General features: G+C 39.9%; 1 long non-coding RNA gene across 2 annotated transcripts; it reads left to right on the plus strand.

Annotated features, from left to right (window-relative positions):
• Nucleotides 1–32,043: 32,043 nt before the first annotated feature.
• Nucleotides 32,044–36,944, plus strand: Gm35386 (predicted gene, 35386). 2 transcript variants are annotated; one of them, NR_168002.1, is made up of 3 exons: nucleotides 32,044–32,156; nucleotides 35,208–35,281; nucleotides 36,014–36,944. It is a non-coding gene; the product is annotated as a predicted gene, 35386 (long non-coding RNA). The 2 variants fall into 2 exon arrangements; NR_168003.1 differs by lacking the exon at nucleotides 35,208–35,281.
• The last annotated feature ends 35,145 nt before the right edge of the window (nucleotides 36,945–72,089 follow it).

The raw sequence follows: 72,089 nt of genomic DNA on the forward strand, positions 1-72,089 counted from the left end.
ACATACAACACCAAAACTCAGCAACATGAAAAGCACAGTTAACAAACATTTAAATTATAATTAGGGCACAAAACAAATATTTACAAAATCAAAAACTTTCAAATGACTCCTGATATCATATCAGCTCAATTGAAATTGAATTTCAAATTGAAATTGAAATTAAAATTAGATTGAAAGCAAACAATTCTACAGTAATTACAGAATTTCATGAAGACGAAAAAACTCGTCACTGAATGATGACACTGGAAAATTGGGAAATGAACGTAAAAAGTTTTTAATCTAATTGAAAACCAAAATACAACAACAAAACCTCTGAGACACAATGACAGACCTTTGAGGGAAATTTCTAGATCTAAGTCCCCCATTTGAAAAAAAAATCAGAGATTTCAAATAAATAGCTTAATGAAGTAAGTCAAAATGTGAAAATAAATCAAACCTAATAATAAGGTAAGGAATAATAAAAGCCAGAGCAGAGATCAGTGAAATAGAAACAAAGAAAACAATACAAAGAACCATTGGCTCTGAGAGCTGGTTCTTTAATCAAATTCTATCTTCAGAGAAACTGGTGGCTAAGCCTTACCTATCAGTGGGGGGAAAGCAGGAGAAAAAAGAAACGGTATTATTAACAGCAAATGATATTTATATATTTAATTATTTCTCATTCCCCGGCTCCAGCAATCATTTCTTAGCTACTTAACTGAAACAGTGACAAGACTGTGGGTTCATGTCATAGTTTTGAGTCCTGACCCTGCCACATAAGCCCTCAACCATAATACAATACATTAAATGTGACATTCCAGGGCGGGTTTTAGATCCTCATTTTATTTCTCTTAACAGTGCTGCCTGGGTTTGGATTTGTCTAAGAATTTAGATAAGATGGAAGGCAGGTTTTTAGGTTACCAGAACTCGAGGACTCACTGGGGTCAAATGTTTGGTACTTGAGTAAAAATTGACACTCAAGCCTGGATATAAATCCAAAATGTCATAGTAACAGAGCAGCCAGGCTTCTCTGTTACAGAGAAAAATGTCTATGAATGTGGGTGTCTGCCACAGCAGGCACACTCCTGGTTCCCATAGAACACTGTCATCTCACGCTGCTGGAACAGTGCTGGTGGAGCGCCAGATACTGAGGAAATTTCAGTGGCTTTCATATGAATGAGAGGTGAATGTTGCCTGCTGAAATTAGAGATTTATATACTAAATGTGTTTATCTGGCTGGCTGAAATTTAATGGTGTTAGTTGATCGGTTTCAAAGTGTCACTAGATGGCAGTATCGTCCAGCTAGTATGCCACAGTTTGGATTCCGGATGTTTAATTACAATCACAGGAAAGAGACTAGGAAGTGGAATTTATTCCGTTCCAGGGGAGTGTTGTCCTTGACATAGAAAGACACTCTTTGAAGGGTCGAAATGAGGCACGGACAGGGTCTCAGACTCTTGGGAATGCTAGGAATGTCCAAATTTGCTGTAAACCAAATCTCTGCAAAAGAAAAATATTTTGACTGTCTGATTTGTTACAATTTGTTAGAAACTTTCAAAATTATGTTTCTCATTTAATTTTTCACTCTAGATTTTTTCTAGATCCTCTTTTTTGAGAAAAAATTAGCATGATTATCTCTCTTTGACCAAAATTTAGAGTCTCTTCAGGCCAGAAATTCTAACATACCAGCTGTTTATTTGGTAAACTGGGGAAGGTTGGTTAGCATAAGATGGGTGGCAATGCATGAATTTTCAGGGGTTGAAAGGTGGTTTCCAGGTCTGACATGTCCTATGCTATGAAGAAAAATTCCATGTGTTAACTTTTATCTAAGCTGATGGTGACTTTTCAGCTCGGTTTAGATACTTATATTTATATATAAACTAGTGGTTGTCAACCTTCTCAATGTGCCATCTCTTTACTGTATATTTTGGTAATTTACATCCATATATTTATTGTCATTGCTACTTCATAATTTTAATTGTGCTGAAAGTTTTTATCATAGTGTAAATACCTGATATGAAGGATATCTTATATTCAACCCTCTGTGAAATGGTCATTTGACACCCTGAAAGGGATCACAACCCACAGATTAAGAACCGAGACATAAGATTTTAGCCCTTGTACTTTAGTAACCACCCCAATTTTATATATATATATATATATATATATATATATATATATATATATATATATATATATTGTTTGTATGGTTTTGAAAAATACTAAATTTTCCAGAAACGTGGATACAATATGAATCCAGAGTACCTTACTTTTTTTCTTTTATAACCTCCTGCAATTTGTTTGTTCATTTTTGTGGTGGTTTGAATAAGAATGGCCCCACAAGCATATATATTTGAATGCTTAGTCATCAGATAGTGGCATTACTTGAGAACTAGTATCTATTACCTTGGACAAAGTGTATGAGGAGGGGTCGGCTTTAGGGTTCAAAAACCCAAGATAGGCCCAGTGTCTCTCTACTGTCAACTATTCCATCACCATGTCTGCTCGTGTGCCCCCATGCTCCCTTCCGTGATGAAAATGGACTAAACCCCTGGAAGCAAGCCCGAGTCAAATGCTTTCTTTGAAAGGAGTTCCCCTGGTCATGGTGTTTCTTCACAGCAATACAACAGTGAAAAAGACACATGGGAAAGACAAAGAACTATGAAATATCATATAAACACCAAATCTTCATAGAATATAATTGATGCAGGAAAAAAATGTCAAACCAATAGACCAGATCCCTTTATGAGTTTGATTCTAGGATAGAAGAAATCTTAGAAACATTTATGTAAACACTGAATTTAAGCTTAATGGTAGCTACAATTACTGTCAGATGACATAGTTATGATCTGAACATGGTGATTATACACTCTTCCCCTGGATGATTTCAATGTAATGTTAGAGCCCATAAAGGAACTGTCAATATATAAAATACACAAAGCCTCATTTGTCTCCTTGAAATAAAATCCCACTGCCCCTTAATTTTCCTACCTTACTGTATCATTTTTTATTTTAATTTTATTGTAGAAATAGCTATATAAATATTTTTATGACCTAGAAAAATAATGGAGAGTCAGTTTTGGGTTTTGTTTTGGGTTTTGTATTGTGTTTGTTTGCTTGTTTGTTGGTTTTAAAAATTCATTCCTCTTCAAAATGAGGAAAGTATGCAAAGAGAAGACTAGCTGCAACTTTTGAATATCATCTCAGCTCAACTCAGCAATGAAATCCAGGGAAATTTTACATACTAGAACAAACTGTGAATGGGAGGCCATTGAACAACTTGGGATTCTGCTAAGGGGCGGGGGGGGGGGGGCAGCGAAAATCTGCCACTGCTACTGTGTGATGAGAACAAGCTGCATTGACAGTGTGAGCAAGATACTAAGGAGCACAGGGGCCTGAGCGATTAATCCTGCCTGAGGGGTGATCTGTGCTGAGCTACTAACATAAAAGATGGTAAAACAAAACAAAACAAAACACAATGTTCTGATTTCTCTGAAGGCCTTTTACTCCACCTTCAATAAAGGCAATACAATCAGAAAACTGATGGTATAAGATGGTTTTAAAAGACACCTATAGGAGAGCATCATCCTGAGTGAGGTAACACATTCACAAAGGAACTCACACAATATGTACTCACTGATAAGTGGATATTAGCCCCAAACCTAGGATTCCCAAGATATAAGGTACAATTTGCTAAACACATGAAACTCAAGAAGAATGAAGACTGAAGTGTGGACACTATGCCCCTCCTTAGAATTGGGAACAAAACACCCATGGAAGGAGTTACAGAGACAAAGTTTGGAGCTGAGATGAAAGGATGGACCATGTAGAGACTGCCATATCCAGGGATCCACCCCATAATCAGCATCCAAACGCTGACACCATTGCATACCCTAGCAAGATTTTATTGAAAGGACCCAGATGTAGCTATCTCTTGTGAGACTATGCCGGGGCCTAGCAAACACAGAAGTGGATGCTCACAGTCAGCTAATGGATGGATCACAGGGCTCCCAATGGAAGAGCTAGAGAAAGAACCCAAGGAGCTAAAGGGATCTGCAACCCTATAGGTGGAACAACATTATGAACCAATCAGTACCCCGGAGCTCTTGACTCTAGCTGCATATGTATCAAAAGATGGCCTAATTGGCCATCACTGGAAAGAGAGGCCCATTGGACACGCAAACTTTGTATGCCCCAGTACAGGGGAACGCCAGGGCCAAAAAGGGGGAGTGGGTGGGTAGGGGAGTGGGGGTGGGTGGGTATGGGGGACGTTTGGTATAGCATTGGAAATGTAAATGAGCTAAATACCTAATAAAAAATGGAAAAAAAAAAAAGAATTACACAATGGAAAATACCCTCTCTGGAAGTTGTTCCAAATCAGTGAAGTACATACTGGAAATATTAACTACAAATGAAATCTAATAATTTGAAACCCTGTGAGGCCTGTAAGTGAGATAATGTCAGGATTCCATGCATCAACTGACCAAAGAGACAAAACACACAGCTGCATCCAGATCTTCAGACCCCTGAGATGTGCTGGTGAGAATTTCATCACTGATCTGTAGAAGCAAAATTCTCCACTAGCAGATCTTCTGAGTCTCTGTGATGCAAATGTTCACCAAATTTATGTTTGTGAGTCTAAACACTGGTAAAAGCAGACTGGAGAGGTGTTGTATGCAATTGTCCCTGCTGAACTGGTACAATTAGGTAAGAGCTAACGAATTCCACACCCTGAACAAGCACTTTAGTCATTTTGTAATGAAAATATTGAATCGGGGGTTCTAATTTAGATTTTGTCATTAACAGCTGTAGCATGAGCTTCTGTCATCACTGACCTCTCTGATGAAGTCACCGAACACTGACGTTTACTTTGCTTAGAATCTAATCAGCAGGTGCACAATATCCTGAGTCAAATACTTATACTTCCATTCCAAAGAATCCCACTCATAGCTTTGAGTGTGAGATACGTTTATGCCCATTTTAGAGATGAGGAGGCAAAAGGTAAAGATTGAATGATTTTCCTGGATGTAACAATAGATATGTAAACATAGGAATTACTGTAGGAGGTAAAGAAAACATTTCTAAATACTCATTTAATATGTTGTTCCATCTCATTGAAGTGTTTGGAGATTTTCTTCAAAGAAGGGACGTTTGAAACTGAGAGAGAGAAAGAGAGAGAGAGAGAGAGGGAGAGAGAGAGAGAGAGCCCTCTCTGAGCTCTCACATAAGCCTGTCATTTCCATTACTTCCTGAGAACCTGAAAAGTGTTCTTTCAAGACCAGAGTGTTGGAAGGATTGCCTTTCCTCGAAGCATTCTGAAAACTAAGCATAATTGTTATGACTCTCATAATACACACATTAAGTTTGCAGCTTTAATTTTATTATTCATAGTAAAGCATTTATTCAATCAATGAGCACAAAAATAAAAGGAAATAGAAAACTAATAAGAATTACCCTAACAGTTCGTAATTGACAAAAATCCCAAGAGTAACTTTCTTCTTCCTCAAAGTATTTACTTTCATGAAACGAAAATTATCTTAGTCTATATCATTCTCTCTCTCTCTCTCTCTCTCTCTCTCTCTCTCTCTCTCTCTCTCTCTCTCTCTCTCTTTCTGTTTCAAACCTCCTTGTCTCCCTGTCTCCTTCTCTATCTCAGTTTTAGGGTTTCTCTCTATCTATATAAATTTTAATTGGAAAATAACACACAGTTTACAAATGAGAGCATGTAGCCTCTAGGCTTGATTTTCTTTTGATGGTACATATAGATTTTTAATTTTTTTCACTGTACAAAATACATAATTCCACTTGAAGTATCTCATTTCTCTGGTTGCCCAGGTTGACTTATATTCACTGATGTAAAAAGTACTATAATATATAAAGGGGAGAGGGCTTACAAAGCAGAGCATCTTTTAGACATGTCTTTAACAGCTGTTGATTCTGTCATAAAAGTAGCAGCCACCTCAAATGTCACTACTGAATAACCAGGCACCCACAAATAAGAAATTAGAAAATACCATGTATCTATTTATATATGAGGGAGGAGTAAGCTGTTCCCCTTCATGCAACATGTGTCCCAATCCTGAGCACTGTTGGCTGTGTAAACCAAAACTCTCTTGATTTCAGACAGTCCCTAGGTTTTGAGTTTTGTAACCTAAGGATGACTCAGAACCTGGGTCTATCCTGGACATGTAGCTAGAGGGTACATTGGCAAGTGTATCTGGGAAGAGTCACTAAGGCGATCCTAAATTCAGTCTCAGGGTTATAATGTTACCAATGTTTGACCTGCTTCTTCAGTGATCTGCATGCAAATCCAAACAGAAGTCACACACAATGTTTGACTCACAAATACATACCAAGGCCTAGCACATGTACAGAGACATTGTTCAAACTAAAGTTTTTGATGAATGAATCGCTATGTCTTCCTTCAGTTTCCAGGTATGTACCATAATAGGTCAGGACTGTCCCTTGCTGAAGGGATCAATAATTTACATATGTCTATGTAATCTAGCATATTTTCTAAAGCAGCAAGGAACCTGGTTGATTATATGTTTTTCCTCTACTTACAAACTTAAGGGAAAATTTTGACTTCTGCTTTAAGGCTTCTTGTGTGTTTGTGTGTGTGTGTGTGTGCGTGCACATGTGCACAGGCTCATTCTGTTCTAGGCAGGACAAGAGTGTTAAATACTAATGACTTTCTTAGCCAAAGAGCATTATATTGCAGTGGCATCATGTTCAAATTGAGCAATAATTTACACTTGACTAGCATTGGCAACAGTCATTGCTACTATTATAAATATAATACGGAACTAAATGTTTCCTTGTGATATATTGCTTAATAAATTTTAAATATACTATAAGATCTGACAGCAACATACAAATGATAAATAAATGATTGCCATATCAGATGGTTTATGGTTCAGCATGAATACTTACTGTGATTTAATACTTAGCATTAAAGGTAATTTTTGCTATTACCAGTGAAATTAAAAGTGACGTTAGGATTTAAAAATCATACATTATGCTAGCATCACTAGATTTGTTTTCCAGAGGCGAGTAGCCAAAATCACTTCAGTTACATTAAAGTATAAAAAAAAAAAAAAAAAAAATGGGACTCCATAGGCACTACCTGGCTACTTATCCAAGAAGATAATAACATTTCACACTGCATGAACTAGTCACAATCAAACTCTCTCTGAACACAAAAGGCACACATTATTTTTCTTCAGTGCTGAAATCATCTTTTCCTATGTGACCACAGCCTTCTTCGGCAATTATAGGACTAGTATAGTACCCAAGATAGCATCTTGAAGTTTCTTAATGCATTTCTCTCCTCTAGGTGAGGAGCACCAGCCCTGAGAGGGACTGCCATCTTTCTGATTCTACTCTCAGTGTGTTACACTTCTACAGGGATAGAGAAGAAAGGAGTTTGTATTCTTGTTCTCTGAAATCTGGAAGGCTTTTAGGTAATTGTATTGTGATATCCTAACAACAGCTAGAACATACAAAATACTTGATTAAGGAATCTTCTAAATTCTTTGTATGGCTGTAAAGTAGGCATCAATGCCCTAGTTCCCTAGTAGGAAAAATTTAACTTGGAGCCATCTACTATATTTTTCTCATAGAGACATTAAGTAGAGCTGAGCTATGACTCATGCACAGTTATGAGACTGAGCACAGACCATACCCACCCTGCTCCATATTCTCATTCAGTTCCAGGCCATGAAGCATATTTTTTTTTCTTTTTTAGTTTTTGTAGACAGGGTTTCTCTGTGTAGCCCTGGCTGTCCTGGAACTCACTTTGTAGACCAGGCTGACCTAGAACTCAGAAATCCACCTGCCTCTGCCTCCTGAGTGCTAGGATTAAAGGCTTGCGCCACCACGCCCGGCTTTTTTTTTTTTTTTTTAGCATAATTTCATACTGATATTTCCTTCAGGAGACTAAGGTTCTGGAATCTGGATTTAGTTCTGCTGATAGGAGGTTGCAAATAAAAATAAGTCTGTGTGTGTAGTGCTTGTTTCAGGATGAAAAAAAATTAGGCATTTAAGGAAAGCCACTTAAACCTGGCAATATCAATTAAGTCCCCAAGTGTCAAAATTTGCTTTCTAAATGACAAAGATGGACTATAGTAAAGAACTGTAGGAATGACACTTCCCAGGGAAGTGAAGGTAAAATAGTTACTCTATCTCCATACAAAAAGAACAAAAATCATACTGTATTTACATGATTTGTCACTTAACTTTGATTGCCAAAAACTCGGCATTGAATCAAAAGGCAAAGAAAAATAATTTGAGGGAAGGTAACTTCCTGTATTACATAGTACCAAATAGTACATATTTTAAACAAAAAGTTTTAACTATTTAAAAGTCATGGTGGGCCAGTGATTCTGATTTGTCTTGGGTGGCAGGTGCAATTGAAAGCTCACACAACTGTTAGTTGGAGTCTTCAGTTTCTTGACATTTAATCCTCTCACTGTACTGCCTGACTATCTCTATAGCATGCCAGTTGCCCTCTGCAGAATATGTGGTATAAGATGCATAGACAAGCAAATGCTATGGTATATTTTATGAGTTATTGTGACAAGTCAAAGACTGTCACACCACACTCTAGAAAATACCTACCACTCCAGTACTTATGTTGGGGTTGATGTGTTTACATCCTTGGATCTGAGAGGAATATGTAAAAGGAATATTCATTGGCATATGAAAACCATGAAAACCATCAAAGCTAAGTTATATATATATATATATATATATATATATACCTGTATTAGCCTGCTTTTCTATTGTAGTAAAACTCCACGATCAAAACAACTTATAGAAAGAAGTGTTTGTTTAACTTATGCTAACAGAGGGATAAGGGTTCATCATGGAGGGAAAGTACAGCAATAAGAAGCAGCCATGGAAGCTGAGACCTCACATCTTGAACCACAAGCATGAAGTAGAGACAACGAACTAAAAATGTGAGTCCTTAAACTCTTAAAGACTACCCCAGTGACATTCTTCCTCCAGGACCACACCACCTAAACATACTCAAACAACATTACCAACTACAGATCAAGTGTTCAAGTGCCCCAAGTATTCACTATGTACTTGAATTGGAACAAAAGTCTTGCCAAATAGCTTTAAGAGCTACTTAAGGCATGTCTCCAAAGTTAATTCAGCTCTTCCTTCCACAAATAATATAGACTTCTAAACAGACTGACCACACATAGCACACATACACAACTCAATTTGCCTCTTCTGTTGAATAATTTCTATGTTCATTTTCCCCAAAAGTGACCTCAATGATCTCTTGTTTTCACTATCCTTATTTCTGTTACAGAGAAAGTAATATTCCACATCACTTTTCCATTTACAATCACATAGGGCTTGGGCTATGTCTTTCTTTTTTGTGTGTTTCTTGTGCCTAACAGGGTCTTATCCATCATATGTACAATGATGATATAAAAATGATAACACTGTTTTATGAAATTATTTAATGTATTTGTCACTTTAAAAATACCTAAAGGTGATTTCTAAAATTTAAAAAGGGAAAACTTTACTCATCTTTTCTATAGCCATCTATTTTGTAATGACAAATTCTACAATTGCCTAGGCAGATAGTAAAATCAAAGCAAACTATCTCCTGGAACTCAAACACTGTGTGCTCAATAGACTTCTCTGTAGCAAACTTTTTTCCTGCTGAAAGTGATGCAGACACTGCGGATCTTTTCAGCTACTTCCTTGCACAAGTCTGGGAAATTGGACATGTTTCTTCACCACCACTAGGTGGCCTCTGCCACTTATTTCCAAGATGGTCTCAACTTCTTGTTTATTTTGAAAAGATTTTATTCTTTTTCTCCTTAATTTTTAAAAAAATGATTGTCAGTGTGTTTTATCCTACTCTTTTTTGAATTCCAACTCCTCCAAAATCTACCACACATTACATGTTACATACTTTAACAAACACAAAAGTTACAAAGAAAGGAAGGAAGGAAGGAAGGAAGGAAGGAAGGAAGGAAGGAAGGAAGGAAGGAGGGAGGGAGGGAGGGAGGGAGGGGAGGGGAGGGGAAGGAGGGAGGGGAGGGGAGGGAGAGAGGGAGGGAGGGAGGGAGGGAAGGGAGGGAGGGAAGGGAGGGAGGGAGGGAGGGAGGGAGGGAAAAAGCCACTAAAACCATGAAGTCTGATTTGTGTTGACCTTTATCCTAATAACCCATAATACTAATTCTATATCTTATTTCTTTAAATAAATTCTCTCCCTATCAACACCCTCTTCTCTTACTAGCAACTGAGCCTTTGTGGGTTTTCTAAGTGAAACACACACACACATTTAAACATAAAATCAGAGATCCAAGCACATATATGAGAAAATAGGAAATGATTGTTATTTTTGGCCTGGGTTCCCTCACTCAGGGTAATTTTTTTCTTACTCTATTCATTTCTCTGATAATTTATTATTTTTTGTGATAACTAAATAGCAATTCCATTTTGTGAGGTTATCACATTTTCATTATCCACTCATCAGTTGATGAACATTTAGATGGTTTCCACTTTCTAGCTATTATGAGTAGTCCAGAAATGAACAGGAATGAGCAAGGATCTCTGTAGTAAGACATAGAGTCCATGAGTAGTACAGCTGGATCTTGTGGTCTCTATACTATCAGCATTTTGCAGAACATCATGCTGATTTCCATCATGACTGTATAAGTGTTTTTCTTTTCCTGTATCTTTGCCATTATCCGCTGTCATACATTTTTATTAATCATGGTCTTTCTCTCTAAGGTAACATGAGAATTTGAAAGAGTTTTAATTTCTAGTTCCCTGATGTCTACAGATGTCAGGGTCTATATAGACTTTAATATTGTACATAATTAGTCTTAGAAATGATGGATTAAGATACTAGTAAAATGATGAAATATTCAAAATTTTAATGAACTTAAAATACCCTCCTAAAACTAAAAATCTGAATGAGAACCATAAGAAATAATTAAACTCTGCAAATAACTCTGTGAATAAGTTTTTGGGAATGTTCAATCTTTCTAATAACTTAGTGATATATATACTGTATTTATTCGCTTCTTTCTCTGCAGAGATAAGGGAGGAAAAAGGCTACTGGAACTATCTGTGACTATTTTGTGTTCATGGATTTGCCTCTTGTGATATGTGCTATCCAACGCCAGGGCCATAAAAGGGGAGTGGGTGGGTAGGGGAGTGGGGGTGGGTGGCTATGAGGGACTTTTGGTATAGCATTGGAAATGTAAATGAGCTAAATACCTAATAAAAAATGGAAAAAAAATAGGCTAGTACTCCTAAGTGAAAGAAAATTATATCTAAATATTTCAAAAGAGAAAAGGATGATAAATTGCTGTTAGAAGTGCCAGCTCATGAAGAAATGATCCCCAACAGCCACCTCAACATTACTGATTCTTCTTACTTGAATGAACAGTTTTATCTGTGAATTTGGGATAGGAATCCTCATTTTATTACTTTTTAATTTCTTATTATATGTGTGTATTTGGGGCAAGTAAATGTTGTGGCACATAGGTGGAGGTTAGAAGACAACTTTGCAGAGTTAGGGCTCCACGCATGTTTATCTGTGTTCTTAGCATTAAACACAACATACTGGACTTCATAGCAAGTGATTTTATACATAGAGCAATTGCATTGGCCCAAGAGCCTTCATTATAAATGAAAGTCTGTATAAACTTAGTTAACACATCATTTTCAGCTAGCCTATCTCTAGCATAAATCATTTTATTTTCTTATTTTGTTGGTACCTTAGACTTAAACTATAGTATACAGATTTTTATTCTTAGTTAATTTCTAAAATTTCAATTATCTTAGATTCTTCATTTTTTATTTTTTAAGATTTTTTATTTTCTAAGATAGAATCATCCCATTGATGGGGAACTTTGCTCTCTTTCTTATGCCCGAAATGTGATATAGCAAATTAGATCATTAAGATATATTTTTATAAAGCCTAAATATTAATGGATTTAGTGAGTCAGTGTAATATTCAAATGACATGAAAATTCTAGAATTAAAATTACTTCAATAAAAAAGTGTTGGGACATAATCACATCAAATACATAATATCTCTCTGTGCGTGTACGAATATAGTGCCTATTGTGTCAAAGGTGAAGATAATTAAAGAGTCAATAGTATAACACTCAGGTTTGTGTGGAGAAATTGTAAATTTGAATGTGACTGCTCTTCCAGAGGATCTGGGTTTGTTCTCTAGCCTTACTGAAACACCAACTAAAGAGCATACATAGGTTGGACCTTGCCACCTCCTCCCATACATACACATATGTAGCAGATACGCAGCTTGGTTTTCATGTTGGTCCCAAACAACTGGAGCCAGGGATATCCCTAAAACTGTAGCTTGTCTTTGGGACATGTTCTTCTAGCTGGGCTGCCTTGTCTGGCCTGGGTGGGAGAAGATGTGCCTAGCCCCACAGAGTCTTGATGTGCCAGAGTTGGGGGATACCTGGGGGCAGATCCACCTTTTCAGAGGAGAAGGGGAGGGAGGGATGATGGGAAGAATTATGGGAAGGAGTGACCTGGAAGAGGAGAAGTAAGCAGGGTGTAAAGTGAATAAAGAATAATTCAAAAAGGACAACGTGAAAGAAAAAAGAAAGGAAGACAGAAAGAAAGAGAGAGAGCGGAGAGAAAGAAAGAAAGAAAGAAAGAAAGAAAGAAAGAGAGAGAGAGAGAGAGGGAGGGAGGGAGGGAGGGAGGGAGGGAGGGAGGGAGAGAGAGAGAGAGAGAGAGAGAGAGAGAGAGAGAGAGAGAGAGAGAGAAAGAAAGAAAGAAAGAAAGAAAGAAAGAAAGAAAGAAAGAAAGAAAGAAAGAAAGAAAGAAAGAAAGAAAGGAAGAAAGACCGGTGTGTCACCCAATTTCCCTATTTTCTTCTGTATAAAAAGTTTGATGCTCGATTTGACAAATTACATTCAGATCCACACTCCCTTGTGTCCAGTCTGTCTGTCAAATCCCACCTTCTCCTTGCCCACTTGTGACCATAAACGTGTTCCACGCAGACAAGGGACCAAGAGGTTACTGGATTATTACACAAAACAGAGGAATGCAAACAAGAAAGGACTGGCGGGAACCAACTGGGATAAAATTCAATGTTAACAACTGAGATCAAAAACAGCTCCACCTAAGGTCCACTTAATCTTAGAAGCCAGGGGCAAGGGTTTAGTGCCCTTGCCATAGTTCCTACTCTAGTCTATTGTATAGTCCACCTTCCCCCAGGCCATTGTAAATACTGTGTATGGGTGTAACTTGGCTATCTATAGTTTTAAGTATCTACCCTGGTTCCTCTTTAGGTCACAAACTTCCTTTTTGCTAGATAATAGTAAATTTCTGTGTAGGGCAGTGACTTAGTTATCCATGCCCAAGGTCAGATCAAAAACTGCCTAGAATCTAAAATATCAATCCTTAGGAGCACTTGTGATAAAGCAATATTAAGGGAAAGCACATAGAATCGTTTACCAACTAAAGCAAGGACATTGGAGCATTCTTTATACAGGATGCCACGATTCCAGGAGACTAAGTTTCCATGAACTTTTCGTCTCAGGACAGTGCCCAGGATTTCGGGGCCTGGCGCGCTTGTCACTACTGGAGTGGATGTAGCAGTCTTTCACTTGCTTAGTTAGAATCACACCAAGGTATTGTATATTATTTGTGACTATTGTGAAGGTTGTTGTTTCCCTAATTTCTTCCTCAGCCTGTGAATTCTTTATATAGAGGAAGCCTACAGATTATTTGGAGTTAATTTTATATCCAGATACTTCACTAAAGCTGTTTATCAGGTACAGGAGTTCTCTGGTGGAATTTTGGGGGTCACTTATATATACTATCATGTCATTTGCAATTAGTGATATTTTCACTTCTTCCTTTCCAATTTGTATCCCCTTAATCTCCTTTTGTTGTCTAATTGCTCTGAATGGGACCTCAAGTACTGTACTGAATAGGTAGGGACAGAGTGGGCAGCCTTGTCAAGTCTCTGATTTTACTGGCATTGTTTCAAGTTTCTCTCCATTTAGTGTGATATTGGCTATTAGTTTGCTGTATATAGCTTTTATTATGTTTAGATATGGGCCTTGAATTCCTGATCTTTACAAGACATTTATCATGAATGGGTGTTGGACTTTGTCGAATGCTTTCTTAGCATGTAATGTGTATTGGACTTTTCAATTGCTTTCTCAGCATCTAATGAGATGATCATTTGGTTTTTGTCTTTGAGGTTGTTTATATAGTGGATTATGTTCATAAATTTCCGTATATTGAACCATCACTCCATCCCTGGGATGAAGCCTGCTTGATCATAATGGATGATTTTTTTGATGTGTTCTTGGATTCAGTTTGCAGGAATTTTACTGAGTATTTTTGCATCAACATTCATAAGGGAAATTGTTCAGAATTATCTTTCTTTGTTGGGTCTTGGTGTGGTTTAATTATCAGAGTAATTTTGGCTTCATAGAATGAATTGAGTATAGTACCTGTTTCTATTTTGTGGAATAGTTTGAAGAGTATTGGAATTAAGCTTCTGTGAAGGGCTGATAGAATTCTGCAATAAACTCATCTGGTGCTGGGCTTTTTTTAGTTGGGAGACTCTTAATGACTTTTTCTATTTCTTTCGGGGACATGAGATTGTTTAGACCATTAATCTGATCCTAATTTAATTTTGGTACTTTGTATCTCTCTAGAAAATTGTCCGTTTCATCCAGATTTCCCTCTTTTGTTGAGTATTGGCATTTGTAGTAGGATCTGATGATTTTTTTTTTTTTTTTTTTGGATTTCCTCAGATTCTGTTGTTATTTTTCCCTGTTCATTTCAAATTGTATCAATAAGAATACTGTCCCTGTGTCATCTAACTAATCCGGCTAAGGGTTTATCTATCTTGTTAATTTTCTCAAAGAACCAGCACCTGGTTTGGTTTATTCTTTGTATAGTTCTTTTTGTTTCCACTTAGTTGAGTTCACTTTTGAGTTTGATTATTTCCTGCCATCTACTCCTCTTGGGTGACTTTGCTTCCATTTTTTCTAGAGCTCTTAGGTGTGCTGTCAGGCTGCTAGTGTATGTTCCCTCCTGTTTCTTTTTGGAGGCACTTAGAGATATAATTTTTCCCCTCTGAGGACTGCTTCCATTGTGTCCCATAAGTTTGGGTATGTTGTGGCTTCATTTACATTAAACTGTAAAAAGTCTTTAATTTCTTCATTTCTTCCTTGACCAAGTTGAGTAGAGTGGTGTTCAGTTTTGATGTGTATGTTAGCTTTCTGGTATTTATGTTGTTAGTGAAGTTATGCCTTAATCTGTGGTGATCTGATAGGATGCATGGGAATTTTTAAAAATATTTTTGGTTCTGTTGAGGCCTGTTTTGTGACCACATCTCAGTTTTGGAGAAGGTACCATGAGGTGCTGAGAAGAAGGTACATCCTTTTGTTTTTAAGATAAAATGTTCTATAGATATCTTTTAAATCCATTTGTTTCATAACTTCTGTTAATTTCACTGTGTCTCTGTTTAGTTTCTGTTTCAGGGGGTTGTCCATTGATGGGATTGGGGTGTTGAAGTTTCCCACTATTATTGTGTGAGGTACAATGTGTGCTTTGAGATTTGCTAAAGTTCCTTTAATGAATATGGATTCCCTTACATTTGGAGCATAGATGTTCAGAATTGAGAGTTCATCTTAGCAGATTTTACCTTTGATGAGTATGAAGCATCCTTCCTTGTCTTTTTTGATAATCTGAGGTTGAAATTCGATTTTATTCGATATTAAAATAGTTGCTGCAGCTTTTTTCTTGGGACCATTTGCTTGGAAAATTGTTTTCCAGCCTTTTACTCTAAGGTAGTGTCTGTCTTTTTCCCTGAGGTGGGATTCCTGTATGCTGCAAAATGTTGAGTCCGGTTTACATAGCCAGTCTGTTAATCTATGACATTTTACTGGGGAATTGAGTACATTGATATTAGGGAGATATTAAGGAAAAGTAATTGTTGCTTCCTGTTATTTATTGTTAGAGTTGGGATTTTGTTCATGTGGCTGTCTTCTTTTGGGTTTGTTGAATGATTACTTTCTTGCTTTTCTAGAATGTAGCTTCCCTCCTTCTGTTGGAGTTTTCACTTTACTATCCTTTGAAAGGCTGGATTCGTGGAAAGATTGTGTAATTTTTCTTTTTTTTTTTTGTCTCAGAATACTTTTGTTTCTCCATCCATGGTAATCAAAAATTTTGCTGGGTAAAAAGAGCCTGGGTTGGCACTTGTGTTCTCTTTGGGTCTGTATTCAAAAATTAAAAGGGAAAAAAGTATTCTCCTGTAATTCTTTAAGGGATTTTTCATGATTCCTCTTTAAGGGCTTCTCCCTGTTTAACTGTGTTCTCCTGTATTTCTTTAAGGAAGTTACTAATGTCCTTCTTAAAATCCTCTACCAGCATCATGAAATAAGATTTTAAATCTGAATCTTGCTTTTCCCGTGTGTTGGGGTATCCAGGACTCACTGTGGTGAGAGTACTGGTTTCTGATGATGCCAAGTAGTCTTGGTTTCTTTTGGTAAGATTCTTGCATTTGCCTTTCACCCTTTGGTAATCTCTGGTTTAGATGTTTTTGCTGTCTTTGGCTGGGGCTTGTTCCTCCTGTGAGTCTGTAAGCCTATGTCAGCACTCTTGAGAGACTAGCTTTCTCCTGGGGAGACCAGTGCAAAGAGGGGGGTGGAACAGACACACCTCCTGGCTGCAGATGTAGGCCTGTAGGACCCTGTCCCAGTTGTTCTGCTGCTTCATCAGCCTGAGCCCTCCTGAGTCAACCTGCCTTAGGGAGACACCAGAGAGAAAATGGCTATATCCCCTGTGTCCAGGAATCAGAGTACCTCTAGAAAAGGCTTTTGACAATATCAATTACCCATTCATGATAAACATCTTAGAGAGATTATAGATTAAAATTCCACTAGGCAACTTCTACAGCTTATAAACACTTTTATCAAAAGTAAATGGATAAAAAGTTAAGTCACAAATCAGTAGCCTTCCTATACACAAATAATAAACAAACTGAACAAAATATCAGAGAAAAAAAACCACCTTTCACAGTAGTGTCAAAGAATAAGTATCCTGGGATGACTCTAACCAAGCAAATGAAATTCTTGTATGGTAAAAATATTAATACCTTGAAGAAAGATTTTAAAGAAGACATCAAAAGATCTCCCTGGCTCATGGATCAGTACTATTAACACAATGAAAATGGCAATCCAACCAAAATCAATCTCCATCAAAATTTCAACACAATTCTTCATAGATATTAAATTGACAATGTTGGGCTTTATATGGAAATACACTTACACACAAACAAACAAACAAACAAACAAAAAACAGAAAAAAAAACCAAACCAGCCAACTAAAAAAACAAACAAAAGCAAAGATAGCTCAAATAATCCTGAATAATAGAAGTCCTGCAGGAGATAATATCTGACCTAGCCTCAAAGTGGATGACAGTCACATAGTAATTTTTACAAAGCATGTCATTAAAATAAAGAGACAAGTTGATCAATTTATTGAATTGAAAACCCAGACATGAATCCATATACCCATGAACATCTGATTAAAAAAAAAAAAAAAAAAAAAAAAAAAAAACAGAACTACAAATTGGAAAAAAGACAGCATCTTCAACAAATAGTTCTTGTCAAACTGGATTTCCAGATAAATGCAAATAAAACCATACCACACTTACCACCATGCCAGAAGTTCAATGATAAATGGATCGAAAACTTCACAATAAACAAGCTACACTGGGCATAATAATAGAGAAAGTGGGGAATATCCTTGATCTCATTGGCACAGAAGACATCTTCCTGAACAGATCACTTATTACAGACACTATGATCCACAATCAGTAAATGTGACTTCATGAAAGTGAAAAGCTACTGCAAGGCAAATCACACTGACATTAGGACAAAGTGGCATATTACAGAATGCAAAAAAAAAAAAAAAATCATCAGTTCTACATCCAATAGAGGGTTAATATCCACAATATATAAAGAACTCAGGAAACCAGATATAAAACAAACAAACAAACAACAACAACAACAAAAAACCAAAAACAAATAACCTAATTAAAAATGGGTGCAGATCTAAACAAAGAATTCTCAATAGAGGAAACTCAAATAGCTGAGAAACACTTAAAGAAATGTTCAACATCCTGAACTATCAGGAAAACACAGATTAAAACTGCTTTGATATTTCATCTTACACCAATAAGAATGGGTAAGATCTGACACCTTGTGCTAGGGAGGATGTGGAATAATAAGAATATGCATGCATTGCTGATAAAAGCACAAACTCATACAGCCACTGGGGAAACCAATTTAGTGGTTCCTCGTGAAGATGGTAATCAATCAACTTCAAGATCCATCTGTAATACACTTGGGCATATATTCAAGGGATGCTGCAACATCTCAGAAAGACAATTCCTCAACCATGTTGATTGCTTCTTTATATTGCCCAGAAATTTGATATCCCTCAACAGAATAATGAATAAAGAAAACATGCTATATTTACACGACGGAGTATGTACACAATACAGGTATTAAGAAAGAAGACATCATGAAATTTGCAAACAAAGGGATGGGAATTGAAAAAAAAATAGTGTGTGAAGTAACCCAAACCCAGAAAGATAAATGTGGCATATATTCACTTATGTGTGGATATTATTCTTTAAGTAAATGATAACCACACTACAATCCATAAACCTGGAGAGGTTACATATAAAGGAAGGGACTAGTAGAGGTACATGGATCTCCCAGGGAAGAAGAACTAGAATAGATTTTACAGGTGGTCTAGGAGATGTGAACTAAGTATCAGGTGGGGATTGGGGAGGGGAAATAGGGCTAAGGAAGGGAATGCAAGGAAAGGGAGTTTGAGGGATGTAGTAGTATGATTGTTTGTATATTTTGGTTTTCTTTGTTTGGTTGTTTGGTTGGTTGGGTGTTTGGTTGTTTGATTGGTTGGTTGGTTGGTTGGTTTGGTTTGGTTTGTATATTTTGGACTAGGGAGTGGCACCATTTGGAAGTATGACCTTGTTGGAATAGGTGTGACCTGATTGGATTAGGTTTGTCACTGTGGGTATGGGCTTAAGACTCTCACCTTAGGTGCCTGGAAGTTCAGTCTTCCCCTAGCAGTCTTTGGATGAAGACATAGAACTCTCAGCTCTGCCCGCGCTATGCTTGCCTAGGTGCTGCCATGCCCCCACCTTGATGATAATGGACTGAACCTCTGAGTTTGTAAGCCAGCCCCAATTAAATGTTGTTTTTTATAAGAGTTGCCTTGGTCATGCTGTCAGTCCTCAGCAGTAAAACCCTAACTAAGACAAGTAGAAACTTTCTAAAACCTATGAATGTGATCCTAATGAAGTTTTCTAATAAAAGGGAGGCACAGTTCCAACAGACTCTATCCTGTCACTAAATGAGGCTTCTAGTACGTAGATTGAGTTGTATTCTCTTGAATTGTTGGATGAGGGGGTCCCACAAAAATCCCTGAGCAACCCAAGATCTTGCCAAGATATTAGGTGGCTCTTTGCAAACTAATGGTGGAGTCTCATTGCTGAGCACAATATTGACACAAGTCATTGATCATAGCAAAGGTAAGCTGGAACCTATACAAAGTCTTTATTTCTATGTTCCAGTGTCTTTGTGCAGAAAGATACTCTATAGGTTACAAAAAGAGAAATGTCAACATCAACTTAGCTACAAAAATTTTATACAAATCTCTCTCAGGCCAGCAAGATATGCTAGGGCAATGATGGCACTTGTAAGAGTAACCAAACAAAATCTTACTTGAATTAAGGCCAGAGACTCCAGGAGAGAGAATCCATATCTAACACAGCTTGGGTAACCAAGAATCAGAACAAGATATGCAGAAAACCAAACACTAGTGGCCAAAAAGAATTATCGACAAAATGACTGTGCTGTTTCAATAGGAATGGCCTCCACATACTCAAAGTTTGAATGTTTGGGCCATAGGGAATGATTCTATTAGGAAGTGTGAGTTTGTTGGAAAAAGTGTGGCCTTCTTGGAAGAACTGTGAAACTGTGGGACAGTATTTGAAGTCTCATATGCTCAAGCTATATTCATCGTGACTCACAGTCTCCTATCACCTGAAGATTAAGACCTAGGACTCTCAGGTCCTTCTCCAGTACTTCATCTGCCTACACACTATGACACTTCCCATCAATATGATAACGGACTGAATTTTTAAAATGTAAGCAAGCTCCAACTTTAGGAGGTTGGAGGGACCTTCAAGAATGCACCAAAGACTTTGGAGGTGAGAGACTCTCAGGACTCAAAGGGACCTTAGATGAAATGCCTGAAAGTGGGGAGAGAGCCCACCTCCATCAGGAAGACAAGGCACCAAATGATGGAGGGGGGCCATCCCACAGTCACAACTCTGACCCATAATTATTTCTGTCAGAAAGGATTAAAGGAATGGAAATGGAGAGGAGCCTGAGGAAAAGAAGGTCTAGTGACAGGTCCAAAGTGAGATTCAACTTAAGGGGAGGTCCTAATGCCTGACACTACTACTGAGGATACAAAGCACTCACAAAAAGGAACCTAGCATGACAGCGCTCCAGAAAACCCAGCAAGCAGCTGAAAGAATCAGAGGCAGATATTTGCACCCAATCAATGGACAGAAGCTGCTGACCCCTGAGGTTGAATTAGGAAAAAGATGGAAGAAGCTGAGGAGGAGGGTGACCATGTAGGAGGACCAGCAGTCTCAATTAACCTGGATCCTTGTGATCTCAAAAACACTGGACAACCAAACAGGCAGCATGCACCACCTGATATGAGGCCACCAACACATACACAGCAGAGGACTACCAGGTCTGTGTTCATTCAGAGATGATGTGTGAGGAGCTGGTTTGGCAGCAGTCCCAAGATGGTGCCCGGGACTGCAGCTAAGTCTTATGACTTGCACCTGACTTCCTCATACACCTAAAAATAAGCCACGACCATAGTGAGAGGTGTGCAGGTGCACCATGATGCTGGTGGTGTAAACAAATCCATATTTGGTGAAGACATGCCCCTGCCACCCTGATTGGCTGAAGCTGCGTGCCTGGTGAGGTGGTGTGGCCTGCCATGAGTGGATGGGGGCTGAGAGTATATAAGCAGACCTCCCTGGGTTCCCTGGGTGCCCGGGGTCCCGGTAGCAGCATTGAGGCGTTCCTGCAATAAAGGCTGTTGAGAAGAATCTGACCGTGTTGTGTCTTCCTTGATGGCCGAGGTTGGGCGCAACATCTGGTGGCCCGTACGGGGACCCGAGGACAATGACCTCGTGGATTCAGAACTTTTCAGCCAGGGAACGGTGGTACCAGTAAGTCTCCCTAATTGATCCCTGGTTAAAGCAGGATATGTTTTTTCTGCCTATAGACCCAGGGTGGGTAGCTCTCATCCTTGTTGTTTCATTTTTGGTAGTTTATGGCCTTTGCATTTGTTTGAACTGTCACAGACCTGGACATGAGTGTCCATCTAGTCATCTCTTGTCCTCTTTGCAAGATCTGCTTGTTCAGCGGAAGCTCAAAATCGAAAGAAAAATATTAGCAAGTTTTCTGTCTGAAGTTGACCATGTTGTGCCCTGGTTTTTGCCTACAGGATCCCTAACTTTGGGATCGAGGGATAAATTGGGGAGAGACCTAGAAAGAGAAGCTGAAGAAGCATCAGTAAAACCAGGAGTGAAACTGCTTTGGCGCATGGTGCGTTCTTATTTAGAGGACAAGTGATGTGTAGAGGCAGTCAAGACAGGTCAGAAAATCCTTACAGAGCAGCAAGAGAATATGTCAGAAGAGGAGAAGGGCTTAAAAGGAAAAAAGAAAAAGAAAGGAGAAAAAGAGAAACAAGAAAGAACAGACATAAAAAGGGGAGAAAAAGAAAAACCATAGAAAAGTTTAAGATGGTAAGGAGCTGTTTGGAGCATGAACGCTGTTGCAGGGCAAGTTGACAAGTTAAGGTTCCTGGCTTCTTTGGGACAAGTTGTTTCTTCTTCTTCTTCTTCTTTTTCTTCTTCTTCTTCTTCTTCTTCTTCTTCTTCTTCTTCTTCTTCTTCTTCTTCTTCTTCTTCTTCTTCTTCTTCTTCTTCTTCCAAGTTAAGGTTCCCAGCTTTGGGACAAGTTAAGGTTCACGGTTTTAGGACAAGTTAAGGTTCACGGTTTTGGGACAAGTTACACCAAGCACCATGGGGAATTGAGGTTTGCAGAGGAACAGAGGGTTTTACCAAAAGGGGTTTTGCCGGTCTGGAAGTTAGTGAGAAATTGCATAGAAGATAGAGAAAGATATGGCGCAAACTTCAGAGAGGTAATGAGGCACTGAATCAGGTGAGAGAGGAGCGCTCTCAATTGGTTTGAGAGAGAGGGTCTGTTTGTGTTTCCCCAGGATCACCGACAACAGCTGTGGGTCCCAGAAAGGCTGAACAGAGCAATTCAAAACAAGCAGAGCTATGAGGACGTGGATGTTCCTGTGGCTGGGAATGCTCCCGCTATTGAAAACTGAAGATCTATGTTGGGGAATTATGTCTGTGTTCCTGAGGCCCATGCCATTGACACATTCAAGTGTTTCCTCAATTATTTGCATCTAATGCTTCACTACAGTTGCCTTTTTTTTCTATGCTGCTTCAGCTAAAGGGATTGTTGTGTTTTCAAATAATTCAAAATATTTCACAGATGAGTGATTGTGTTCAGCTGTATCTACTAAAGCTAATGCTACCTGGATTCGAGGGGTGTGGCCTATCAGTATATCCAAGGGCAATGGCACTATACCCTCCAACCTAGATGGGCCCCCCCTTTCTTTTTGTAGGAGTGTTCCTGATTCCCTTCCACCTTGGGCAGTGCCCCTTATATGTATGGTTGTTATGTGGGGTGAATGGTAGTTGCACTGATCCCTTGCCTCAGGGCTGATGGGAGCCCTGGGATGTATGCTTGTAATAGTGTGTGTGTTGTGTGTTTGGTGTATGTGTCGGGTGCAGAGTGTGCAGGCCCGCACTTCCACCATGGTGGTGCAGGCCTTTGCTGCAGTGGAGGCGGGACAATCTCCTCAGATTTGACTTGCCGCTCTAAAGAAATAATGCTGCATTATGCCGTGGGTTGCGAGGCTAAGCACTGCACAGAGGATAGCTTGCTGTTGGCATCCTGTGGAAGGCATGTCTGATTGCATGGAGGTTCAGTGTCCTAGTTTCCTTCCCCCAGGAAATACGACAAGGGAGCTAGCCAAGACCTCTCTTGGTGATGAGCCCAAGGGATGGTTTTGTGCAGGGCCCCTATGCTTGCACACTGGGGATCAGACCTCTACCTTCACCCATGGGGCTTGCTTGCAGCAATCAAAATTGGACCATAGATTAATCAGCGTCCTGGCCTTCTGGTGCACCTGCCACATGCAGACAGGACAATCTCCTCAAGTGTAGCTTGACATGATAGAGAAGTAGTCAATGACGGATAAGACTCCCTGGGCATGTCACCAACCTAAGACAGGGATCAAAACAATGCTGTTTGTCTCCCAAGGATGGGTAAGGGGCATTGCCACAGGGGGCAATCTAAGACAGATATTCAATCTGCCAAAACAGAAAAAAAGGGGGAGATGTGAGAAGCGGGTGTGGCAGCAGTCCCAACATGGCGCCCGGGACTGCAGCTAAGTCTTATGACTTGCACCTGACTTCCTCATACACCTGAAAATAAGCCACAACCATCATGAGAGCTGCGCAGGTGCACCATGATCCTGGTGGTGTAAACAAGTCCATATTTGGTGGAGACATGCCCTTGCCACCCTGATTGGCTGAAGCTGAGTGCCTGGTGAGGTGGCGTGGCCTGCCATGAGTGGATGGGGGCTGAGAGTGTATAAGCAGACCTCCCTGGGTTCCCGGGGTCCCTGTAGCATTATCGAGGTGTTCCTGCAATAAAGGCTGTTGAGAAGAATCTGACCGTCTTGTGTCTTCCTTGCCGGCCGAGGTGGGCACAACAATGATGCACCTAACCCTCAAGAGACTAGATAGCCCAGGAAGTTTAGAGGTCATGTGGGGCATCCACATAGTGAAGTGGGTTAGAAAGGACATATGGGATGTGAAGCAGTAGGAGGGTGGATGGGGGGGGATAAATTATGGAGTCTAAAGGTCATGTGGGGGCATCCACATAGAGACAGGGGGCTAGAGAGGAGGTATGGGGTGTGAAGCAGTAGACAGGTGGATGGGTGGAAATAAAATATAGAGTCTAAAATAAATAGATAAATAAATAAATAAATAAACAAACAAATAAATAAAGGAATGTTATCCAGCTCCAATAGAATGTTTCCTTTATAAGAGTTGCAGTGGTCAAGGTGTGTCTTCACAGCAATGGAAACTTTAAGACAATTACTCTTTATGGTATTCTGCTGTACTCAGTGCCCCTTTCAGGCATCATCCAAGAAAAATCTTCCTGCAGCAAATGGGAACAGATGCAGAGACTTACAGCAGACCCTTATGTAGAAAGTCCTTAGAACACACAGCTTTAATCAAATCTACTGTCCCCAGAGTTCAGGAATCTCTGTAAGAGGAGGTAGAAAGAATACAAAAGACAGAACAGATAGAGAACAGCAGTAAAGCAATGAGCTCTGAATCAATTTCTCAAGGCTCAGATAAACTCCCAGAGACTGAAGCAGAACAGGGCTAACACAGGTGTGCACCAGGTCCTCTATGTATGTATTATACTTTTCAACTCAATATTTTTATGGGACTCCTGAGTGCATGAATAAGAGCGTATCTGATTCTTGTGCCTGCATATATGGCTCTTTTCCTTCTGTCAGGCTGCCTTTTTCCAATCTGATGAAATAGTTTTTCTTTTATCATATTATTTTGCAATGTTTTGTTGTTATCTCTTACAAATATGTTCTATTCTGATGAAAGACTAAAATGGGAATGGTTCCAGAGTGAAGGAAAGGTGGAGAGAAACTGGGAGGGGCAGGATGGGAAATTATAATCAGAATATATTGTATGAGAAAGAAGACAATTGTCAATAAAAGTGGTGTCATTCTATAAAATGTTCCCTATATACCTATATGTTTCAGCAACTACACTGATTCTACAAGAAAAGGTGGTCTCTATTTGTAATTTGGTAAATCTCATCAGCCAGGACACATAGTTGGCTTATTAGAATAGTGTGAAGTTGGCTTTCTGCGTATTTCACCTAAAAAAAATACATGTGTTAGTAGCCCCACAGCAGTACTGGAACATAATGCTCTATCCTGTAAAACCTACAGGAGACAGGGAAGCAATAATGAATCTTCTTAAAATTAAGTTACTGAGTGACATGACTTTCCTTTATTTTTCACATTTCATTCATCTTCCAAGGTACTTCAAAGTATTTACTCCCCAAATAGAAGGAAAATTAAGTAGTAATGAAGATTACCCATTTCCCTAAGATGATAAACATTTGTTGAAAACCTCATTTCGTATCACAAGGCAGTATTTCATATTTTCTGAAGAAAAAAGAAAATGGTTGAAAACCATAAGAGAATGAACTGAGCCTTATCTGTCCTTGGGTATTGGAGTCCAATGTACACACAGATAAACTGCAGTGACAGTGTCTTTTCCTTTAAAATATAAAGTTTTCATAAGAATTTTAACAGCATTAAACAGTGAACTTTTAAATAATACATTTTAATTAATTCTTTGAGACTTGTATACATGAATTCATTGTATTTTGATCATATTCCCCTTCATTTCCTCCAAGTCCTGTCTGGCCTCACACTCAACTGCCCCAAACTAGTGTCTTCTTGTTTTAAAATGACCTACTAGGTTATTGGTACAGGGTCATCCATAAAGTTTTTTTCAGCCTACTTGGCATTAGGAATCTGAAAATAAAGCTCATTCTTTCTTCTCTAGGAACCATCATTTGTCAGCTGCTTTTCAGTCAGGAGTGGCAGTTAGTGATCCACTTTTCCTTCCATGCTAGAGCATTGACCGGCTTGATGGCAGTGTTCCTAAAGTTGTTGTACTGCCATGTCCACGACTCACTATTTTATAGCTATTCTCCCTGACCACAGGATTTCAAAATCTTTCCATCCCATCTTTCAGAATAGTCTCTGAGACTCAGAGAAACATGCAATAGAAATCTCGCATTATATTCCTGAGAACTCTACAGACACCTGCTTTCTCACAATTTCCAGTGTTCAACACTACTCCCTGCATTAAGAAATCTCTTTGATGATATCTGAGTGCTTACTAACTTATGAGTGAAGACTTGTGAATTCAGAGGACAGTTTGATATGACCCTTATGATATGAACTGTGGCAGGTTCGCTCTAAGGGTCTGTGAGTTTGCTAGCCACAGGTTCGTCTTCAGATTTACACCATGGAACATGCTTTTACTCCTGTGGATTGGATCTTAATTCCAGTGAAAATGCCCATGTGGAGGGTTCAATAAAAATTGGCCCATAGACTCATATGAATAAATATTCAGGTTTTAGTTGCTGCAATGATTTGGGGAGGGAAGAGTTATGTCACTGCAGGTAAATTTTGAGGTTTCTCTCTCTGCCTCATGGTTGTTGTCTCAAGATCTGAACTACTACTCTGGCATCATAACTGCCAGTGTGTTGCCATGTTTCCTGCCAGGATAGACATGAACTCACCATCTGAATCCATAAGAGCCCATAATCTCTTTCTTTTACCAGTTTCCTTGGTCATGGTATCTCTACACAGAAATAACCAAGTAACCAAGACAGTAACTCACATTACATTAATGCCACTATTGCACCCATAGGTTGCCATTTGTAGCTCACAGGAACACATCCAGAGAAAACTGTTAGTGTCTCATCCAGAAACCTACATAGAATATTTCTACACCCTAAAAGCCAGTCTGCATGGAGAAGCCATCTGTTCAAGACCCATTTGATTTCTCATGTTTTGTGACCAAAGCAGATAGTATTGTGTTAGCAGTAGGATCTTACTATCAACTTCTGATGAACCATCAAGATCAAAAGCAATAGTCTGTAATAATGAACCTTTTAAAAGCCCTAACTATGTTACCAAAATTACAAGTAAATAATGTATCAAAATACCACACTATCTAGGAAAATGAGAGATTTACAATTTAGAAACAATTGTAGATGAAGGTAAAAACTATTTTGTGCCTTCTATTCTAGGTCAAAGTTTCAGAATAAAGTTATGAGATTATATATAATTGAGTATGTGTTTCAACAAAGCATCATAGACTAAGATATTACCAGAAGAAGAAGAAAGGAGCAAAAGAGGAAGAGAAAGAAGAGGAGAAGACAGAAAAAGAAGAAACAAAGAAATGTCCTTTATACATTCTGCATATAGAAAGATAGAGAGTTAGATGCCAGAATCTGGAATCTGGAATCCTTGTTGTTGATCTCATTGGTAGGTATAACAGAAGTGTGTAATAAACAGAATGGTTTTACATGGCAGGAAAGAGGTAAATTCTTTCCAAAAGCCCTTATTACAATGGCATCAGTCCTACATGAGAATGAGAACACGACCATCTGCCAAATGTTCTAACCTCTCAATGCTACTTCCTTGGTGATGAAATCATCAACATCTGTCTAATCATAGATATAGGAAGGTCAGAGATCACACACTGAAGCATACATACAGATATATCAGATACTTCAAAAACATGAAAGTTTGCCACCTAGCCTTCATTTCTGAAATTTCAGGATCAATCCTTTAAGAAAGGGACAAAAGCACACTGACAGTCACCCTGGGCTGCAAGGTAACTGTGCAAGCACAAAGGCCTGCTGTCCTTTGCTTTGTCAGTTGCTGAATGGTTCCTTCCTTCAGTGCTCCTACCCTGTACTTCAACAAGTGTGTCCAGTGAATCGCCTTTCTGGGACTATCTGAGCTCATGTTTGCTGCTATAACATCCCAAGTGAGTCGATTATCATAAGCAACAATTGTTTTCTGACAATTTCCATGTCTACTGAGGGCTACTTCATTTCCTAATGGGCCTTTCCCAAAGGTGCTCTTTTCTCAGATCATTAATCCTGCTCATGAGGGTACCACCTACATGATGCATTTACTCCACACCCAAAAAAAATCCACTTCATCATCTCTATATTACATCATATGAATTTGGGGCCACCAGTTTTCAAACAGCTGAGCATCATTGTCTATGAACCAGAAGGGGGGCTTTTGCTCTTCTGCTTGGTTACTCTTTCCAGCAAACCTCAAGTTGTCAATAATTGAATATTTTGCACCTTTGCTGAAAGAGGACAAGATGGGTAGCCTCAAGTCACAGAGAGGGGGAAGCTGCAGTAGCTACCAGCTCCCACACTAGAGGAGAAAAAAAAACCTACATACAATGCATTCAAATCCTTCTCAACTTTGCCTGGGTTTTTCTCATATCAACCCAGGAAAGTATAAAGGAGACCAGGGCTGGTTTTAGAATCCTGCTACAGAACTGCTCCCTGGAAAACAGAGGTGGATCATCAACCCACAGAAAGTTTCATAAGACTATACAAAATCTCCAAATACCAAGCAAAAACTGTTGGGGGAATAAACAACTGGCTGATGATATTAGTCAAGTGTGGGAGATCTGTGCCTGAGAGGAGAGTGTAGCTCATATGAATGGCCAGAGTTCTCATATTCCCAAAATGGATACCTTACAGGTAACCAGGACAGGGACCCAGGACCCACTAGGATCAATGATAAGATGACCATATAATACAGGAGGCCTTCACAGTCTGGTGTGGAATAATAATATCATGAAAGTTTTATAAGAACCAACAATTTTACAGAGTCTGAGCAAGATGGACTCACAAATTGGGCAATTTATAGAGTCCTCCAGATAACTGGCCTGCAGGGAGCAGAAGCAGCTGACACGGAAAGGGAAATGAGGTTTGGAAGCAGGCTTCCTGCTCACTGGGGCCTCAGTTAGACTAGCTGTATTCCATATAGCTTCTACCACAACCTGTCCTAGTGGCTCCTATCATCCTCCATACTCTTAAGGTTCAATTCACATGTATAATCTGAGGATGCAGAAACAGCCACAGGCACATTTACACTGAACAGCTGCATCACATCTGAGCATGTCTGTATTCTAGCTTTCTGTTCAAATAAATTTAATTTTAACAAAACATTTTTACTAATTTTTGAGGCTTTCATAGAAAGTATTATTATAATTACCCACACTCCTCCCCCTAACTCCTTCAAAGTCATTCATCAGCTACCTACCGTCAGCTTTATGTCTTCATCTGAAAAAAAAATGAAAAAGAACCCATTGACTATGATGGGAACTGCCCAAATACTACTGCGTGTAAGTCACCCATTGGAGCACAGTAGACCTATCAGGAGACACACCCATAAAGAACACTGATTTTCCTCGGCAGAAGCCATCAATTATCCATAGCTCCTTAGGCAGTGATTAGGACATGTGAGGCCCTCAACTCTTGATGCTGGAGTGTTGACTGGCTTGATCTTACACAAGCAGGCACAGATGCTGTGCATTCACTAGTACAGCCGTCTGGATATGCCCAAAAGACACTTTTTCACTCTGGTCCTCTCTTACCACTGGCTCTTACAGTCTTTCTGCTCTTCTTTCACAGTGTTTACCGATCACAGCAAAAGTGGGTGAATCAGATGTCCCATTTGTGGCTGAGCACTCTTCTGGCATGGCATGTATTTTCTGCATTTTGACCACTTGTTAATTTCTTGGTTAAACACCTACACTGTACAAGAAGCTGAGGTCTGAGAGCTGTGCTAATCTATAGTATCAACATAGGAATTTGCACACAACTTGATACTCTGTTTCACATAATAATTGTAGTAATTTCATGCATGTGGCCTGTGAGTTCTCCAACCATGGGCTCATGGCCATATTTATAGGACTTTTAGTTAAATACATTTTCACTGATAAATAGTAACAAAAATTATACACATGCATGTCTTGGTATTAGTGGAAATAAACATGGCACCTCCTCATGAAACAAAGATGTAATACACATGAGATCCAGCCATTGCATTCCTAGGAACAGATCCAAAGGACACAGAGCCATTGTTCCAAAGAATGACCCACAGCAGTGCCATGCACAATGGCCAAGGAATGGGAACTACACAGTACCTGTCAGCTGGTAAGGAGTAAGGATGTATAAGAGTACACAGCAGAGAACTCTTAGTCATTTCAATCCTCATTCAGTGTTGAAATTTAGCAACAACTGAACATGGTCTATACATGGTCTATACATGGCTAATACACAGCAGTGCCTTGTGGCTTATGTTGAGCTTCTTAGTGCTGTCCCTCTTATTGCTGCTCACTGTTCTGATAACCATGTTCCATCATGAGTCAGTTTTAATGCAGGTGTGCAGGGTACCAAGTACTCTTCGATAAATGAACTTCCAAAATGTAATTTGGGTTCTTACGATATGGGAAAGGGCAATGTGAGATCTGAGCCCCCACCAGGAACCATTGTGCAGCTTGACTTATACTATTTCTACTACCCTAGGTGTGGGGCTACAGATCCTAGGAGAAATCTGGCTCACCAAAAACTGGCACAAATGCTCAGCTCACTGTGAAGCAAACTCATGGGGGTCCTTTATGCCCAAGCACATGTAACTCTGAGTTTTACCATATTTTTAACAAATCAGTGTACCTTTTGATGCTAGTGCAGGTGACTTTTAAATTAACTTCACTTTAAATCCTAATTCCAGGCTTTTACTAAGGCTTGACTAGACCTTGTCATTTCAGGCCCAAGAGAAGATCATGCATTCAACAGAAAGGTCAGTGTCTCTCAGTAAAAAATAGTACAAGCCTGTTGGCACCTGAATATTACCACATATATCCTGTGTTTCGAATTGGATAGCCAGCAACAGCCATAATGAGCCTTTGGGGAAGATAATGCATGCCTAATCTCAGGAGACTATGGTGGCTACCCCATTCACATGCTATGAAAGGCTGTTCTTCCAGCGGAAATAATGACTTCCTACAGTCTCCAAATAACACCCACAGGGTCTTCATGGTCATCAGTCATGTAACCCAGGAGGTAATGTGAATGCAAACACAGACAGTGTAACTACATTAAAATGTCATGGTGCCAGAAGCTGGACTTTGTCTCTCCAAGTCAGAGCCAGGCAAATTCAAAGGTTTATAGCATTTCACAATTAGCTGTTGAGCCTTACACCATCCTGATTCACCATGCCCCCATGACTATGAGTAGGCAGAAATTCCATGTTGAATGTCAGTCATTGTTTATACCACCATCACTTCCTGAGAAACACTGTTTAACACTGGAGGTTGATGACTACAGCTCCTACACAGGTCAAACATAGAGTTGACAAAGATTTCCAGGCCAGAGAACTGACAAAACCATCCTACAACAGCCTAACCTTCCAGTGCATGGGGACAGGCGACTTGGCACATTCTTGGTCAGCATGAACATTCACTCACACAGTTACTCAGGTGGGAGTTTGGCTGAGGGAGGACAAGTAAGCATGGGTGCTCCCAGAAGTCTGCACCTTACAAGCTGAGCTCTTCCTGAAAAACCTTCTATCGTGATATATCCATGCTGTATTTATTTATTCTCTACCCATCTATGTATTTTTGTATCATTAACTCTAAAACACAGAGGCATGGGCATTGTAGGCAAGCTAAAAGATTAATGGTGTACAGAGGTAATGTAGAAAGTTAGGCATGATTACCATTGGAGCTAGATATAAGGGGCACACAATGGCACCCTACAGGCTGTGAGGCAGAAATAAACGATGAAGGCAGTAGATAATCTAAGAGCATGATGGAGAGTGTCAGGTTCAGACATTTGAGGTGAGGAAGCAACATTGTCCACATTGTTTTTCCTCTCACGGCTAAAGGTAATATGGGAAAGTGGAGGGCTATCAGGAAATACAGGTAGGTCATTCCTTGGAAAGTGGAAAGTGCCTTTGTAAAACACTTCCATTTCCTTCCCCAAAGATAAGTACTTCTGGGCTGCATCTACATAGTCTGGCAGAGAACAAGAATGGACCAAGCTGGGAGATAATTACAGACTGGATGCACCTTATGGTTCTCAGAATGAAGTGATGTGAGGTCTCTATGACATCATATGGTAAATCCTTGCCCTGATAACAAGTGTTCTTAGCCTTAGGACAATGCAGGGTCCAGTAAGGAAAGCTTGGATTCACAGCAAAAACACTGTGTCTGCCTAGGTTTAGGCTGTTTTCTGGGATGGACACTACCTGAAATTCAACATGTGAGTAATTCAGTGTGAGGCACTTTTACATTATGACCTAAAATGAGAGGGGGGAAGGTCTGAAACCTAGTGCAGAACTTGATGTTTGATGGAGGACAAATTGTCCTTAGAGAAAGCAGAAATCAGGAGTCTCATATCAGTGGGACTGGCCACTCAAGAACACAGAAAGAACCCTCCATTCACCAGGGAGTAAGCCTTGGAATGAAGCCACACAGGTGTATCTGGACCCTAGACTCCAGACTATGAAAGGAAGGAAGAAACTGCTGTTTGGATGCCCATGTTTGACCATCACACATAGCATGCCCAGGGAAAGAGACAAAGCATCCAAGTTAATGATGCCTGATCTTTCCTGAGGTCTTCAGTCCCTGTCAGGGACAATCTTTTCACTGTACTCACATACCTACCACAATCTGGGAACAAACATCAATGTCACTATCACAGGCAGCACCACAGTAGTACTCAGTCCTCTAGTTCAGTACTTACACCAGTGCTATCACTTTGTATGTGTGCTCATGTGTTTGCTTGTGTCTGCAGGTCCACATCCATGTGTGAACCTGTATGTAGATGTTATTGAATAATGATACATATATTCCTCTACAAATATACACACTGTTACATGAGACCATATAAATTCATGTTCAGGCATTGACCCCACCATATGCACAACCTCCCAATTGCTTGGACAATACGCTCAGCACTGTGTGTGAAAGCATGTTCATTCCTCATACTACACTCAGGCATATAGGAAGAAAATGGACAGAAGTGTGGTCAGGCCTCTCTTACCTCATATAGTAGATTACTGACATGGTGAAGGTTGCAGATTTGATGATAGAAAGTGCAGTGTCTACAAGGATGGGCAGGATGGGATTCAGAAGATCTTTCAGGTATGTTTAGATTATGTGGTTAGACAAATACAAACAGGACTTCTGGGATGGAGACCTAATTCAACTTCAGTGTATTATGGTGGGAGATGGGGGTAATAAAGGGATTGAGGCACAATGTGGTCCTTGAAGTAACATTTAACAGAACCTGTGCTACAGCAGTAGAAAAAAATGGCAGTTATCAGTGGGATATATGCCAAGAAACTTGCCACACAAGGACCTAGGGAGATGACATACACACAACTCACCAGAGATTGAGGCCACAGAATGACAACACCAGGCTGAGTCACACACACATACACACACACACACACACACACACACACACACACACACACACACAGGTCCCATACTTGTGCAGGATGAAGCTCTGCTCTGGTGTTCTAAGCCAGGGAAAACTGTCAGCTATGGCAGCCTATAGTGTCCAGGTCAGGTAGGAAATGTTTCAGAGTCCTACTGTCTGGGTTTCTAAAGGGACACTGCTTATTCCCAGCAGTCACCCTGACGTTTTTTACCCATGGTTATTCCAGCATGATTGCAGGCAAGGGTTCAATGGAAAATAGTATTCCAGCACTCTACCTAACACTTTATCCTATCCACATTGAAATTCAAGTTGTATGGTTTGTATTGCATGCACACATGCATGCCCACGTACATGGTGCATGTACATGTACATATGCTTGTGTGTGTGTGTGTGTGTGTGTGTGTGTGTACATATGCCTTCAGGTGTACAGAAAATCAGGTAAGAATCGGGGCAAATACCTGAATGGCAGTTACTAGGGCTCAGTGAAGTTCTTAATCAGGATTTCTTGTAAGAGATCAAAAGAGCAGTAAATAATAGCAACAAGCATGTCTGCAGAATGGCATGCTATGAAAAAACTCAGAGTGGACACTATACACATGCCCAGAAGAGCCTGTCTAAGGCTCAAGTCTTGAGCCTAAAGAAAATTAAAGATTAACAAGCCCTACCCCTCTGTGATATCCACTTAGGAACACATGCAGCACAGGGTAGATAAAAAATATTTGCCAGACATAAACCTTCATAGAAAGCATTCTTATATTCAGCCCATAGGCCCTACCTTGCATAGGTATAGACATTGATGTCACACTATCATGCCATCTACTTTTAATATTTATACATTTGTCATGAATCATATAAATATATTAGTGTATGAATCAGTGTGTACATGTGTTTGTGTGTATAACAAGTTGTTTTCTTCTACTAATCTCCACCTGTATTTGTGAGAAAAGGGGACAGCAACTGAGGCAGAGTTAGCACCTGAACTGATGAACTAGAGTTTCCAAACTGGGACAGGATGAAGCTCTACTGGTATGCTGTTCTCCAGTGAGTGATATTTCAGAAGTCATAGACTACCATGTTAGAGACAGAGAAACTTCATGACATCCTGCTTTCTGGGCAGAACCACTTCAAGCTGTGTTTAATGACACTGAAGGAATGTGTTGGAGGCTAAATTTTTAATTAGCTTTGTACCCAAAATCCTGTAGGTGGTACACCTCAAGTCTCATGAAAAGAAACACTTGCTGATAGACTGAGTAGTAGAAATTGTAGACAAAGATGTGAACTTTCCATGTTGAGGCTGAGTATGTTACCCTGACCTGCAGGGATAATCAGCAGGGACCCAGGGCAGGAGAGAGACACACACACACACACACACAGAGAGAGAGAGAGAGAGAGAGAGAGAGAGAGAGGACAAGAGACACGAAGAATGAGAGCAAGTCAATCATACTGATCAAGCTCTGAAAACCTTATTCAAGAGTGGCAATATAAACATAAGCAAGAGGAGGCTCCAAGGGAGGGGCGAAGAGCCCGGGAGGTGGGGGGCTCTCTGAAGGTCAGATGGCAATCTTCAGCTCCTGGAACCAATGGTGCTCTCTTTTCTCACAAACATTCTTACTGTTATGACCACGAATGTTCTCTCAGGATTGTTTATGTAAGTTAGAAAATATCCACAAGGCCATGGTTGAGGCCATGGCTCTCGGCAAGTATGGCCCATCCCTACTTTCCTAGCTCTTCCCAGGGGTAAAGTTTCCTGAGGGAGAGGGAGGACTGGATGTGTGCTTGTATGCCTGGTTAGCCTTTGAGCTTTCCCAAACAGAGTGAGACTGGGCCTCTGTGACCTCATATAATGAGTCACTATCGCACTTTTAGGTATGCTTAATAACCATGGCAGTTCTGAAGGGAGCAGAATCCATTTCAGGGGGAAGGATTTAAAACCAGAAAAGGTAAGCAGGGGTCCCTTTCAATTAAGCCTATGCAGAAAATTTGTCATGTGAATACTTGGAGTCACATGAGGGTAGGAACTTGGCAGGTTCTTGAAAGAGGTGACAAAACTACAGTTCAGTTTCTGGGGCTACGGGGTGATGTACAAGACAGATGTGATCTTGAGAAGAGTTGTAGTAGTAAAGATCAAAGAGCCACCCTCACAGAAAGTGAGCCATTCAGAGAAATGACACCATTCCCACACAGGGACAGCAGGCCTTGTAAAGATCTACAGAGCTTCCTATATCTTAGTTAGATGCTAGAAGGGTTACCTCTGCTGTTTCCTTTCACTACCTGTGATAATTCTATTTTGGAATCTGACCACACAAGTGAATGCTTCATGGTATCTGCTTGGGACTCTCTTGTGAATCTCACAACTTAGCACCATCACTGTTTGCACATGAGTAGGACCTCTCTACCACACAGGCATAGTAAGCTATGCAACCAGTTTTTTTTTTTTTTAACACCTATCTGTCCTAATCATTTCATCTTTCTAGTTGCAAAATGTATAATATATTTGACCTGTATTTTGGGCTCTGTGTGTGTGTGTGTGTGTGTGTGTGTGTGTGTGTGTGTGTGCATAAGCTTTCCTGAGAAAAGGTCAGTGATTTTTTTTTGGAATACATTTGAGATGCTAGAGAAGAAGACTAAATAGTTTCCTTTATCAGTATCCACCTTCTACTTTTTTTTTTCAGAAATGGTGAAAATAGAGCAAGACTAATGTCAATGTAGCTTTCTATAAACATGGAACACAAAAGATCTACTACCACAACCATGAAGAAAAACAAGTAAACAGGTACTCTGTTCCTGATAACACCAGAGCCCAAACAAGGAGATATGAATCTCAGGCATTTCTTGATCCTGAAGAAGTACAATCGCAAAGAATGTAGGCTTGAACCAATCTCTCACCCTGAAAAAAACCCAGGTCCATAAAAAAGAGATGTAGGCCAGGGCTAGTTCCTCACCTTCAAGCACCCAGGGCCCAAATGAAGAGGAATGTGTGCCTAGGCCATTCCCTGATCCTGAAAAGGCTCTGGCCCAAAGCAAGGTATGATATGGGCCTGGGCCTATTCCTAAATCTGAAGAGACCTAGGCCCAAAGAAGAAGAAATGTGGGCCTGAGCCAATCCCTGACCCTGAATAAGCCTGGCCCTGAGCAAGATGTAATATATGTCCAGGTCTATTCCTAAATCTGAAGAGGCCTAGGCCCAAAGAAGAAGAAATATGGTCCTGGGCCAATCCCTGACCCTGAAGAGGCCTGGGTCTAAAGCAAGATGTGATTCATGATATGGGCTTTGGCCTATTCCTCACTCTGAAAAGGCCCAGGACCACAAAATAAGAAAGGTAGGCCTGGGCCAATCTTGGATCCTGAAAGGTATGGACCCAAAAAAGAGGATACATGGGCCTGGGCCAATCCATCACGCTGAATAATCCTTATCCCCAAGCAAGAAGTAATGTGATAAGGACATTGGAAAAAGGGAGTCTAGCTCTTGCTCCTTCGCCTGCTTGCTGCGTGAGACTGAGTAACTGCTAGATCCTTGGACTTCCATTCACAGCTGTGACTGAACCATTGTTGGGAATTGGGCTGCCGACTGTAAGTCATCAATAAATTCCTTTACTATCTAGAGACTGTCCATAAGTTCTGTGACTCTAGAGAACCCTGACTAATACACCAAGATATTTTATATTATTTGTGACTATTGAGAAGGGTGTTGTTTCCCTAATTTCTTTCTCAGTCTGTTTATTCTTTGTGTAGAGAAAGGCCATTGACTTGTTTGAGTTAATTTTATATCCAGCTACTTCACCGAAGCTGTTTATCAGGTTTAGGAGTTCTCTGGTGGAATTTTTAGGGTCACTTATATATACTATTATATCATCTGCAAAAAGTGATATTTTGACTTCTTCTTTTCCAATTTGTATCCCCTTGATCTCCTTTTGTTGTCGAATTGCTCTGACTAGGACTTCAAGTACTATGTTGAAGAGGTAGGGAGAGAGTGGACAGCCTTGTCTAGTCCCTGATTTTAGTGGGATTTTTTCCAGCTTCTCACCATTTACTTTGATGTTGGCTACTGGTTTGCTGTAGACTGCTTTTATCATGTTTAGGTATGGGCCTTGTTCTCTCCCTAACCCTGACCAAGGCCAAGAGCAATAAGTGATCTGATACTCACCTGCAATACTTCCTATATTGCTACCACAATGAAGACATGAAGACAGGACCACAACATTTTCTTTTTTTTTTTTTTGATGTTTTCCTCATTTACATTTCCAATGCTATCCCAAAAGTCCCCATACCCTCCCTCCCACTCCCACTTTTTGGCCCTGGTGTTCCCCTGTACTGGGGCATATAAAGTTTGCAAGTCCAATGGGCCTCTCTTTCCAGTGATGGCCAACTAGGCCATCTTTTGATACATATGCAGCTAGAGTCAAGAGCTCCGGGGTACTGGGTAGTTCATATTGTTGTTCCACCTATAGGGTTCCAGATCCCTTTAGCTCCTTGGGTACTTTCTCTAGCTCCTCCATTGGGGGCCCTGTGATCCATCCAATAGCTGACTATGAGCATCCACTTATGTGTTTGCTAGGCCCCAGTGTAGTCTCACAAGAGACAACTATATCAGGGTACTTTCAGCAAAATCTTGCTAGTGTATGCAATGGTGTCAGTGTTTGGAGGCTGATTATGGGATGGATCCCTGGATATGGCAGTCTCTAGATGGTCCATCCTTTTGTTCTTAATTGAGTTAAGAGCTCACATTAATGACCAAATGAAATGGCCATACATATAAAAAATAGGTCGACTGTATCTGGACCTATGTAATTTTAATATTTTCTCCAGGCCAGAATCTTCTATATAAAACTTGAAATCATACTGAAGTCTTCTGTAAAACTACCAAATGATAGCAATATAAACTGGAGGCTCCTTGAACACCTAAAACCTTCAAGTATGTTTCAGCCAAACCTCCTCTTTCCCAACACAGGCTACATTCTCAGTTCAGGGGAACCAGGGCCAAGGAAACCCTTCATGGTTTCTGACCCACAAATGAACATCAAACAACATGGGCAGACTTTGTAATTATAAATGTGTGGGCTATACTCTCAAGTCATGTCTTACTACCTGCTATTTAGACTTTACAAAACTCATGAAAAGTTAATGTTTATAAAGTGTGGATTAGTCCATACCAAACCCTCCAACAAAATAGACCCACTGTACTAATATGGGTTGGTGGTTTGGTCATAAAGGTTCATCATATAACCCAGAAAACATTCTCAAATCAGGAAGTCAAGACTTCCCTCCCTACCTCACAGCCTTCATGTAATCTGGGTCAGATTTGAATATCAAATGGCATGGGCACATCTTGGGATCAAGGTTGTGTGGGCCACACCCAGGAATCCCCTGTGCCCAGGTGTTATATGTAATACCATAAATCAAAGACAAAAGTTTGATCTCAAGTGTGATCTACGTCATATACTACTTTAGGAATGTTGAATTCACTTTAAAACTGTGGAGTTTCTGAAGACTTAAATAAGGGCAAAGACCATGAAGTCACATCAGTTGGGTTCTGTCAGCTCCCTAACTACTGAGTAACCTGGGTGCCGCTGTATTTCAAGGGTGTGTGGGCCACACACTCTTCATATGGCCCAATACTACACTCAGAACAAGGGATCCAGGCCCACACAACATAGCCTTCAATGGGACAAGGACTCTCTCTAATGACCAAACCACATGGCCATGCTCTAATGACTTAATGACACATGAACTAAATGTGACCACCTGATTTTTTCCACAGGCAAGACTCTGTTCATCAAAAAATCTTAAATGCATGAACAAGGTTTCCTAAACTGAAAATGATATCAAATCAGTGTCCATGTAAGCTGGAGACTGCATAACAAGAAGCCTATGTTAAATTTAACTTCAAGGGCTATAGGCAACACCCTTTTTCCTTTTTTTTTTTTTTTTTTTTTTTTACAGTTCCAATCAATGTGATTAGTGACAACCTTTATTTTTCTTGGCTCTATTACTTTTTTTTTTTTCAATAAGAGCATTTTTCAATCTTTTTGAAACATTTTCTTTTTTTTTCTTTTCCATTTTTTATTAGGTATTTAGCTCATTTACATTTCCAATGCTATACCAAAAGTCCCCCATAGCCACACACCCCCACTCCCCTACCCACCCACTCCCCCATTTTGGCCCTGGCATTCCCCTGTACTGGGGCATATAAAGTTTGCATGTCCAATGGGCCTCTCTTTCCAGTGATGGCCGACTAGGCCATCTTTTGATACATATGCAGCTAGAGTCAAGAGCTCCAGGGTACTGGTTAGTTCATATTGTTGTTCCACCTATAGGGTTGCAGATCCCTTTAGCTCCTTGGGTACTTTCTCTAGCTCCTCGATTGGGAGCCCTGTGATCCATCCATGAGCTGACTGTGAGCATCCACTTCTGTGTTTGCTAGGCCCCGGCATAGTCTCACAAGAGACAGCTACATCTGGGTCCTTTCGATAAAATCTTGCAAGTGTATGCAATGGTGTCAACGTTTGGATGCTGATTATGGGGTGGATCCTTGGATATGGCAGTCTCTACATGGTCCATCCTTTTATCTCAGCTCCAAACTTTGTCTCTGTAACTCCTTCCAAGGGTGTTTTGTTCCCACTTCTAATGAGGGGCATAGTGTCCACACTTCAGTCTTCATTTTTCTTGAGTTTCATGTGTTTAGGAAATTGTATCTTATATCTTGGGTATCCTAGGTTTTGGGCTAATATCCACTTATCAGTGAGTACATATTGTGTGAGTTCCTTTGTGAATGTGTTACCTCACTCAGGATGATGTATTTCAAGGGTCCATCCATTTGGCTAGGAATTTCATAAATTCATTCTTTTTAATAGCTGAGAAGTAATCCATTGTGTAGATGTACCACATTTTCTGTATCCATTCCTCTGTTGAGGGGCATCTGGGTTCTTTCCAGCTTCTGGCTATTATAAATAAGGCTGCTATGAACATAGTGGAGCATGTGTCCTTCTTACCAGTTGGGGCATCTTCTAGATATATGCCCAGGAGAGGTATTGCTGGATCCTCCGGTAGTACTATGTCCAATTTTCTGAGGAACCACCAGACTGATTTCCAGAGTGGTTGTACAAGCCTGCAATCCCACCAACAATGGAGGAGTGTTCCTCTTTCTCCACATCCACGCCAGCATCTGCTGTCACCTGAATTTTTTATCTTAGCCATTCTGACTGGTGTGAGGTGGAATCTCAGGGTTGTTTTGATTTGCATTTCCCTGATGATTAAGGATGTTGAACATTTTTTCAGGTGCTTCTCTGCCATTCAGTATTCCTCAGGTGAGAATTCTTTGTTCAGTTCTGAGCCCAATTTTTTAATGGGGTTATTTGATTTTCTGAAGTCCACCTTCTTGAGTTCTTTATATATGTTGGGTATTAATCCCCTATCTGATTTAGGATAGGTAAAGATCCTTTCCCAATCTGTTGGTGGTCTTTTTGTCTTTTGCCTTGCAGACCTTTGGAGTTTCATTAGGTCCCATTTGTCAATTCTCGATCTTACAGCACTAGCCATTGCTGTTCTGTTCAGGAATTTTTCCCCTGTGCCCATATCTTCAAGGCTTTTCCCCACTTTCTCCTCTATAAGTTTCAGTGTCTCTGGTTTTATGTGAAGTTCCTTGATCCACTTAGATTTGACCTTAGTACAAGGAGATAAGTATGGATCGATTCGCATTCTTCTACATGATAACAACCAGTTGTGCATGCACCAATTGTTGAAAATGCTGTCTTTCTTCCACTGGATGGTTTTAGCTCCCTTGTTGAAGATTAAGTGACCATAGGTGTGTGGGTTCATTTCTGGGTCTTCAATTCTATTCCATTGGTCTACTTGTCTGTCTCTATACCAGTACCATGCAGTTTTTATCACAACTGCTCTGTAGTAAAGCTTTAGGTCAGGCATGGTGATTCCACCAAAGGTTCTTTTATCTTTGAGAAGACTTTTTGCTATCCTAGGTTTTTTGTTATTCCAGATGAATTTGCAAATTGCTCCTTCTAATTCGTTGAAGAATTGAGTTGGAATTTTGATGGGGATTGCAATGAATCTGTAGATTGCTTTTGGCAAGATAGCCATTTTTACAATGTTGATCCTGCCAATCCATGATCATGGGAGATCTTTCCATCTTCTGAGATCTTCTTTAATTTCTTTCTTCAGAAACTTGAAGTTTTTATCATACAGATCATTCACTTCCTTAGTTAGAGTCACACTGAGATATTTTATATTATTTGTGACTATTGAGAAGGGTGTTGTTTCCCTAATTTCTTTCTCAGCCTGTTTATTCTTTGTGTAGAGAAAGGCCATTGACTTGTTTGAGTTAATTTTATATCCAGCTACTTCACCGAAGCTGTTTATCAGGTTTAGGAGTTCTCTGGTGGAATTTTAGGGTCACTTATATATACTAGCATATCATCTGCAAAAAGTGATATTTTGACTTCCTCTTTTCCAATTTGAATCCCCTTGATCTCCTTTTGTTGTCGAATTACTCTGGCTAATACTTCACGTACTATGTTGAAAAGGTAGGGAGAAAGTGGGCAGCCTTGTCTAGTCCCTGATTTTAGTGGGATTGCTTCTAGCTTCTCTCCATTTACTTTGATGTTGGCTACTAGTTTGCTGTAGATTGCTTTTATCATGTTTAGGTATGGGCCTTGAATTCCTGATCTTTCCAAAACTTTTATCATGAATGGGTGTTGGATCTTGTCAAATGCTTTTTCTGCATCTAACGAGATGATCATGTGGTTTTTGTCTTTGAGTTTGTTTATATAATGGATTACATTGATGGATTTTCATATATTAAACCATCCCTGCACCCCTGGAATAAAACCTACTTGGTTAAGATGGATGATTGCTTTAATGTGTTATTGGATTCGGTTAGCGAGAATTTTATTGAGGATTTTTGCATCGATATTCATAAGAGAAATTGGTCTGAAGTTCTCTATATTTGTTGGATCTTTCTGTGGTTTAGGTAATAGAGTAATAGTGGCTTCATAAAATGAGTTGGGTAGAGTACCTTCTACTTCTATCTTGTGAAAAAGTTTGTGCAGAACTGGAATTAGATCTTCTTTGAAGGTCTGATAGAACTCTGCACTAAACCCGTCTGGTCCTGTCCTTTTTTTGGCTGGGAGACTATTAATAACTGCTTCTATTTCTTTAGGGGATATGGGACTGTTTAGAAGATCAACTTGATCCTGATTCAACTTTGGTACCTGGTATCTGTCCAGAAATTTGTCCATTTCGTCCAGTTTTTCCAGTTTTGTTGAGTATAGCCTTTTGTAGAAGAATCTGATGGTGTTCTCGATTTCTTCAGGATCTGTTGTTATGTCTCCCTTTTCATTTCTGATTTTGTTAATTAGGATTTTGTCCCTGTGCCCTCTAGTGAGTCTAGCTAAGGGTTTATCTATCTTGTTGATTTTCTCAAAGAACCAACTCCTCGTTTGGTTAATTCTTTGAATAGTTCTTCTTGTTTCCACTTGGTTGATTTCACCCCTGAGTTTGATTATTTCCTGCCGTCTACTCCTCTTGGGTGAATTGGCTTCCTTTTTTTCTAGAGCTTTTAGATGTGTTGTCAAGCTGCTAGTATGTGCTCTCTCCCGTTTCTTCTTGGAGGCACTCAGAGCTATGAGTTTCCCTCTTAGAAATGCTTTCATTGTGTCCCAAAGGTTTGGGTACGTTGTGGCTTCATTTTCATTAAACTCTAAAAAGTCTTTAATTTCTTTCTCTATTCCTTCCTTGACCAAGGTATCATTGAGAAGAGTGTTGTTCAGTTTCCACGTGAATGTTGGCTTTCCATTATTTATGTTGTTATTGAAGATCAGTCTTAGTGCATGGTGGTCTGATAGGATACATGGGACAATTTCAATATTTTTGTATCTGTTGAGGCCTGTTTTGTGACCAATTATATGGTCAATTTTGGAGAAGGTCCCGTGAGGTGCTGAGAAGAAGGTATATCCTTTTGTTTTAGGATAAAATGTTCTGTAGATATCTGTCAGGTCCATTTGTTTCACAACTTCTGTTAGTTTCACTGTGTCCCTGTTTAGTTTCTGTTTCCACGATCTGTCCATTGATGAAAGTGGTGTGTTGAAGTCTCCCACTATTATTGTGTGAGGTGCAATGTGTGCTTTGAGCTTTACTAAAGTTTCTTTAATGAATGTGGTTGCCCTTGCATTTGGAGCATAGATATTCAGAATTGAGAGTTCCTATTGGAGGATTTTACCTTTGATGAGTATGAAGTGTCCCTCCTTGTCTTTTTTGATAACTTTGGGTTGGAAGTCGATTTTATCTGATACTAGAATGGCTACTCCAGCTTGTTTCTTCAGACCATTTGCTTGGAAAATTGTTTTCCAGCCTTTCACTCTGAGGTAGTGTCTGTCTTTTTCCCTGAGATGGGTTTCCTGTAAGCAGCAGAATGTTGGGTCCTGTTTGTGTAGCCAGTCTGTTAGTCTATGTCTTTTTATTGGGGAATTGAGTCCATTGATATTAAGAGATATTAAGGAAAAGTAATTGTTGCTTCCTTTTATTTTTGTTGTTAGAGTTGGCATTCTGTTCTTGTGGCTGTCTTCTTTTTGGTTTGTCGAGAGATTACTTTCTTGCTTGTTCTAGGGCGTGATTTCTGTCCTTGTATTGCTTGTTTTCTGTTATTATCCTTTGAAGGGCTGGATTCGTGGAAAAATAATGTGTGAATTTGGTTTTGTCAGGTGTTGGGCGCCTCCGCTGACAAGGTACCTCGTGGAGTGGAGTGGAAGGGGCTTGTGCCCCAGGTCAGGCCCTGGTAGTCTGCTTCCCTATTTACTGCAGTCTCAGGTTCCTCGAGATTGGATTGGGGCAGGGGCTGTGTTCCACTTACCAGAGGTCTTAGGATCCCGTGGGGAATCCTGTGTGGGACCTTGCGGGTGCCCTGGGACTCGAGTGGAGCGGAAGGGGCTTGTGCCCCAGGTCAGGCCCGGGTAGTCCGCTTCCCTATTTACTGCAGTCTGAGGTTCCACGAGATTGGATTGGGGCAGGGGCTGTGTTCCACTCACCAGAGGTCTTAGGATCCTGTGGGGAATCCTGTGTGGGCCCTTGCGGGTTTCGGGCGCCTCCGCTGGCAAGGTACCTCGGGGCATGTGTGGAGCGGAAGGGGCTTGTGCCCCAGGTCAGGCCCGGGTAGAACACCCTTTTTTCATCAAAAGCAGGAGATATGCTCAAACAGAAGATGTTGGACCACAAAACATGCCATTTGCGATGTCTGTGCAACAGCAGGGATAAAACCTGGGTAGTCTTGGCATGATGAGTCTGTGGGCCACACCCAGTAGTTATGATGTGTCCAGGACAATATGATCTCAAGTGTGAGTTATCCAACAGCAAGTCCTCAGGAAAAATTGGAACCATTACAACAACCAACATTGGTGGTCTGATATGTGAAATCACCTTAATAAATCACAAGACTATGGTCCAAATCCTCTTGTCCTGAAATTTCAGATTCTCTAGCCATTTTATGTTGACTTTGGCCCTCAATCAGACCTGATTAGAAACATCAAGGGGAACCAGGGCCAAACGAACCCTTCATGGTTTCTGACCCACAAATGAACGTCAAACAACATGGGCAGACTTTGTCATTATAAATGTGTGGGCTATACTCTCAAGTCGTGTCTTACTACCTGCTATTTAGACTTTACAAAACTCATGAAAACCCACTGGATAAAGAATATGATGACTTAGGGGTACAGACACAATTTAAACACAAAACTATAAATGGAAACCCCTGATACCACTCCTCTGGTGGCATGGTTGCTGGCATGCTCACTGTTTGGACATTGTTGCTTATGCTTCTTTAAACCCTCACCAGAGCCTACTTTGAAGAAGCCAGAATTATATCTTGACATCTACAGAACTCTGCCTTCGATTTACACAACACAATTCTGAAGATTGAAATCTTACATTATTTTCATGCATGTATTTCCCTAGCATTGTATATGTAGTTTTTAATAAAAACATTCACCTGCTATCATTGTTTATTCTGATTCCTATTTTTCTCTTTCCCTGTGTTTCTAACAGTTGTTTTCAGTCTTTGAACTTCATAAGATCAGGCTGTAATGGTTATAAAGGTGCATGTGGGTAGCTGGTACATCTCTTTCTTACCTGCTGTCTCCATGTATATGGTACATATCTGTGCTCAGGCCATATCCTGAAGATCAATGCACCTCTATCCATACTTTGTACATTTGCCTTTAAAGGGAGTCACCCAAGGAGAACTGCAAAAAGAGACCAAGTAGGCAGAAGGACTCATCTTGTTGTGCAATCATGAGGATACAATTTCTTGGAGAGATTCCTACCAGCCATTTCCAGTGCCAAAATCAGATTGTCATCAAAGTTTATAACATTGATGATGAAATGCTGTGAGGCAGAGGAGAAGTACAAGGTTTTATGTCATTTACAGGGCACCAGGTTTCTGGAGAATGTTTTCTATTGAGACTCCACATGAGAATAAATCCATGTATGGTGCCACAATACAAGTACAGATTCATGTCAATGGAACAGTTAAAATATGCTGGTTTTTAATTAGAGAAACTAAAGACAGATGTGTTACAACTCTGGGCTTGTATTTGATGACCTTGGAAGGTTTATATGGTAAATATGTTGGTATGTTCAATATCCAGCTACACACATCTCTAACTCACATTTCCCTGATCTTTGATACAGTACAGTCCCTCAGAGTCCCAAGGGCTTTTCAGGGCTGTGAAAATCACCCTGTGCCTTTCCATAACCATGTAAGTCAATGGTCCTTCTTTACAGTTGGACATCAGACCCTATAAAAATAAAAGTCAGTGATCATGCTTCACTGGTTCTCCCATCAACTTTCAAGTGACATCCTAGGTATACCTGAGCTCCAGGTATCACACTGTTCTAACTCTTGGACAGGTGCTTGCAGAGTCTGCATGCAATGCTCTTTGGCCAGCATCAGAGAGCAGAGTGTTTGTAGTTCACAAACTTCAGTGAAATAAATCAGAATAGACTTTCCAGGATGGAGTCATGAGTCTTATAACAACTAGGTCACCTTAATCAAAGCTTTTATTGCATCCCTTGTTCATTCACCTATTGATGGGTTGATTTGTGAGTTCAAAACTGGTAAGAAACTCCACCAGTGAGCCTTGATGTCCTACCACTAAATATGTGGATTTTTGACCATAAGCTATATTCTAACTTAAAAGTAACTCTGACAAAACCCTGAAACCAAAGGAATGTGAATGAAATCTAAGTGAGAGAACATCAGGACAAATCATTACAGGAAATTTGCTCAGAATATGAACCTATAACAGCCAAGGACACATTGGAAGTCTCAGGTTTCAAGGATCATGCTGGTTCCTGCATAATCCTGGCATGAACCAAGACCTCAAAGAAGGAAAGGATGTTCCCTCAAGCCAAAAGTTCCCCAGAGACAAACTCTCAAATACAAGAAACCTGGCATGAGAAACCTTTTGTGTTACTGGCCATGGGCATCCAAAGGAAAAAATAATATAGATTCATGCTGCTACCTTTGCTCACTTAACAGAAATTTAAGGCCTGTTGCTAAAAATAGGAAGCACTTGGGACATTTGAGTTCAGTGTGACACTAAAACCTCTATAAGAACTAGCTTTCATAACTGTGGAAGGTAATATAGAAGGTGCTATAGATGCACCTATTAATGACAAAAGGCCAAAAAAATGCAAAAGTGCCATTGGACTTAAGGCCTGCTCAATGAGGAAAATACTCCTTTGTATTGGAATTCTAGCAAACTGAGGTCCATGACATTGTGACCAAATCTACCACTGACATTTTACTAAATTTTTGCAGCTTCCTATTCAATTCTCCATATTTATCCTAGTAGTCACAGAGTGTGTGTGACTCTTAGAAATGACAAGGCATCTGTACCCATAAAACTACAATAATATAGTTACCAAAAAAGTCTTAAGATGCTGAAAATAGTAGATGGGGAAAACTTGTGGGGACTTCTTCTAAGACAAAGAGCTATAATCAACATAGGAATACTGAGAGGAGAATTAGTCCTCTGCAAAGATGAGTTCCTCTAAATTATTATATAACATATAGTATGTAGACCTGAAAACATACACATATACTTAGCTATAAATATGTATCAACAATTTTACAGGTGCAAAGAATTTAAGAGTGAGTGGGAGAAGAAAATTGGTAAGAGTGAGAGTGGTATAAAAATGTATACTTTTACTTTAATTTTTAAAATTGAAAAATAAAACTTTAGGAGCTATTCAAGAGAACACTTGGATCAGATTCAATACTCATTATTATAATATTTATGCAATGTCACATATTTAATGTATTCCTATTTTAATTTTACACTCCTGTCTCTAAGCCCACATCTCTCTTCTCACAAGAAGTGATCATCACAAATGTTACATTATATTGGGGATGCGGGACCTGTGACTAGAGGAACAGTTTATATTATCCTTTAAACTCAGACCAAATCCTAGGGTATAATACTCTACAATTGCCATATCATCCACACATTTCCCCAAGCCCCATAACTCATATTAAAATCTGTCTTACTATGCTGCTGCTTTATAGGAGAAAAGCAATACAGAAGACTAATGCATGTTCAGCTTGTCAATGGATAAGTAGAACACTTGTCTACCTTTTTTTTTGTTTTTTGTTTTGTTTTGTTTTGTTTTGTTTTGTTTTTATATTTTCTATTAGGTATTTTCCTCATTTACATTTCCAATGCTATCCCAAAAGTCCCCCATACCCTGCCCCCCACTCCGCTACCCACCCATTCCCACTTTTTGGCCCTGGCGTTCCCCTGTACTGGGGCATATAAAGTTTGCAAGTCCAATGGGCTTCTCTTTCCAGTGATGGCCGACTAGGCCATCTTTTGATACATATGCAGCTAGAGGCAAGAGCTCTGGGGTACTGGTTAGTTCATAATGTTGTTCCACCTATGGGGATGCAGATCCCTTTAGCTCCTTGGGTACTTTCTCTAGCTCCTCCATTGGGGGCCCTTTGATCCATCCAATAGCTGACTGTGAGCATCCACTTCTGTTTTTGCTATCCCCGGCATAGTCTCACAAGAGACAACTATATCTGGGTCCTTTCAGCAAAATCGTGCTAGTGTATGCAATGGTGTCAGCATTTGGAAGCTGATTATGGGATGGATCCCTGGATATGGCAGTCTCTAGATGGTCCATCCTTTTTTGTCTCTGTAACTCCTTCCATGGGTGTTTTGTTCCCAGTTCTAAGAAGGGGCAAAGTGTCCACACTTTGGTCTTCATTCTTCTTGAGTTTCATGCATTTAGCAAATTGTATCTTATACCTTGGGTATCCTAAGTTTCTGGGCTAATATCCACTTATCAGTGAGTACATATTGTGTGAGTTCCTTTGTGATTGTGTTACCTCACTCAGGATGATGCCCGGCAGGTCAAATGGTTGCCTAGGAATTTCATAAATTCATTCTTTTTAATAGCTGAGTAGTACTCCATTGTGTAAATGTACCACATTTTCTGTATCCATTCCTCTGTTGAGGGGCATCTGGGTTCTTTCCAGCTTCTAGCTATTATCTTGTCTACCTTTTGTTTCAGATTTACACAAGTACTTGAGTCTGCCAAACTCCAGAAAGTAACTAATTATTCTATAAATATGTCTTTAAATTTACTATTTCAATGACCTAAAAAAATACATTTAAATATGACAATCAATAATTTTAACATACCACTAACATGTTTAAAATATTTTTGTGATAACTACATACACATCAAATCATTTTTCATTTTTTAAATCAAGTCATGTGGTTAGTCCATGTCAGAAATAAAAGTTTCCAGGTGCATGTGATTCACTGTGGAAAAGGGTATGAAATGAGATTCTCTGGCTCAATCAAAAAGTGTGTATTACTTCATGTTATGTAACAAATGGGACATGAAGTGACTAATTCATAGAAGAATTTTTTTTCCTGAGGTAGGGTTTCTCTTTGTAGAACTGGGTGTCCTGGCACATATTCTGTAGACCAGCCTGGCCTCAAACTAAGTTTCACTTGCCTCTACCTCCCAAGGTCTGGGATTAAGTATATGAACCACCACTGCTTAACCATGGACTTTTAAACATTTGGTTTTTGATATAAAATATTTACAACTGTTCACATATTACGTTGTTCATTTTTAATATCTATTTTTACTTTTGAGACCAGGTATTTCTACACAGGCCATCCTGTCTTGAACTCCTCTTGTCTCTATCCCTGAAGTGATGAGATTCAGGGACAACCATGCCTGACTCTATTCCTAATATCTTCAATAAGAGCCACATTTACAGATGGAAACACATTAACACACAAGGATTGCATTCTTAACACCTCAATATGGAGGCTAATAAAAGAGTCTGCAAAATGGAATACACATAAATGTGTCAGGAACAAAGGTCTTCTTCCTATCTACCTAAGGACTACAGTGTTACTAAGGCTGGACACTGAAGAAGAGAATGTTCAAACAGCAAGAATATTGAAAAAAATTTCATGTAAAAGTCAATAAAAGGGTTCCAGAACTTCGCAGAAAGTAGTCTGCACAGGTGAGAGTGTGGACTACTGAAACTTACAGCTTCTGTGACAGGCCAAAGCAACACAGCTTCTGGGAAAGGTCCTGTTTTGGGCCTTCATCTTCCACTAGGAGGAGGTCCAAATGCAAGATAACTGTGCACCTTCCCTGTAAGAGGAGAGCTTGCCTGCAGAGACTGCTCTGACCACTGAAACTCAGATGAGAGAGCTAGTCTCCCAAGTCTGCTGATAGAGGGTAACAGAATCACCAGAGGAACAATCTGTAAACACAGAAAACTATAACAACTAACTCTAGAGATTACCAGATGGTGAAAGATAAACGTAAGAATCTTACTAACAGAAACCAAGACCACTCACCATCATCAGAACCCAGCACTCCCACTTCGCCCAGTCCAGGGCACCCCAACAAACCCGAAAAGCTAGACCCAGATTTAAAAGCATATCACATGATGATGGTAGAGGACATAAAAAATGACTTTAATAACTCACTTAAAGAAATACAGGAGAACACTGCTAAATAGGTAGAAGATATTAAAGAGGAAGACCAAAAATCCCTTAAAGAATTGCAGGAAAACACAACAAAATGGGTGATGGAATTGAATAAAACCATCCAAGACCTAAAAAGGGAAATAGACACAATAAAGAAAACAAAGAAAGGCAACGCTGGAGATAGAAGCCCTAGGAAAGAAATCTGGAACCATAGATGCGAGCATCAGCAACAGAATACAAGAGATGGAAGAGAGAATCTCAGGTGCAGAAGATTCCATAGAGAACATCGGCACAACAATCAAAGAAAATGGAAAATGCAAAAAGATCCTAACTCAAAATATCCAGGAAATCCAGGACACAATGAGAAGACAAAACCTACGAACAATAGAAGTAGATGAGAATGAAGATTTTCAACTCAAATGACCAGCAAATATCTTCAACAAAATTAAAGAAGAAAACTTCCCAAATCTAAAGAAAGAGATGCCCATGAACATACAAGAAGCATACAGAACTCCAAATAGACGGGACCAGAAAAGAAATTCCTCCTGACACATAATAATCAGAACAACAAATGCACTAAATAAAGATAGAATACTAAAAGCAGTAAGGGAAAAAGGTTAAGTAACATATAAAGGCAAGCCTATCAGAATTACACCAGATTTTTCACCAGAGACTATGAAAGCCAAAAGAGCCTGGACAGATGTTATACAGACACTAAGGAAACACAAATTCCAGCCCAGGCTACTATAACCAGCCAAACTCTCAATTATCATAGATGGAGAAACCAAAGTATTCCACGACAAAACCAAATTCACACATTATCTCTCCACGAATCCAGCCCTTCAAAGGATAATAACTGAAAAAAAAAACCAATACAAGGACAGAAACCATGCCCTAGAAAAAGCAAGAAGGTAATCCCTCAACAAACTTTAAAGAAGACAGCCACAAGAACAGAATGCCGACTTTAACAACAAAAATAACAGGAAGCAACAATTACTTTTCCTTAATATTTCTTAATATCAATGGATTCAACACCAAAATAAAAAGACATAGACTAACAAACTGCCTACACAAACAACACCCAACATTTTTCTGCTTACAAGAAACTCATCTCAGAGAAAAAGATAGACACTACCCCAGAATGAAAGGCTGGAAAACAATTTTCAAAGCAAATGGTATGAAGAAACAAGCTGGAGTATCCATTCTAATATCTAATAAAATCGACTTCCAACCCAAAGTCATCAAAAAAAAGGAGGGTACTTCATACACATCAAAGGTAAAATCCTCCAAGAGGAACTATCAATTTTGAATATCTATGCTCCAAATACAAGGGCAACCACATTCATTAAAGAAACTTAATAAAGATCAAAGCACACATTGCACCTCACACAATAATAGTGGGAGACTTCAACACACCACTTTCCCCAATAGACAGATCATGGAAACAGAAACTAAACAGGGATACAGTGAAACTAACAGAAGTTATGAAACAAATGAATCTGACAGATATCTACAGAACATTTTATCATGAAACAAAAGGATATATCGTCTTCTCAGCACCTCATGGTACCTTCTCCAAAATTGACCACATAATTGGTCACAAAACAAGCCTCATCATATACAAAAATATTGAAATTGTCCCATGCATCCTATCAGATCACCATGGACTAAGGCTGATCTTCAAAAACAAAATAAATAAAAGAAAGCCAACATTCACGTGGAAACTGAACAAAACTCTTCTCAATGATAACTTCGTAAAGGAAGGAATAAAGAAAGAAATTAAGGACTTTGGGGAGTTTAATGAAAATGAAGCCACAACATACCCAAACTTATGGGACACAATGAAAGCATTTCTAAGAGGGAAACTCATAGCTCTGAGTGCCTCCAAAATGAAACTAGAGAGAGCACACTTTAGCAGCTTGACAACACACCTAAAAGCTCTAGAACAAAAGGAAGCAAATTTACCCAAGTGGAGTAGAAGGCAGGAAATAATCAAACTCAGGGGTGAAATCAACCAAGTGGAAACAAGAAGAACTATTCTAAAAATCAACCAATCGAGGAGCTGGTTCTTTGAGAAAATCAACAAGATAGATAAACCCTTAGCCAGACTCACTAGAGGGCACAGAGAAAGCATCCTAATTAACAAAATCAGAAATGAAAAGGGAGACATAACAACAGATCCTGAAGAAATCCAAAATATCATCAAATCATTCTACAAAAGGCTATACTCAACAAAACTGGAGAACCTGGATGAAATGAACAAGTTTCTAGACAGATACCAGGTACCAAAGTTAAATTAAGATCAGGTTAATGATCTAAACAGTCCTATATCCCCTAAAGAAATAGAAGAAGTCATTAATAGTCTCCCAGCCAAAAAAAGCCCAGGACCAGATGAGTTTAATGGAGAGTTCTATCAGACCTTCAAAGAAGATCTAATCCCAGTTCTTCAAAACAATCATTCATCCTGACCAAGTAGGTTTCATCCCAGCAATGCAGGGATGGTTCAATATACAGAAATCCATCAACATAATCCAGTATAAACAAACTCAAAGACAAAAACCACATGATCATCTCATTAGATGCTGAGAAAGAATTCGACAAAATCCAACACCCATGCATGATAAAAGTCTTGGAAAGATCAGGAATTCAAGGCCCATATCTAAACATGATAAAAGCAATCTACAGCAAACCAGTAGCCAACATCAAAGTAAATGGTGAGAAGCTGGAAGAAATCCCACTAAAATCAGGACTAGACAAGACTGTCCACTCTCTCCCTACCTATTCAACATTGTACTTGAAGTCCTAGCCAGAGCAATTTGACAACAAAAGGAGATCAAGGGGATACAAATTGGAAAAGAAGAAGTCAAAATATTACTCGTTGCAGATGATATGATAGTATATATAAGTGACCGTAAAAATTCCACCAGAGAACTCCTAAGCCTGATAAACAGCTTCAGTGAAGTAGCTGGATATAAATTTAACTCAAGCAAGTCAATGGCATTTCTGTACACAAAGGATAAACAGGCTGAGAAAGAAATTAGAGAATAGTCTAATTTCCTTCTCAATAGTCACAAACAATATAAAATACCTTGACGTGACTCTAACTAAGGAAATGAAAGATCTGGATGACAATAACTTCCAGTCTCTGAAGAAAGAAATTAAAGAAGATATCAGAAGATGGAAAGATCTCCCATGCTCATAAATTGGCAGGACCAACATTGTAAAAATGGCTATCTTGCCAAAAGCAATCTACAGATTCAATGCAATCCCCATCAAAATTCCAACTCAATTCTTCAAGGAATTAGAAAGGGCAATCTGCAAATTCATCTGGAACAACAAAAAACCTAGGATAGCAAAAACTCTTCTCAAGGATAAAAGAACCTCTGGTGGAATCACCATGCCTGACCTAAAGCTGTACTACAGAGCAATTGTGATAAAAACTGCATGGAACTGGTATAACGACAGACAAGTAGACCAATGGAACAGAATTGAAGACCCTGAGATGAACCCACACACCTATGGTCACTTGATTTTTGACAAGGAAGCTAAAACCATCCAGTGGAAAAAAAGACAGCATTTTTAACAAATGGTGCTGGCACAACTGGCGGTTATCATGTAGAAGAATGCGAATTGATCCATTCCTATCTCCTTGTACTAAGGTCAAATCTAAGTGGATTAAGGAACTCCACATAAAACCAGAAACAATGAAACTTATAGAGGAGAAAGTAGGGAAAAGCCTCAAAGATATGTGTACAGGGGAAAATTTCCTGAATAGAACAGCAATGGCTTGTGCTGTAAAATCGAGAATCGATAAATGGGACCTCAAAAAGTTGCAAAGATGCTGCAAGGCAAAAGACACCGTCAATAAGCCAAAAAGACGGCCAACAGATTGGGAAAGGATCTTTACCTGTACCAAATCGGATAGGGGACTAATATCCAATATATATAAAGAAGGTGGACCCCAGAAAATCAAATAACCCCATTAAAAATGGGGCTCAGAACTGAACAAAGAATTCTCACCTGAGGAGTACCGAATGGCAGAGAAGCACATGAAAAAAAAATGTTCATCAGGGAAATTCAACTCAAAACAACCCTGAGATTCCACCTCACACCAATCAGAATGGCTAAGATCAAAAATTCAGGTGACAGCAGATGCTGGCGTGGATGTGTAGAAAGAGGAACACTCCTTCATTTTTGGTGGGATTGCAAGCTTGTACAACCACTCCGGAAATCAGTTTGGCGGTTCCTCAGAAAATTGGAAATAATACTACCTGAGGATCCAGCAATACCTCTCCTGGGCATATATCCAGAAGATGTTCCAACTGGTAAGAAGGACACATGCTCCACTATGTTCATAGCAGCCTTATTTATAATAGCCAGAAGCTGGAAAGAACCCAGATGCCCCTCAACAGAGGAATGGATACAGAAAATGTGGTACATTTACACAATGGAGTACTACTCAGCTATTAAAAAGAATGAATTTATGAAATTCCTAGGCAAATGGATGGACCTGCAGGGCATCATCCTGAGTGAGGTAACACAATCACAAAGGAACTCACACAATATGTACTCGCTGATAAGTGGATATTAGCCCAAAAGCTTAGGATACCCAAGATATAAGATACAATTTGTTAAACACATGAAACTCAAGAAGAACGAAGACCAAAGTGTGGACACTGTGCCCCTTCTTACAATTGGGAACAAAACACCCATGGAAAGAGTTACAGAGATAAAGTTTGGAGCTGTGACGAAAGGATGGACCATCTAAAGACTGCCATATCCAGGGATCTGTCCCATAATCAGCTTCCAAACGCTGACACCATTGCACACACTAGCAAGATTTTGCTGAAAGGACCCAGATATAGCTGTCTCTTGTGAGACAATGCCGGGGCCCAGCAAACACAGAAGTGGATGCTCACAGTCAGCTATTGGATGGATCACAGGGCCCCCAAAGGAGGAGCTAGAGAAAGTACCCAAGGAGCTAAAGGGATCTGCATCCCTATAGGTGGAACAATAGTATGAACTAACCAGTACCCTAGAGCTCTTGACTCTAGCTGCATATGTATCAAAAGGTGGCCTAGTCGGCCATCACTGAAAAAAGAGCTCCATTGGACTTGCAAACTTTATATGCCCCAATACAGGGGAATGCCAGGGCCAAAAAGTGGGTGTGGGTGGGTAGGGGTGTGTGGGGGGAGTGTATTGGGGTCTTTTCAGATAGCATTGGAAATGTAAATGAGGAAAATACCTAATAAAAAAATTAATTCTAAAAAAAAAAAAAAATTAGGGAAACAACACCCTTCTCAGTAATCACAAATAATATAAAATACCTTGGCGTGACTCTAATAAGGAAGTGAACAATCTGTATGATAAGAACTTCAAGTCTCTGAAGAAAGAAATTAAAGAAGATCTCAGAAGATGGAAAGATCTCCCATGCTCATGGATTGGCATGATCAATATAGTAAAAATGGCTATCTTGCCAAAAGCAATCTACAGATTCAATGCAATTCCTATCGAAATCCCAACTCAATTCTTCAACGAATTAGAAAGGGCAATCAGCAGATTCATCTGGAATAACAAAAAACCTAGGATAGCAAAAAGTCTTCTCAAGGATAAAAGAACCTCTGGTGGAATCACCATGCCTGACCTAAAGCTGTACTACAGAGCAATTGTGATAAAAACTGCATGGTACTGGTATAGTGACATACAAGTAGACCAATGGAACAGAATTGAAGACCCAGTGATGAACCCCCACACCTATGGTCACTTGATCTTTGACAAGGGAGCAAAAACCATCCAGTGGAAAAAAAGACAGCATTTTCAACAAATAGTACTGGCACAACTGGCGGTTATCATGTAGAACAATGCGAATTGATCCATTTCTATCTCCTTGTACTAAGGTCAAATCTAAGTGGGTTAAGGAACTCCACATAAAATCAGAGACAATGAAACTTATAGAGGAGAAAGTAGGGAAAAGCCTCGAAGATATGGGTACAGGGGATAAATTCCTGAATAGAAAAGCAATGGCTAGCGCTGTAAGATCGAGAATTGACAAATGGGACCTAATGAAAGTCCAAAGTTTCTGCAAGGCAAAAGACACCGTCAATAAGACAAAAAGACCACCAACAGATTGGGAAAGGATCTTTACCCATCCCAAATCAGATAGGGGACTAATATCCAATATATATAAAGAACTCAAGAAGATGGACTCCAGAAAATCATATAACCCCATTAAACAATGGGGCTCAGAGCTGAACAAAGAATTCTCACCTGAGGAATACTGAATGGCAGAGACGCACCTGAAAAATGTTCAACATCCTTAATCATCAGGGAAATGCAAATCAAAACAAACCTGAGATTCCACCTCACACCAGTCAGAATGGCTAAGATCAAAAATTCAGTTGACAGTAGACACTGTTGAGGATGTGGAGAAAGAGGAACACTCCTCCATTGTTGGTCAGATTTCAAGCTTGTACAATCACTCAGTAAATCAGTCTGGCAGTTCCTCAGAAAACTGGACATAGTACTACCGGAGGATCCCGCAATACCTCTCCTGGGCATATATCCAGAAAATGTTCCAACCAGTAAGAAGGACACATGTTCCACTATGTTCATAGCAACCTTATTTATAATAGCCAGAAGCTGGAAAGAACCCAGATGCCCCTCAAAAGAGGAATGGATACAGAAAATGTGGTACATTTACACAATGGAGTACTACTCAGCTATTAAAAAGAATGCATTTATGAAATTCCTAGGCAAATGGATGGACCTGCAGGGCATCATCCTGAGTAAGGTAACACAATCACAAAGGAACTCACACAACATGTACTCACTGATAAGTGGATAATAGCCCAGAATCTTAGAATATCCAAGATATAAGATACAATTTGCTAAACACATGGAACTCAAGAAGAACGAAGACCAAAGTGTGGACACTTGCCCCTTCTTAGAATTGGGAACAAAACACCCATGGAAGGAGTTACAGAGACAAAATTTGGAGCTGTGACGAAAGGATGGACCATCTAGTGATTGCCATATCCAGGAGTCCATCTCATAATCAGCTTCCAAACGCTGACACCATTGCATACACTAGCAAGATTTTGCTGAAAGGACCCAGATATAGCTGTCTCTTGTGAGACTATGCCGGGGGCTAGCAAACACATAAGTGGATGCTCACAGTCAGCTATTGGATGGATCAAAGGGCCCCCAATGGAGGAGCTAGAGAAAGTACCCAAGGAGCTAAAGGGAACTGCAACCCTATCGGTTGAACAACAATATGAACTACCCAGTACCCTGGAGTTCTTTTCTCTATCTGCATATGTATCAAAAGATGGCCTAGTTGGCCATCACTGGGAAGAGAGGCCCATTGGACTTGCAAACTTTACATCCCCCAGTACAGGGGAATGCAAGGGCCAAAAAGGGGGAGTGGATGGGTAGGGGAATGGGGGGAGGTTGGAATGGGGACTTTTGGGATAGCATTGGAAATTTAAATGAGGAAAATACCTTATAAATTTTTTTTTAAAAATTAAAAAAGTCAATAAAAATTAATAGCTTATATGGTTCTACCTTTTATAGGCAACAGCTCTTGATGTCATTCTGTCAAAACTGTCTCCTTTTTGTAACCTATATTTTTCAATAATTATATATTTTATAAGGGAGGGTAGCCTCTGTTTGTAATCACATCTGGTAGGGCACATGGCTGGTGTGGTGGTTTGACCTATGATGGCCCAGGGAGTGGCACTATTAACAGGTATGTACTTGTTGAAGGAAGTGGTGTGTGTCATTGTGGGGGTGAGCTTTGAGAAACCTTCCTTCCTGCCTTGAAGCCAGTCTTCTCATTTTTGCCTTTGAGATTAGATGCAGAATTATCTGCTCTTCCTATTCCATGCCTCCCAGGATGGTGCCATGCTCCTGACTTGATGATAAAGGAGTAAACTTTTGAACCTGTAAGATAGCCCCAGTTAAATGTTATCTTCTATAAGAGTTCATTTGGTCATGGTGTCTCTTCACAGCAATGGAGACCCTAACTAAGACAGCAGGCCCTTAGAACACTGTAGAGTGGCCTCTATGCTCTCACTGTGCCAAGATATTTCACCTGAACAAATATAGGTGTCAACAGCCACACATTAGTGCTAGAATATAATGTTTTGTCCTGTAAGATTCATAAGATATAGGAAAGCAATAATGAATCTTATTAAAATTAAATATCAGAGTAATGTGACTTCTCATTTCTAATGGTTCGTATTGGTACCCAAAAACTTTGTATTTGAGGTATTGAATTCACAAAATAGAAAATTAAATGGCAGTCAAGGTTATCTTTCCCCCAATGATGATGAAAACATTTGTCAAAATCCTCACTAAGGATCATAATGCAGTATTTCATATTTCCTCAAGAAAAAAATAGAATGGTTGTAAACCATAAGTGAATGAACTAAGCTTTGCCCATCATCTGGCTTTTCAGACAAGTAGTATAGTCCAATGCACATAGAGATTAATTGCAGTTACAGTGACGTTTCCTTGAAAAGATAAAGGTTTTCATAAGAATTTTAACAGCATTAAACTATTAACTTTTAATTCTGAAATGTTTATACATGAATACACTTTGATCATATTCTTCTTCCTGTCTCTCACTCCTCCCTCACCTCCAACACAACTGCCCCAACTTGGTGTTGGAGTTGCTGCCTCCTCCTTCTCCTCCTCCTCCTCCTCCTCCTCTTCTCTTCTTCTCTTCTTCTTTTTCTTCTTCTAAAAAAAAGTAAACTGACTCTTCCTTCTCTAGCAGCCATAATTTGTCAACATCTTTTTCAGTCATGGGTGGGGCTAGTGAGCATATTTTCACATTAGAACATTGACTGACTTGATCTCAATGTTCTGAAAGGTAGCAGTAATGATGTGTTCATGTGAAACTGCTTTATTCCAATCCTCCTTCACCTCTGGATCTTAAAATCTTTCAACCTACTCTTCTTGAATGGTCTCAGATACTTAGAAGAAGGTGTACTATAAATTGTGTGTATGTGTGTTTGTGGGGGGGAGGGAGCACCCATGCATGCCCAAGAGACTCTACCGAGACTCAATCTCTGAATGTTGTCAGTTTTGAATGTTTAACACAACTCTGTGCACTAAGAAACCCTCTGATGAGGTCTAAGAACTTACTAACCTATGAGTATAGACTTCTATAGACTTCTGAATTCAGAAAGCAGTTGATAGAACCTTTAACACAGGCATTGTATAGATTCATCCTGGGGTCTGTAAGTTTGCCAGTCAAAAGTTCTTCTCTAGTTTTATACCATGAAGAATTATTTTCATCAGGTCAATTACCTCTTAATTCCAAAAAGAAAATAGTTGGTCCTTGTGGTGGTCTCAATAAAAGTGGGCCCATAGACTCATACGCATGAATACTTAAGCTCCAGTTGCTGCAATAATTTGGGAAGTATTAGGAGTTGTGTTATGGAAGGAAGAGGTATGTCACTGCAGATGAACTTTGAGGTTTTCCTTTCCTTCATGGTTGTTGTCTCAAAGTCTGAACTCTCAACAGCTGCTCTAGCACCATAACTTCCAGTGTGTTGCCATGATTCCTTCCAGGATGTCCATGGACTCGCCGTCTGAATCCATAAGAGCCTGATAAATTCTTTCCTTTATCAGTTTACTTGGTCATGGTACATGTTCACAGCAATACCAAAGTAGCTAGGAGGGTCATTCCCCTAACATTCTGCAAAAATAAAATAAAATAAAATAAAATAAAATAAAATAAATATTTAAAAAATAGATCTTGTCTCCTTGGCTCTCATTATAGCTCACAGGCCCTCAGAGGAGACTGTTAGTGAACCCCTCCAGCAACTTTCACAGACTATTTCTGTACTTTAAAGCCAGTTAATGTGAGATAACCATCTGCCAGGACCCACTGATTTCTCTAAGTCCTATGACCAAAGCATATGGTGTTTTCAGAATAGGGACTTACCATCATATTCTGGTGAACCAAAAAGATCAATGGTAATGATCCATAATAGTTAACTTTTGAAAGTCCATAGCTACAATACTAAAATTGTAAGCAGGAAGTGTATAAAATATCAGCTTACCTAAGAAAATTAGTAATCTTCCACTTAGAAAGAGTTGATGACTAAGGTGGTGACTATGTACCCCAGGTAAAACATTCAGGATAATATTCTGAGATTATATATAATTGGGTGTGTGTTTCAAGAAAACATCATAGACTACGATATTATCCTCAACAAAAAAAAAAAAAAAAGAAAAGAAAAGAAGGAGGGAAGGGTGAAGAGGAGGAGGAGGAGGAGGAGGAGGAGGAGAAATAAAAATATTCATTCTTAGTTTTGCAGGTGGAAAAATAAAGAGAATCTGAAATCTATTTTCTCAGATTACTTGATCTTGTCTTTGCATATGGTGAAATGTAGGACAGAAGTGAGTAATACACATCATGTTGTTAATGGCATAAGGGGTAAATTCCCTCCAACAGGCCCTTAATATAGTGCAACCAATTCCCCCATGAAAACGAGAACATGAATATCTAACAAAATAGTCATGCCTCAGTGTTCCTGCCCTGGTGATCAAATGGTCAGTACCTACCTAACCATGTATATGTGTAGGCCAGCTACAAGATACTGTAAAAACATGAAAGTTTGCTACCTGGCCTCCTGTTCCTACATTTTCAGGATCAGTTGTTCATGAAAGGAGATAGAGCACACTGACAGTTACCTCAAGCCCTAGGATGGCTGCAGGAACAAAGAGTCATGGTGTTCTCTGCTTGCATAGCTCCTGGGTCAGTGCTTCTCTTCAGTGCTCCTACCCTGGAATTTAACAAGTGTGCCCAGTTTATGTACATACCTGAGACTATCTGAGCCCATATAGGCTGCTCTAATAAAATAAACCAGGACAATGGTTTCTCATAAACAGAAACAGTTTTTTCACAGTTCAGAAGGCTGAAAGTACAAGTTCAAGATTTTGGCAGTTTCCCTGTCTGCTGAAGGCTACTTCCTAGCTCACATATGAGACCTTCTCATGGTGTCCATTCTCAGATCATCTACTTTGTTAACGACCCTGCTACCTTTATCATGTAATTACACCCACAAAAATCCTACTTTATCTCTAGATTAATTATGACATGTGAATTTGGGGTTCATGGGTTTTCAAACATAACAGAGGTGCATTGTTTTAGAAACCAGAATGAATACTGCTGCTGTTGTGCATTTATACTCTCCCTAGAAAACCTTAAGTTGTCAGCAACAGAATATTATCTACATTTTCTGATACAGGACAAAAACAGGTGGCCTCAGACATCAGACATGTAAAGGGAGCTATAACCACCACCACCACCACTACTTCCCACACAGTATGGACAAAAAAGTAGCTATAGATAACATACTCTCAGCTGTCTCAAATTTTCCTGGCTTCATCTCATATCAATCCAAGAAAGCATAAAGGAGCTCAGTGCTGGTTTTAGAATCCTCCTACAGCAGTGCTTCCTGGGAACATTTGTTGTATAGACATAGAGGTTTATCATCAGCTAACAGAGGTTTCACAAGACTAGATGAAACAACCAAGTACCAAGCAAAAACTGCTGGGGGAATAAGCAGCTAGGTGATGATATTAGACAAGTGTGAGGATCTGTGTCTGAGTGTGGAGTGTGACCCATATGAATGAGTTCTAATATCCCAGATAATATTAGGCACCTTTAAGATGTCCAGTACATGAACCCAGGACCCACTAGGTCCAAATGCAATATGACTATACATTATGTGACTCCACTGGGAAATGTTAGTATTTTCACAGTTGTGGTAAAAGAACTAACAACTTAAATTTTACAGAGTCCAAGCAATCATCTGTTCAGAAATTGGGCACGTTTCAGCATAAATTCTTTAATTCTGTCTTCAGTGATCAGAAGCAGCAACTGAAAATGAAAAAAAAAAAAAAAAAAAAAAAGGAAGGGAGGTGTGGAAGAAGGCTTTCTGGCCATTGGGATTTTTGAGTGAACTAACTGCAGTTCATCTAGCCATATAGTGCCCTAGTGACTTCTCTCAGAAGCTGTACTATTAGTTCTCATATAAAATATGTAAAGAAGTCATGGGCATGTTGGTTATATTGAACACCTGCATCAAGGTTAGCACGTCTCTATTTCAGTTTTCTGTCCAATTACCTTGATTGTTTAAATATTTTATTTTTTGTTGGTCCCATTCAATCCCTAATTCAGACCTCCATCTCTACAGCAGAAGATTGATGGCAGCCTTCCCTGCCCCTGTTCTCATCTCATGTGGATCCCCCAGATCTTCCCCTTGTAACCTTCCTTTCCCAATTCATTGTATTTCCCTATCCCCCCATGCTATCACATACCCCCAGCCTACATAAGGGCTTCACCTGCCAGAGCAGTCATATCCACACCTCTCCTGATTCTCTAGAAATAATTCCCCATAGTCTCATGCATAGCTCAGTAGTCTGTGGTATTCCTTTCCTCTATGACCCCATTCACAGTGAATCACAAAGGCCAAAGAAAGAAAGAAAGAAAGAAAGAAAGAAAGAAAGAAAGAAAGAAAGAAGAGGGGAGTAGAGGGGAGGGGGAGGAGAGGGAAGGGGGAGGGGAGGGGGAGGAGAGGGGAGGAGAGGGGAGGGGAGGGGAGGAGAGGAGAGGAGAGGAGAGGAGAGAAGAGGAGAGGAGAGGAGAGGAGAGGAGAGAAGAGGAGAGAGAAGAGAGAAGGTGAGGGGAGAGGAGAGGAGAAGAGAGGAGAGGAGAGGAGAGGAGAGGAGAGGAGAGGAGAGAGAAGAGGGGAGGGGAGGGGAAAGGAGAGGAGGGGAGGGGAGGGGAGGAAGGAAGGAAGGAAGAAAGGAAGGAAGGAAGGAAGGAAGGAAGGAAGGAAGGAAGGAAGGAAGGAAGAAAGGAAGGAAGGAATATTCCAAGTAAATAGACCCATAAAACAAGCTGGTGAAACCATTTCAACATCTAGCAAAAGAGATTTCAAACCAAAACTAATCAGAAGAGGTAAGAAAGTACAATACATATTCATCAAAGGAAATATCTATGAAGAACCTTCCCCAAAGCCCCAAATAATTCCATTTTAAAATGAGGTGCTAGCTAAACAGAGAATTGACAACAGAGAAATCTCAAATGGATGAAAAGTGCTTAAAGAAATGTTCAAAATCCTTAGTAGTCAAGGAAATGCAAATCAAAATGACCCTGAGATTCTACCTTACACCAATCAGATCAAAAACACAGGTGACAGCACATGCTGGTGAGGATGTAAAGAAAGACGAACATTCCTCCATTGATGATAGGATTGCAAACTGGTACAACCACTCTGGAAATCAATTTGGTGATATATCAGAAAAGTGGAAATAGACCTACTTGAAGACCCAATTATACCACTTCTGGCCATATACTCAAAAGATGTCACACAACACCACAGGGACATGTGCTCCAAGATATTTATAGTAGCCTTATTTGCAATAGCCAGAACCTGGAAACAACCCAAATGTCCCTCAAATTAAGAATGAATACAGAAAATATTCATTTACACAATGGAATATTATTAAGCTATTAAGAACAAGGATATTATCAGTTTTGCAAACAAATGCATGGAACTAGAAAATATCATCCTGAGTGGGTAACCCAGACCCAAAAGGTCATAGATAGTATGTATTCACTAATAAGTGGATATTAGACAAAATTTGTAGGATAAAACCTACAGAATTTAAGAACTTTTAACAAGCAGAAATGCCAGGTGAGGATCCTTCAATCCCACTTGAAGGGGGAAGAAAATAATCACTGGAGGCAGAGGAAGCAAGTGACTTGGGTGAGAGAGGGATAAGGGGAAAGGGGGAACAGGATCAGTTATGTTTGGGTACCGTAGGGGAGAAGCCCAGGTGACCAGCAAAATTAATGGAAATATGCATTCTCAGAAGGCAAGAGGTGGGGAAACCCTCTAGTAAGTACCAGAGACCAGGGAAGTGAAAGACTTTTTGAACTCAATGGGAAGAATCTTAGATGAAATGCCCAACAGTGTGGAGAGGGAACTCAAAGAGTCCACCTCCAGTAAATAGACAGGGTCTCACGAGGAAGGATAGTTTTACCAACCCACAGTCTAAATGTCTGACCCAGAATTTTTACTGTCTAAAATAACTGCAGGGACAAAAATGAAGAAGGGACGGAAGGAAAGGTGGTCCAGAGACCAAACCAACTGGGCATCCATCTCATGGGGAGACACCAAGGCCTGACACTATCACTAATGCTATGGTGTACATACTTTCATGGCTGTTCTCTGAGAGGTCAAAAAGCAGCTCTTTATAAAAGATGAAGATACTTACACCCAACCATTGGGCTGACATATGGGACCCCTATGGTTGAAATAGGGGAAGGATATTAGAAGCAGAAGAGGAGCCGGGCTTCCTTGCCAGCGGAGTTGCCTGACACCCGCAAGGGCCCACAAAGGATTCCCCACGGGATCCTAAGACCTCTGGTGAGTGGAACACAGCGCTGGCCCCAATCCAATCGCACAGAACCTGAGACTGCGGTACATAGGGAAGCAGACTACCCGGGCCTGACCTGGGGCAAAAGCCCCTTCCGCTCCACTCGAGCCCCGGGCTTCCTTGCCAGCAGAGTTGCCTGACACCTGCAAGGGCCCACACAGGATTCCCCACGGGATCCTAAGACCTCTGGTGAGTGGAACACTGCGCCGGCCCCAATCCAATCGCGCAGAACCTGAGACTGCAGTAGATAGGGAAGCAGACTACCCAGGCCTGACCTGGGGAACAAACCCCTTCCGCTCCACTCCAGCCCCGGGCTTCCTTGCCAGCAGAGTTGCCTGACACCCGCAAGGGCCCACACAGGATTCTACAAGGGATCCTAAGACCTCTAGTGAGTGGAACACAACTTCTGCCAGGAGTCCGGTTTGAACACCAGATATCTGGGTACCTTCCCTGCAAGTAGAGAGCTTTCCTGCAGAGAATACTCTACCCACTGAAACTAAGGAGAGTGCTACCCTCCCAGGTCTGCTTATAGAGGCAAACAGAGTCACCTGAAGAACAAGGTCTTAACAGAGACAACTATAACAGCTAGCTTCAGAGATTACCAGATGGTGAAAGGCAAACGTAAGAATCCTACTAACAGAAATCAAGACCACTCACCATCATCAGAATGCAGCACTCCCACCCCACCTAGTCCTGGGCACGCCAACACAACTGAAAATCTAGACCCAGATTTAAAAACATTTCTCATGATGATGATAGAGGACATCAAGAAGGACTTTCATAAGTCACTTAAAGAATTATAGGAGAGCACTGCTAAAGAGTTACAGGCCCTTAAAGAAAAGCAGGAAAACACAGCCAAACAGGTAGAAGTCCTTAAAGAAAAACAGGAAAACACATCCAAACAGGTAATGGAAATGAACAAAACCATACTAGAACTAAAAAGGGAAGTAGACACAGTAAAGAAAACCCAAAGCGAGGCAACGCTGGAGATAGAAACCCTAGGAAAGAGATCTGGAACCATAGATGCAAGCATCAGCAACAGAATACAAGAAATGGAAGAGAGAATCTCAGGTGCAGAAGATTCCATAGAGAACATCGACACAACAGTCAAAGAAAATACAAAATACAAAAGGATCCTAACTCAAAACATCCAGGAAATCCAGGACACAATGAGAAGACCAAATTTACAGATAATAGGAATGAATGAGAATGAAGATTTTCAACTTAAAGGGCCAGCTAATATCTTCAACAAAATAATTGAAGAAAACTTCCCAAACATAAAGAAAGAGATGCCCATGATCATACAAGAAGCCTACAGAACTCCAAATAGACTGGACCAGAAAAGAAGTTCCTCCTGACACATAATAATCAGAACAAAAAATGCACTAAATAAAGATAGAATATTAAAAGCAGTAAGGGAGAAATGTCAAGTAACATATAAAGGAAGGCCTATCAGAATTACACCAGACTTTTCACCAGAGACTATGAAAGCCAGAAGAGCCTGGACAGATGTTATACAGACACTAAGAGATCACAAATGCCAGCCCAGGCTAATATACCCGGCCAAACTCTCAATTACCATAGATGGAGAAACCAAAGTATTCCATGACAAATCCAAATTCACACAATATCTTTCCACGAATCCAGCCCTTCAAAGGATAATAACAGAAAAGAAGAAATACAAGGACAGAAATCACGCCCTAGAACAAGCAAGAAAGTAATCCCTCAACAAACCAAAAAGAAGACAGCCACAAGAACAGAATGCCAACTCTAACAACAAATATAAAAGGAAGCAACAATTACTTTTCCTTAATATCTCTTAATATCAATGGACTCAATTCCCCAATAAAAAGACATAGACTAATAGACTGGCTACAGAAACAGGACCCAACATTCTGCTGCTTACAGGAAACCCATTTCAGGGAAAAAGACAGACACTACCTCAGAGTGAAAGGCTGGAAAACAATTTTCCAAGCAAATGGTCTGAAGAAACAAGCTGGAGTAGAAATTCTACTATTGGATAAAATCGACTTCCAACCCAAAGTTATCAAAAAAGACAAGGAGGTACACTTCATACTCATCAAAGGTAAAATCCTCCAAGAGGAACTCTCAATTCTGAATATCTATGCTCCAAATGCAAGGGCAGCCACATTCATTAAAGACACTTTAGTAAAGCTCAAAGCACACATTGCACCTCACACAATAATAGTGGGAGACTTCAACACATTACTTTCATCAGTGGACAGATCGTGGAAACAGAAACTAAACAGGGACACAGTGAAACTAACAGAAGTTATGAAACAAATGGACCAGAGAGATATCTACAGAACATTTTATCCTAAAACAAAAGGATATACCTTCTTCTCAGCACCTCACGGGACCTCCAAAATTGACCATATAATTGGTCACAAAACAGGCCTCAACAGATACAAAAATATTGAAATTGTCCCGTGTATCATATCAGACCAGAATTGCCTAAGACTGATCTTCAATAACAACATAAATAACAGAAAGCCAACATTCACGTGGAAACTGAACAACACTCTTCTCAATGATACCTTGGTCAAGGAAGGAATAAAGAAAGAAATTAAAGACTTTTTAGAGTTTAATGAAAATGAAGCCACAACGTACCCAAACCTTTGGGACACAATGAAAGCATTTCTAAGAGGGAAACTCATAGCTCTGAGTGCCTCCATGAAGAAACGGGAGAGAGCACATACTAGCAGCTTGACAACACATCTAGAAGCTCTAGAAAAAAAGGAAGCAAATTCACCCAAGAGGAGTAGACGGCAGGAAATAATCAAACTCAGGGGTGAACTTAACCAAGTGGAAACAAGAAGAACTATTCAAAGAATTAACCAAACAATGAGTTGGTTCTTTGAGAAAATCAACAAGATAGATAAACCCTTAGCTAGACTCACTAAAGGGCACAGGGACAAAATCAGAAATGAAAAGGGAGACATAACAACAGATCCTGAAGAAATCCAAAACACCATCAGATCCTTCTACAAAAGGTTATACTCAGCAAAACTGGAAAACCTGGACGAAATGGACAAATTTCTGGACAGATACCAGGTACCAAAGTTGAGTCAGGATCAAGTTGACCATCTAAACAGTCCCATATCACCTAAAGAAATAGAAGCAGTTATTAATAGTCTCCCAGCCAAAAAAAACCCAGGACCAGACGGGTTTAGTGCAGAGTTCTATTAGACCTTTAAAGAAGATCTAATTCCAGTTCTGCACAAACTATTTCACAAAGTAGAAGAAGAAGGTACTCTACCCAACTCATTTTATGAAGCCACTATTACTCTGATACCTAAACCACAGAAAGACTCAACAAAGATAGAGAACTTCAGACCAATTTCTCTTATGAATATCGATGCAAAAATCCTCAATAAAATTCTTGCTAACCGAATCCAAGAACATATTAAAGCAATCATCCATCCTGACCAAGTAGGTTTTATTCCAGGAATGCAGGGATGGTTTAATATACGAAAATCCATCAATGTAATTCATTATATAAACAAACTCAAAGACAAAAACCACATGATCATCTCATTAGATGCAGAAAAAGCATTTGACAAGATTCAACACCCATTCATGATAAAAGTTTTGGAAAGATCAGGAATTCAAGGCCCATACCTAAACATGATAAAAGCAATCTACAGCAAACCAGTAGCCAACATCAAAGTAAATGGAGAGAAGCTGGAAGCAATTCCACTAAAATCAGGGACTAAACAAGGCTGCCCACTTTCTCCCTACCTTTTCAACATAGTACGTGAAGTATTAGCCAGAGCAATTCGACAACAAAAGGAGATCAAGGGGATACAAATTGGAAAAGAGGAAGTCAAAATATCACTTTTTGCAGATGATATGATAGTATATATAAGTGACCCTAAAAATTATACCAGAGAACTCCTAAACCTGATAAACAGCTTCGGTGAAGTAGCTGGATATAAAATAAACTCAAACAAGTCAATGGCCTTTCTCTATACAAAGAATAAACAGGCTGATAAAGAAATTAGGGAAACAACACCCTTCTCAATAGTCACAAATAGTACAAAATATCTTGGCGTGACTCTAACTAAGAAGGTGAAAGATCTGTATGATAAAAACTTCAAATGTCTGAAGAAAGAAATTAAAGAAGATCTCAGAAGATGGAAAGATCTCCCATGCTCATGGATTGGCAGGATCAACATTGTAAAAATAGCTATTTTGCCAAAAGCAATCTACAGATTCAATGCAATCCCCATCAAAATTCCAACTCAATTCTTCAACGAATTAGAAAGAGCAATTTGCAAATTCATCTGGAATAACAAAAAACCTAGGATAGCAAAAAGTGTTCTCAAGGATAAAAGAACCTCTGGTGGAATCACCATGCCTGACCTAAAGCTTTACTACAGAGCAATTGTGATAAAAACTGCATGGTACTAGTATAGAAACAGACAAGTAGACCAATGGAATAGAATTGAAGACCCAGAAATGAACCCACACACCTATGGTCACTTGATCTTCCACAAGGGAGCTAAAACCATTCAGTGGAAGAAAGACAGCACTTTCAACAATTGGTGATGGCACAACTGGTTGTTATCATGTAGAAGAATGCGAATCGATCCATACTTATCTCCTTGTACTAGGGTCAAATCTAAGTGGATCAAGGAACTTCACATAAAACCAGAGACACTGAAACTTATAGAGGAGAAAGTGGGGAAAAGCCTTGAAGATATGGGCACAGGGGAAAAATTCCTGAACAGAACAGCAATGGCATGTGCTGTAAGATCGAGAATTGACAAATGGGACCTAATGAAACTCCAAAGTTTCTGCAAGGCAAAGGACACCGTCAATAAGACAAAAAGACCACCAACAGATTGGGAAAGGATCTTTACCTATCCTAAATCAGATAGGGGACTAATATCCAACATATATAAAAAACTCAAGAAGGTGGACTTCAGAAAATCGAACAACCCCATTAAAAAATGGGGCTCAGAACTGAACAAAGAATTCTCACCTGAGGAATACCGAATGGCAGAGAAGCACCTGAAAAAATGTTCAACATCCTTAATCATCAGGGAAATGCAAATCAAAACAACCCTGAGATTCCACCTCACACAAATCAGAATGGCTAAGATCAAAAATTCTGGTGACAGCAGATGCTGGCGTGGATGTGGAGAAAGAGGAACACTCCTCCATTGTTGGTGGGATTGCAGGCTTGTACAACCACTCTGGAAATCAGTCTGGCGGTTCCTCGGAAAATTGGACATAGTACTACCGGAGGATCCAGCAATACCTCTCCTGGGCATATAACCAGAAGATGCCCCAACTGGTAAGAAGGACACATGCTCCACTATGTTCATAGCAGCCTTATTTATAATAGCCAGAAGCTGGAAAGAACCCAGATGCCCCTCAACAGAGGAATGGATACAGAAAATGTGGTTCTTCTACACAATGGAGTACTACTCAGCTATTAAAAAGAATGAATTTATGAAATTCCTAGCCAAATGGATGGACCTGGAGGGCATCATCCTGAGTGAGGTAACACATTCACAAAGGAACTCACACAATATGTACTCACTGATAAGTGGATATTAGCCCCAAACCTAGGATTCCCAAGATATAAGGTACAATTTGCTAAACATATGAAACTCAAGAAGAATGAAGACTGAAGTGTGGACACTATGCCCCTCCTTAGAATTGGGAACAAAACACCCATGGAAGGAGTTACAGAGACAAAGTTTGGAGCTGAGATGAAAGGATGGACCATGTAGAGACTGCCATATCCAGGGATCCACCCCATAATCAGCATTCAAACGCTGACACCATTGCATACCCTAGCAAGATTTTATCGAAAGGACCCAGATGTAGCTATCTCTTGTGAGATTATGCGGGGGCCTAGCAAACACAGAAGTGGATGCTCACAGTCAGCTAATGGATGGATCACAGGGCTCCCAATGGAGGAGCTAGAGAAAGTACCCAAGGAGCTAAAGGGATCTGCAACCCTATAGGTGGAACAACATTATGAACTAACCAGTATCCCGGAGCTCTTGACTCTAGCTGCATATGTATCAAAAGATGGCCTAGTCGGCCATCACTGGAAAGAGAGGCCCATTGGACACGCAAACTTTGTATGCCCCAGTACAGGGGAACGCCAGGGCCAAAATGGGGGAGTGAGTGGGTAGGGGAGTGGGAGTGGGTGGGTATGGGGGACTTTTGGTATAGCATTGGAAATGTAAATGAGCTAAATACCTAATAAGAAATGGAAAAAAAAAAAGAAGCAGAAGAGGAGGATGGCCCCCTTTGAAGACCAGCAATCTCAACTGACCCAGGCCCTTGGGAGCACCCAGACAATGAGCCATCGACTAGGCAACATATAGGAGCTGGTCTGGGACACCTGACACATATATAGCAGAGGACTCCCTGGTTTCGTCTCAGTGGAAGATGTGCCTAATCCTTGAGAGACTTGAGAACCCAGAAAGTGAGGAAATCTAGGGTGAGGGAGCATCCTCAAGAAGGCAAGGGGGCAAGGGAATGAAATGAAGAATTGTGGGAATGGGGAATGGTAGGGAGTAATGGTCAGATTGTAAATAATAATAATACTAATATTTCAATTCTTAAAATTTATGTTCCAAACACAAGGACACCTAAGCTTGTAAAATGAATGATACTACAACTTAAATCTACAATATCAACAATTTATATATTGATAGTGGGACTCTTCAGTACTTTACTCTCACCAATGAATAAAACAAAAACTTAACAGAGAAATGCTAACATACACACACACACACACACACACACACTTACACACACACAAAACCCATACATTTTTTTTTCCTTTCTATACCTCATCCAACTGTTTTCAAATTGTCCTCATACTCCTCGGACACAAAGCAAAGTCACAGCACGTACAAGAAAATTGAGATGATTCCATTTATCCTATCAGACCACCATAGATTAAAGTTAATGCCAACAACAACAGGAAGCTTACAAACTCATTAAACTGAGCAACTCTCTTCTGAATAAAAAAAACAAGTTAATGCATAAATAAAGAAAGAAATGAAAGACTTTCTAGAATTGAATAAAAATGAGTACACATCATATCCATCCTTTGGGACACAGTGAAATGGTTCTAAGTGACAAGTTCACAGCACTAAGTGACTCCATGAAAATCTATACAGATTCTCATACTGGGCACTTAATAGAATATCTGAAATCTCTAGAACAAAAGAAGACATCCCACCACAAAGAAGTAGAC

Source organism: Mus musculus, chromosome 6, assembly GCF_000001635.26.
Source record: "Mus musculus strain C57BL/6J chromosome 6, GRCm38.p6 C57BL/6J".
Taxonomy (NCBI): Eukaryota; Metazoa; Chordata; class Mammalia; order Rodentia; family Muridae; genus Mus; species Mus musculus.